Below are 72,089 nucleotides of genomic sequence, written 5' to 3' on the forward strand. Positions count from 1 at the left end.
CTCTGTCAAGGACTCTAGTTGTAACCAATCGGTGGTAATTGTCCACTGACCTTTCTAATTTGAAAGGAAGGTTCTCTGGGAGTGAACATGTGATAAATGCATTCTGCCCAGAGTCTCTGTCATGTACATTGAAAAGTGCAATTACGGTTCCTGGAAGAGAATCTTCAGGAACTGAGCTTGTAGCAGATGTCATGTAGAATTCTGGGACATTGTCATTCACGTCCAGAACTGTGACAATGACCTTCATTCTGGTCAGAAGGCCTGGACCATCCTGAGCTTCAATATCAATTTCATGGAATTTGGCATCCTCATAATCTAGGCTTTTTGTGATTGTTATTTCTCCAGATGATGACTTAAGCTCAAATACCTCTGAGGTTTCTTCAGGGTTTTTCTCCAGAAAATAAGTCACCTGGGCATTGTATCCCTCATCTGCATCAGTGGCGGTCACTGTAAGTATCCGGGTGCCTACGGGAGTATTCTCTGGAACACTTACCCAGTACTCGGACTGTGTAAAAACAGGAGCGTTGTCGTTCACATCCAAAACCGTCACGCGGATGCGGGAGGTCCCAGATCTGATAGGGTCGCCCCCGTCCAAAGCCTTGAGAACGAGGTAGTGTACGGCCTCCTCCTCACGGTCCAGAGCGCGTCCCAGCACCAGCTCCGGGTACTTGTTACCATCCACCCCGCTTCGCACGTCCAGAGAGAAGTGGTCATTTGAATTAATTTCGTACTTTTGGAGAGTGTTCTCTCCGACGTCTGCATCATGCGCACTCTTAAGAGGAATCCGAAATCCTGGCGTAGTCGTTTCACTAATTTTTAGCTCCACTTCCTCTACTCCAAAGCGAGGGGCATTATCGTTAATATCTTTTATTTCCACTTCTACTGAATAAATACTCAATTTATCTTCCAGGAGTATGTTAAAACTCACCAGACACTGCGCGCTCTGGGCGCAGAGCTCCTCCCGGTCTATCCTGCCCGCGGTGACCAAGCTGCCGTTTCGCGGGTTCAGAGCGAAGAGATGCGTCCTACCTCTGGAGACGATGCGGGCTCCGCGCTCCGCCAGTGCCAGAGGCTCTAGCCCGAGATCCTTGGCAACACTGCCCACGAATGACCCTTTTTCTATCTCTTCTGGCACTGAATAGCGCATCTGCCCAGCTCCAACCTTACACAGGGCCACCCAAAGCAGGCACAGCAGGACAAACCTTCCGCGATGTGACAAATTTAGCAGAGCCGCCATTTCTTGCGCTGCAGTCTTTTCTCCCAGGCAACTTCCGGCCTCCAGCTCGGGATTCCAATCTTTATTCCTCAGGGTCTGAGGTGACCAGCATTCAAGGAACCACGTCACTGTGGAGAGAACTAGTGGGCTGTTGGACTGAATTTCTTTGCCGCCCCGAACCTTGCGGGCCAAATGCCCAGCCCTTTGTGTTATGGAAATCCTAATGTTGGATTGGATGTCTCACTGGGTTACTTCTTAGGTAGTCAACAGCGACACCCAGAGGCCTAAGTAATTTCTGCATTCTCCCAGGCAAATCCAGTTACTTCGTGTTACTCCTGTCACTTTCAAGACGCTCTGAAGAATTTTACAGTTCTAAGATAACTGTTAAGAGAGATTGCTCTTTCAAGTGAAGAGTCTTTTCTTTTTTCTTCAGAATGAATAAGAATGGTGTGAATGAATGTGATCTTGATAGTAGCAAGGAAAGCACTGTTGAACTTTGGAGGCACTAATCAAGGTAGCCTCTGTCCTTAGACCAAAAATCTTCAACCTCTAATTCCATATTGGGAGAAAGGTTAATCTAAAAACATTAGCTACATTATATTCTACTGTTATGTATTTTAAATTTTGTGCTTAATGGCTTAGTATTGAACTTCAAAACCTGTATTTAAATTATTCAGTTATCACACTTAATTGAGTGACTAACCTTTGCCTGACACTTTGCTTGATTGATGCTGTAGACAGAACTGGTGCACCTGATGAACACAGTCCCAGTTCTCAAGGGAATTTACATGATAAGGGGGGACACAGTAAACGGAGTATTTTAATAGAGTATGACAACTGCTATGATGGTTGGAAACCCTGGGCAATGGGAAAATACATAGGAAGGATATTCAGCCTGGGTGGGGGGATGGTCAGAAAACACTTTTTAGGACAGGATTGAACCTGGATCCTAAACCGAATCAAGAAAGGCTAGAGTAGTGTTCTAGAACCTTAGTACAAATGCTTGGAGTGAGAGGCAGCATAAACATGAAGGAAACTGAAGGTGGTTTGTTCTTTTTCCAAGACTGTTTTGGCTATTTGAGGTCCCTTGATACCCCATGTGAATTTTGGGATAGACTTTTTTCTACATAAAAAAGGCATTGGGATTTTGATAGCCATTGAATTGAATCTGTAGATTGCTTTGGATGGTTCTATAAGTTTTTGACAAATATTCTTTGTCAGTTTAAGTACATTTCCTTCAGTTTTCAGTTTGCTAAAAGATCTTAATCATGTGTTGAATGTTCTCAAGACCTTTATTATGCCTCTATTGAAATGAACAGCTTTTATCTTTAATCTTTTCATATGAAGTTTTATATTAGATTTTCTTATACTGAAATATTCTTGCATCCATAAGTAATAAACCCCATTTAGTCACAAGTCACAGTAGATAGGACTTTGAATCAATTGTTCAGCAAGATTGCACACTTCTGGTCTTATTTCAGTCTTTTTGCCTTTTGAGTTCTTCCCTGTTGAACTTCTTTCATTTTCAATCCATTCCTCTGAGAACACTGATGAAATATTTATTGGAAACAATTCTTATCAACTCATCATGTTTTCCAATAGAACCTCTAGTTTGTTTCTTAAAACTTTTTCTTCAGCAGTCTTTTGATACTTTTGAGTCTCATTAAGTAACCACTTGACATCCGTTATTTGCAGTTTCTCTAAAGATTTTTCTGTTTCTTTGTCTTTGACAACATTTGGTTTTACACAGTATATTATTTCCCACTCATGCTTCTTGCTTTGTATTAAGCTGTTTTATTTTTTCCCAGTCTCACTTGCTTTTCCTTTTCTTTTTCCAGGTCTTTGTCTATAATCAGAATTTTGGGTCTTCTTTTAAGATCTCTAAAATGAATTTTAGTCTTGCTATCTGCCTAGCCAATATTAGTCCCAGCACTTGACTTGACAGAAGATTCAGTTTCTCCCCACTAGTGTTAGCTTCTATTGCTTCACCATCAGAATTCTTCCTGGTTTGCATTTCAATAATTTATACTCTGTTTCCTTTCCTGTTATTTTCTTTATACTGATATTATATATTTTTTGCTTTATTTCTTGATTATTGAGCTAACTTCACTAATTTTAATAATCTGTTTTTTGAAATTCTTATGGTTGTCTATAAACTTAACCCTAAATATCTTTTAGAGGCATTCCACAATTTAAAATAAATAATATTTTAATTTTTGAGTTTTTATTTCCATTGTGATTTTTTAAATCCAATAGTAGTTTAGTGGTATAGATTTAAATGCTCATTTTGTTTTCTTTTAAAATATTTGCTTTGTGATTTTTCCAGCTTTACAATTTTAAATAAAATTTTAAGATACTTAAAGTATACAACATGATGATTTGATACAAATACACACTGTGAAAGGATTCCTCCTACTGAGCTAATAATACATTCATCACTTTACATACTTACCTTTGTGTGTGTAAGAGAGAATTAAATTACACTCAGCAAATCTCTATTATACAATGTAATGTTATCAACTACACTCCACTCTACACATTGGGTCCTATAGCCTTATTCATCTTACAATGCAAGGTCTGTACCTTTTTATTATTAATAACTCTCCCCTATCCCCCTACCACCCACTTTGTGACTTAAGCACATGTTATAAAGCATGTATATTATTGGTACTTTGAAATTTTCTCTGCCATTTTTTGTGCATGTGATGATTATGTATTAAATTGTTGTAGATTCTCCATATTTTCATATAAAAATGGTCATTCTGTATTTGTTGTGTATAAGATTGTATACAGATTTGTCCAATCAAGAGAAGTCCAAGACCAGAATTCCTGCTTTAGTGTTAGCCTGGCTCATCACTTTCTTCCCATCTTTGGTCCATTTATTTATTTATTTATTTTTATTTGTGCCTTATTATGCTTTTGCTTTTTTCATTTCATATTTTATGTATCTCTTTAATTTATTGGAACAGAGTATTTTAAAGCATGGACTTGTGATACATTTCTTGTGAAGAGCTAATACATTAAAGTGGAATATATATTTGATTTTTGTTAGTTGTTTACATTACAGGCATAATATACAAGTCAGGAGGCTTCAAACTATTTCTCATGTTGCAGAGGAAATTTTCTGTCGTCCATTTTATTACTTCATTTTGTAACTTACTTAAACATTTGGTGTATTCTTGAATGTGCGTAAAACATATAAAAATAAACCAGTAAACAAAGGGCTAAGATATTCAACAATAGTTTAAACTTTCAGGTTACCTAAATTTCCATAATTTTATGTTAACACAACTTAAAATACTACTTTAGACAATCTTTACCTCTTCAAATATTCCCAAATAAAACAGCACCCCAACAGATGACATATACATTAAATTTAGGAATAGATGAGATATTTATAATCTAAGGATATCTGAAAACAGAATCAGTCACATAAATATTTGTAGACCTAGTCAAACTCTATCACTGTCAGATAAGAGCATGGTAAAGAAAAAATTACTTGGCCAGAAGCAAGCAAGAAAACGTTAGAAGCTAAATCTCCTTGTTTCTGATGCAATGCTCTTTCCACAACTCTGTCCCAACCAACTACATTATGATTAATTATGATCTTTTCAATGAAAGAACAATTATAAATATACTTGGATAGAAACACTTAATAATGATTTCCCAGGATCTGTAAATATAAACAAAGACAAACACAAAGATGGGAAATAGAGACTTTTTAGCAGTAAAGAGTGAAAGCAAGTAAGTAAGCACAGAAATTATTTTTATCTAGATAAAAATTTACTACAAAAGATTTACCTGAGAAAATGTTTCCTTTTTGTCTTCAAGTAAAGACTGGGGTACTGACAAAAAATCTTTTTTCTCACCGCTCTCCTGACTGATGAGCGTGTCGGCGTAGTTGGGCTGCGGGAAGATCACGTGACTCTCCCGAGAGTCCGCGGTGAGCGAGACCTCGTGCGAATAGGTCTGCCGGAAAGCCCGCACCCCGTCCACACCCACAAAGTGAGAGGTGGGCAAGCCTGCCAATACACTTGCTGAAGTCTGCGCACGCAGTCTGTGCCAGCGTCGCAATCTGAGCACCAGCAACACGATGACAAAGGCGAGGAAGACGCAGGAGACCGCGGCCACAGCCACTACCAAGTGCAGCGTGAAGCCGGAGTTGTCCTGCTGGGAGGAAGTTTCAATGCTGTCCAAGTCGGCCAGCACTTCTGGAATGCTGTCAGCAACAGCCACGGTGAACGTGACGGTGGCCGAGAGAGGGGGCTGGCCGTGATCCTGGACGGCCACCACCAGGCTCTGCTTGAGCGCGTCTCTGTCTAGCAGGGCCCGCGCTATGCGCACCTCGCCCGTGTGCAGCCCCACCGCGAAGAGTCCTGGCTCGCTGGCCTTGAGTAGGCGGTAAGATAGCCAGGAGTTCTGGCCAGAGTCTCTGTCCACTGCCACCACCTTGGTGACCAGGTAGCCTGGTTCTGCAGAGCGGGGTGCCAGCTCCACACCGGTGGAACCATCCGTGGGGAGTGCAGGATACAGGATTTCAGGTGTGTTGTCGTTCTGGTCCAGCACAAATATGCTCACAGACACGTTGCTGCTGAGTGGTGGATCCCCACTGTCACGAGCCATCAATCTCAAACGCAGGTCCTGGAACTGCTCATAGTCAAACGATTGCAAGGCATATAGGACTCCAGTGTCTGAGTTGATGGAGACATAGGAGGATAGAGGCACTCCTTGAATGGTGTCCTCCACCAGGGAATAAGTGACCTGTGCATTCTCATTACTGTCGGCATCATGGGCTGTCACGCAGAAAATGGAGGCACCTCTGGGGTTGTTTTCTAGAATGTAGGTGGAGTAGAAGTCTTGGGGGAAGACAGGGGGGTTGTCGTTGATATCTGTCACTTGCAGTGAAATGTGTGTTTCAGTAGATAGAATCGGAGTTCCCTGATCTGTGGCTGTTACTGTAATGTTGTACTGGGAGGTAAGTTCTCTATCCATTGTTTTTTCTGTCACCAAACGGTAATAGTTATCATCTAACTTTTCTAATTTAAAGGGTAGATTTCCAGAAATGGAACATGAAGTGTAACCATTGTCTCCGGAGTCCTGGTCATGCACACTGATAAGAGCAATTACGGCCCCAGGAGGAAAGTTTTCTGGGACTGAAGTGGTGACAGAGGTGATGGTTACCTCTGGGGCATTATCATTTATGTCCAGTACTTTGACCAGCACCTTAGCTCTGGCCATGAGGCCTGCACCATCCTGAGCTTGAATTTCCATCGGATAAATTGTGTATTCTTCAAAATCCAGAGGTTCTTGACTTGATATTTCTCCTGTGTAAGAATCCAAGTGAAATATCTGTGCCATTTTGTGGTCTATATTATGAAATGAATATGTTACTTCCCCATTGGCACCTTCATCTGGGTCCGTGGCTTTTACCATGAGCAGCTGAGTGCCCAGAGGCACGTTCTCGGGTACACTCGTGTGGTACACTGCTTGTGTAAACGCTGGAGGGTTGTCATTTACATCCACCACCTGAACTCGAATTCGGAGGGTTCCTGAACGGGCTGGGTTGCCCCCATCAAAAGCAGTGAGGAGGAAGTGATGGACAGCTTCTTCTTCCCTGTCTAGGGGACTCTGCAGCACCATCTCTGGCTGTTGGGACCCATCAGATCCCTGTTGAGCATCCAGGGAGAAATGAGGGTTGGAGCTGAGCTGATAGCTCTGGAGCGAATTCATACCCATATCAAGGTCTTGCCCAGAAGGCAGGGGGATCCTGGTACCTGGAGCAGTTATCTCATTCATTTTAAATTCCACTTCTTCTAACTGGAATTCGGGAGTGTTGTCATTAATATCAATTATTTCCACTTCAACAGGGAAAAGCTTCATATTATCCTCTACTAAGACGTTAAAACTCACCAGACACCGCACGCTCTGAGCGCAGAGCTCTTCCCGGTCTATCCTGCCCGCAGTGACCAAGCTGCCGCTTCGCAGGTTCAGAGCAAAGAGCTGCTTCCTACCTCTGGAGACGATTCGGACTCCGCGCTCCATCAGCTCCTGGGGTTGTAGCCCCAGATCCTTGGCGATGTTGCCCACAAAGAAACCTTTGTCTGTCTCTTCTGACACCGAGTAGCGGATCTTCCCAGCCTGGGCTTCCAACAACAGCCCCAGAAAAAGGACCAGCCTGCGGCAGCCGAGCACCTTCACTCGAATCGCCATTGCTCTCTTGCTTCGTATTCTCTCAGTCCGGCACCAAGAGTATTGTTTCCCTGCTCTCTGAGTCTAAATTAACAGAATTTTATTTTCAGGAGAATTCAGAGCAGAAAGTGGTCCAGAAGTATGATCAGGGCAGCCTCAGAGAGACTTTTCAATCCGGCAGTGATGGTGGTTCAAGAAGTCCCCCTCCCGCCCTGGGTGTATGCGTGCTGTCTTCATCTTCCAGACTGGTGAACAGCGGCACCCACAGTCCTAACCAGTTACTGCACTCCTAGATAATACTTGAACTTTCTTTTCTCATTCAGCCGATCTACGTTTCCTTAAGTCTTAGTTTATTGTCGAGAAACTCGCTAAGCATAATACATAACACTATGAAAAGGAGAAACTACCATGTTCATTAATTAATTACAACTACTTATTGCTAAATTGTATCATACAGTAGAATCCAAGCTCTGTTGGATATTCCAGTAGTATTCCCAAACTACCTGGGAATTCCCAAGCATTCCCTGTTTGCTATTCAGGAAATAACACAAAGGAGACTAATCATCCCTCTACCTCTGGAGTGTATGTTGACCGTCTGGTCATTTCACAGGCCATAGAGAAGAGTAACTGCCCTTTGACTAGAGGATGAAAAAAAAACTAAAAGGAAAAAATAAAATTTCTGAGTGTAAGCAAGACTTTCGGAGAAGGCAATGGCACCCCACTCCAGTACTCTTGCCTGGAAAATCCCATGGATGGAGGAGCCTGGTAGGCTGCAGTCCTCGGGGTCCCTAAGAGTCAGAAACCACTGAGCAACTTCACTTTCACTTTTCACTTTCCTGCATTGGAGAAGGAAATGGCAACCCACTCCAGTGTTCTTGCCTGGAGAATCCCAGGGACGGGGGAGCCTGGTGGGCTGCTGTCTATGGGGTCGCACAGAGTCTGATACGACTGAAGCAACTTAGCAGCAGCAGCAGCAGAAGCAAGACTTTAACACATTGGACTGTCCTATTTCCTATATGTTGTGCTCTGAATATCTTTAGCAGAAATCTTGGGAGATTTGAAGGACATATTTTTTACTCCATCCTATTTTTCTTTTACTGTAGTATCTATGTATTATGTGCATTTAAAAAGACCTTTAATATGGACCTTAAAAAGACCTTTAACTCAGCTGAAAGTAATATATTTTGAATAAAATAACACTGGGCTGGGACTTCCCTGGCAGTCCAGTGATTAGGACTCTGTGCTTCCCCTGCAAGGGACATGGATTCAATCCCTGATCCAGGCACTAAGAGTTGTGGCCAAAAACCCAAACCAAACCAAACAAAAAACACTGGGTTCTTGACATTTAATTGGAAAAACGTCACATGAGTATCTAATTTAGACTTTAGGAGACACAAGAGGCAGTGATATTATTTTTCAAAACTGAAAATAAAAATGCCACATCTTTATTTTTAGATATTCTATATAGAATAACATGTATTTTCCTACATCCACACTTAATACATTCTCCAAAAGAAGTTGGTTTTCTAAAATAGCAAGATTTTAAAACTATACTGCCTTCGTTCTTTTACTCATTGCAAAATTAGTAAATGGTTACTAACTAAAATGTCTCAGACTTAGTGTCATTTATTTAAACTTACACAAAAGTTAGGAAAGAATGATCTCTGTATTCTAGAGGTTGACATTTTTCAGGAACAAATTGGGCCAGATATTGGCAGCCAGCCCATGGACACCATGACTGAGAAGGGTCTGGAAAATGATGAAAGAAAGGAAACAAAGGCCAGAATAGTTCTTGGGAGAGGGAATCTATGTTCTTATATAACCAAATCTACAAGTTTCCATTTCTCAAAGACAAGTATAATGGAGCCCAAGAGCAGAAACTTAAAGATGCTGTGAACTTCCTTCAATATTTCAAAGAAAGAACTCTTCAGCAGGAAATAGAAGTTCTCAGACCATATATTAATAGGCACAAAATTTTGCCCACAGGAATTTTCTGGCTAATGAAACAAATCAAAATATACATAGAAACTAGCAAGTGAATTTGTAGCACTCCCCACACCCTAAAGACAACAAAAGTAAGCAGAACTGCTTACAGCAGGATATTTATGAGGTAAAAGTGTTAAAATTCACACATATACATTTGAATCCAATGTAATATTTAAGGCTTCACTGATGGTACTACAGAAACTATCCAGTTAAAAGGTTTCTGAGTTGATTTGAAGAAATTAACATTGCAAGATCTGAAGCCAAGCCATATATTGACAGTAGGAATAGGGCAAATCTCTCCTGCTAAAGTGGGAGCAACTCCAAATCCAGGCTTGGACCAGGCTGAAAGCAGGGCTGGAAGAGCAGTGCAGGCACTAGGCTATGGCCAGAGTCACTGTAGGAAGAAGAGCATGGAGATCAAGGCCAAAAGGCCATAACCAGGTAAAACTGCAGCTCTGGTAGGAGGTGCCAGGTGGTCATGGAAGTCTGTCCATAGCTCCTGCAAAGACCAGCGGCAGTGTGACGAATATTGTCACTGAGCACAGTGACCAGCAAGTCCCCAAGAGCAACATCCCCGTCATCCATAGTGCCCCAGTGGGCATCTCACTCTTGGGCATCTTCAGGTTGAAGAGTTGGATCAGGTGGTCTGAAGCACTGACGGGACAGTCAGGTGTTGTGCCCAGTCAGTGTCCATCTTGGCGACCAGGTAGTTGGGCTGCACAGTAAGCAGTGCCTCACTGAAGAGGGACACAACTTCCAGGTGCAACTCCTGGCATAGCGAGTGTTCTCTAAGTTTTGGCAGTGGTAGTCCACTATTACAGGCTGACTCAGGATGTCACTGAGCCCTGGTCGAGGGGCATAGCGTCAGCTCAAAGGTAGGCTGCAATGAACACCATTGTGCTCTACACTCGCTGACATGTCAGACAACAGCACCAGATCACTGGTCAGGAAAAACAGGATGCACTTAGAGCACCAAATTTGAGTTGGAAGCACTAAAGTGTGCAATGGATGGGGCGCTGGGTGAGTGCTTCAGTCTCCTGGACCATACAGTAGACCTGTTGGAAAACTAGAGCATTTTTGCTGATGTGGGTTATATTCAGGCTGTTGCTTGTGTGGGAGGAGAGGGATGGCTTGTCCTTGTCAGTTACCTCATAATTCCAAATCAGCTCCCAGTTTAGAACTTCATCTGCCAGTGGTTTACAAAGAATTACTAATTCTCACTGGTGAATTGTTTGGCTCTCTGTTTATTACTCTCTATAATATCTTTCAACTGCTCTTTTCAAGCAAATCTCTGAGTCCTGTTGTTTTGATTACACCAACTACAGTTCTTATCTCTAATAGGACTAAATATCCAGCTGAAAGTCACCTGCACTGCATTATAGTTCTCAACTCCATTTCAACCAGGATTGTGAAAAAGGCCCTTAACCGTCCCGTCTTCTATTCTATGCTGTGATGTAACTGTCATTCTTCAAAATCAAAGACAATGCCGTCATTATGGAATATATTCTGTATGCCTGGTGAGACTGTGAAAAGTGGAGGAGAACTCTACCTTAAGGGTGTCATCTAAGTCCGCAGGGATCACCTGAAGAATGCAGACAAGGAGGTTCTCTGGCAGACAGACTACTGTACTCTTGTAGCTTATTATGGGAGGACTGGCTTTGGCATCCAAGACCTGCATCTTCCCCTGAATCTCCTCTTAACCTCTAAGTGATGACGGCTCTGCTACACTGGTCCAGATTTTCCCAATAAATAACCAGAGAATTTACTGCCCCAGTGTTCTCTTTTACTTTTGGCAGTGAGAGAGCTGTCTAACTGAAACTAATCTGATAAACTTGTAGAGAATTACTTGCAGCATCCATATCTACTGCAGTTTGAAAGTAAACTTTGCTCCTATTAAGATAGTTTCCAGAATTTTCAATACAAAATGGCTGTGCTCAAAGCCATATGTTATTTATATCTAGGGTAAATTGTTGGTTAGTTGCTAAGTCGTGTCCTACTCTTTTGCAACCCCGTGGACTATCGCCCACCAGGCTCCTCGGTCCATGGTATTTCCCAGGCAAGAATACTGGAGTGTGTTGCCATTTCCTTCTCCAGGGGATCTCTTCAACCCAGGGATCGAACCTGCGCCTCCCGCATTGGCAAGCAGATTGTTTACCATTGAGCCACCAGGGAAGCCCTACTTTATAGAAATAGTTTACATAAAATATATAAATATATAAAATATAAATATAAAATATTTATATACTTTGATTATATAAAAGAATTTCCAGTGACGGTTTCAGAATTCAAGGGTCCTAGAGACTCCCTTTGGCCTATTGGCTACATCTATCCTGTCATTCTTTTGCTCCTCCCTGCTCCTTGCTCAGCACTCACCCATGGTTCTGGTCACCGAGAAGTAGATCTTTGGCGCGAATCCCCACTTTTAAATCCTTGGCTACGTCTCCCGGAAGGAATCTCACAGTGCCTCTTCTGCGCAGTTCACTAAGTTGAACAAAGACATCGGGAAAGGAAAGAGCGCTTCCTTCGCTCCCGCGTCTTCCCTGTAAGGAGACTTCCATCTCTTCTTGATGCTGCTTTGAAGGTCTGAATACACCTCACTACAGCTGCTCCTCGGATTACCAAAGTGCGCTGGAAAGAAAAGGCAGCGGCTCTTTCTCACCTTCTAGACCCAGATATCTGGAGCAGATTGCGGGAGAGATGGTGTGCAGAGTCTGCTCCTGGTGCATTTCTCAAAAGTCTGCGGATATTGCTGCGTCAGAATCGCTAGTGGACCCCTTTGTTTAACTCCAGCCACGGATTGGCCGACAGCGGCACCCAGAGGTCCAGTAGGATATCTACCGCTAGTTATTTCTGAAAGTCCTCCTTTATTTCCGGGATTTATTTTAAAATACCAGTTGGTTCAGTATAAAGGCTACCGGTCACTATTTCTTTTTGATAAAGTATTAATAAAATAGTCTTTCTACAAAATTTAAAACAAATGTTTAAATTTATTAAAATTCACATCAGCTTAAAATTCTTACACAATTTCCCTCTTGACATTTTATTTTGAAGAATACTACTGAAGTTTCTTTTTCTTAAACATTTTTTACTCAAGAAATTATCCATTGTAAAAACAATTTTACATTAGAAAAGGAAATTCTCACTGTATATTGTATAATATAAAAGAAATCACCACTATAAAAAGTAGAAAATACCAACGAAAATTTAAAGTATCAGTAATTGCATTATTCAATTACGATTTTACATAAAACAAAATTTACCAACATAACCATTTTAAGTGTACAGTTTAGTAGTATTAAGTACATTCATAGTGTCATGCAACTATCACAATTATCCATCTCCAGAATTCTTTTTTATCTCATAAAACTGAAACCGTTTACCAATTAAATGGCAATTCCTCATTCTCCTCTTTCTCTAGCCCCTGGCAAACATCATTCTACTTGCTGTCTCTATGATTTTGACTATTCTAAACAACTCATATAAGTGGAATCATACAGTATTTGTCTTTTTTTTACTTGCTTATTTTACATAGCATATATCCTCAAAGTTCATCCGTGTTACAGTATTATGTCAGAATTTCCTTCCTTTTTAAAAAGAGTATGAGGTTCCGAAAAAAATTAAAAACAGAACTACCACATGATGCAGCAATTCCATTTCTGGGTATGTTTCTGAAAATAACAATAATAACAGCAACAACACTAACTTGGAAAGAAAAGCACCACTATATTCACTGCAGCACCATTCATAACAGCCAAGAAATGGAAGCAACCTAAGTGTCCAACAATAAATGAATGGATAAATAAGATGTGGTGTACATATATCTACATATGGCATATGTACACTGCCATAAATAAAAACAAAATCTTGGGCTTCCCTGGTGGCCCAGCGGTTAAGAATGGTCTTGCAATGCAAGGGACACCGTTCCATCTCTGGTCCCAGAAGATCCCACATGCTCTGCAGCAACTAAGCCCATGTGCCACAACTATTGAAGCCCTTGAACATGCTCCACAATAAGGGAAGCCAAGGAAATGAGAAGCCTGTGCACCGCAACAAAGTTTTGCTCCCTAAACTAGAGAAAGCCCGAGTGCAGCAATGAAGAGTCACTATAGCCAAAAAATAAAATAAACAAATAAATCAATCTTTTTTAAAAATCTTGTCATTTGCTACAATATAGATGGACATAGAGGATATAATGCTAAGTGAAGTAAGTCAAACAGAAAAAGACAAATCCCATATGATTTCACTTATATGTGGAACCGAAAAAAGAAAAACATAAAACAAACAGATGCATAGATACAAAGAACAATCAGGTGGCTGTCACAAGGGCGTGGGGATGAGTGAAATAGATGAGGAATATTAAGAGGTACAAACTTCCAGTTACAAAATAAATGAGTCACAAGGATGAAATCGATAGCATGGGGAATACAGTATAGTCAATAAAATCATAATAACTTTGTACGGTTTTGGACAGCAACTAGACTTACAGTGGTGGTGATTATTTTGTAATGTACAGAAATACTAAATGATTATGTTGTACACCTAGAACTAATATAGTGTTGTAGGTCAGAGGGCAGACACACTGAAACCATAATCACATAAAACTAGTCAATCTGATCACACGGACCACAACCTTGTCTAACTCAATGAAACTAAGCCATGCCATGTGGGGCCACACAAGACAGGCGGGTCATGGTGGAGAGGTCTGACAGAATGTGGCCCGCTGGAGAAGGGAATGGCGAACCACTTCAGTATGCTTGCCTTGAGAACCCCATGAACAGTATGAAAAGGCAAAATGATAGGATACTGAAAGACAAAGTCCCCAGGTCGGTAGGTGCCCAATATGCTACCAGAGATCAGTGGAGAAATAACTCCAGAAAGAATGAAGGGATGGAGCCAAAGCAAAAACAATACCCAGTTGTGGATGTGACTGGTGATAGAAGCAAGGTCCGATGCCGTAAAGAGCAATATTGCATAGGAACCTGGAATGTCAGGTCCATGAATCAAGGCAAATTGCACGTGGTCAAACAGGAGATGGCAAGAGTGAACGTCGACATTCTAGGAATCACCGAACTAAAATGGACTGGAATGGGTGAATTTAACTCAGATGACCATTATATCTACTACTGTGGGCAGGAATCCCTTAGAGGAAATGGAGTAGCCATCATGGTCAACAAAAGAGTCCGAAATGTAGTACTTGGATGCAATCTCAAAAACGACAGAATGATCTCTGTTCATTTCCAAGGAAAACCATTCAGTCTCACAGCAATCCAAGACTATGCACCAACCAGTAATGCTGAAGAAGCTGAAGTTGAATGGTTCTATGAAGACCTACAAGACCTTTTAGAACCAACACCCAAAAAAGATGTCCTTTTCATCATAGGGGACTGGAATGCAAAAGTAGGAAGTCAAGAAACACCTGGAGTAACAGGCAAATTTGGCCTTGGAATATGGAATGAAGCAGGGCAGAGGCCAATAGAGTTTTGCAAAGAGAACGCACAGGTCATAGCAAACACCCTCTTCCAACAACACAAGAGAAGACTCTACACACGGACATCACCAGATGGTCAACACCGAAATCAGATCGATTATATTCTTTGCAGCCAAAGATGGCGAAGCTCTATACAGTCAGCAAAAACAAGACCGGAAGCTGACTGTGGCTCAGATCATGAACTCCTGATTGCCAAATTCAGACTTACATTGAAGAAAGTAGGGAAAACCACTAGACCATTCAGGTATGACCTAAATCAAATCCCTTATGATTATACAGTGGAAGTGAGAAATAGATTTAAGAGACTAGATCTGATAGACAGAGTGCCTGATGAACTATGTAATGACGTTTGTGACATTATAAGGAGACAGGGATCAAGACCATCCCCATGGAAAAGAAATGCAAAAAAGCAAAATGGCTGTCTGGGGAGGCGTTACAAATAGCTGTGAAAAGAAGAGAAGTGAAAAGCAAAGGAGAAGAAGAAAGATATAAGCATCTGAATGCAGGCTTCCAAAGAATAGCAAGGAGAGATAAGAAAGCCTTCCTCAGTGATCAATGCAAAGAAATAGAGGAAAACAATAGAATGGGAAAGACTAGAGATCTCTTCAAGAAAATTAGAGATACCAAGGGAACATTTCATGCAAAGATGGGCTCGAAAAAGGACAGAAATGGTCTGGACCTAACAGAAGTAGAAGATATCAAGAAGAGGTGGCAGGAATGGACAGAAGAACTGTACAAAAAAGATCTTTATGACCCGGATAATCACGATGGTGTGATCACTCATCTAGAGCCAGACATTTTGGAATGTGAAGTCAAGTGGGCCTTAGAAAGCATCACTACGAACAAAGCTAGTGGAGGTGATGGAATTCCAGTTGAGCTCTTTCAAATCCTGAAAGATGATGCTGTGAAAGTGCTGCATTCAATATGCCAGCAAATTTGGAAAACTCAGCAGTGGCCACAGGACTGGAAAAGGGTCAGTTTTCATTCCAATCCCAAAGAAAGGCAATGCCAAGGAATGCTCAAACTACCGCACAATTGCACTCATCTCACATGCTAGTAAAGTAATGCTCAAAATTCTCCAAGCCAGGCTTCAGCAATACGTGAACTGTGAACTTCCAGATGTTCAAGCTGGTTTTAGAAAAGGCAGAGGAACCAGAGATCAAATTGCCAACATCCGCTGGATCATGGAAAAAGAAGAGAGTTCCAGAAAAACATCTACTTCTGCTTTATTGACTATGCCAAAGCCTTTGACTGTGTGGATCCCAATAAACTGTGGAAAATTCTGAAAGAGATGGGAATACCAGACCACCTGACCTGCCTCTTGAGAAACCTATATGCAGGTCAGGAAGCAAGAGTTAGAACTGGACATGGAACAACAGACTGGTTCCAAATAGGAAAAGGAGTGATCCAGGCTCTATCTTGTCACCCTGCTTATATAACTTATATCCAGAGTACATCACAAGAAATGCTGAGCTGAAGGAAGCACAAGCTGGAATCAAGATTGCCGGGAGAAATATCAATAACCTCAGATATGCAGAAGATACCACCCTTATGGCAGAAAGTGAAGAGGAACTAAAAAGCCTCTTGATGAAAGTGAAAGAGGAGAGTGAAAAAGTTGGCTTAAAGCTCAACATTCAGAAAACTAAGATCATGGCATCTGGTCCCATCACTTCATGGGAAATAGATGGGGAAACAGTGGAAACAGTGTCAGACTTTATTATTTTGGGCTCCAAAATCACCACAAATGTTGATTGCAGCCATGAAATTAAAAGACGCTTACTCCTTGGAAGGAAAGTTATGACCGACCTAGATAGCATATTAAAAAACCGACATTACTTTGCCAACAAAGGTCCGTCTAGTCAATACTATGGTTTTTCCTGTGGTCATGTATGGATGTGAGAGTTGGACTGTGAAGAAAGCAGAGTGCTGAAGAATTGATGCTTTTGAACAATGGTGTTGGAGAAGACTCTTGAGAGTCCCTTGGACTGCAAGGAGATCCAACCAGTCCATTCTAAAGGAAATCAGTCCTGGGTGTTCACTGGAAGGACTGATGCTAAAGCTGAAACTCCAGTACTTTGGCCACCTCATGCAAAGAGTTGACTCATTGGAAAAGACTCTGATGCTGGGAGGGATTGGGGGCAGGAAGAGAAGGGGATGACAGAGGATGAGATGGCTGGATGGCATCACTGAATCGGTGGACATGAGTTTGGGTGAACTTCGAGAGTTGGTGATGGACAGGGAGGCCTGGCGTGCTGCAATTCGTGGGGTTGCAAAGAGTTGGACACAACTGAGTGACTGAACTGAACTGAACTGAACTGAGGTCAATTATATTTCAATTAAAAAAAAGAATTTCCTTTCTTTTTAAAGCTGAATAATATTCCATTGTATGTACACATACCACATTTTGCTTATGCATTCACTGGTTGATAAATACCTTGGGTGTATCTAACTTTTAGCTATTGTGAATAATGCAGCTATGAACAAGGGTGATAAAGATCTCTTACAGACCCTGCTTTCAATTTTTTAGGGTAATATACACAAAAGTGGAATTGATGGATCATATAGTAATTCTATTTTTAATTTTTTGAGGAACCACTGACAGTTTTTCACAGTGGCTATGCTATTTTACATCATTCCCACTAACAGTACACAAGGGTTTCCCAATTCTACATCCTCGACAATATTTATTATTTTCTGTTCTTTTTATAGCAGTCATCCTAGTGGGTATGAGGTAGAACCTCACTGTTGTTTTCATTTGCATTTCCCTATGGTTTTTCCTGTGGTCATGTTTGGATGTGAGAGTTGGACTGTGAAGAAGGCTGAGTGCTGAAGAATTGATGCTTTTGAACAGTGGTGTTGGAGAAGACTCTTGAGAGTCCCTTGGACTGCAAGGAGATCCAATCAGTTCATTCTGAAGGAGATCAGCCCTGGGATTTCTTTGGAAGGAATGATGCTAAAGCTGAAACTCCAGTACTTTGGCCACATCATGCAAAGAGTTGACTCATTGGAAAAGACTCTGATGCTGGGAGGAATTGGGGGCAGGAGGAGAAGGGGACGACAGAGGATGAGATGGCTGGATGGCATCACTGACTCGATGGACATGGGTCTGAGTGAACTCCGGGAGTTGGTGAGGGACAGGGAGGCCTGGTGTGCTGCGATTCATGGGGTCGCAAAGAGTTAGACAGGATTAAGCGACTGAAATGAACTGAAGTGAACTGAATAATTAGTGATGTTGCTGCTACTGCTGCTAAGTTGCTTCAGTCGTGTCCGACTCTGTGCGACCCCATAGACGGCAGCCCACCAGGCTCCCCCGTCTCCGGGATTCTCCAGGCAAGAACACCGGAGTGGGTTGCCATTTCCTTCTGCAGTGCATGAAAGTGGAAAGTGAAAGTGAAGTCGCTCATCGTGTCTGACACTTAGCGACCGCATGGACTGCAGCCCACCAGGCTCCTCCGTCCATGGGATTTTCCAGGCAAGAGTACTGGAGAGGGGTGCCATTGCCTTCTCCATTAGTAATATTAAGCTTTAATCTTCTAATGTGCTTATTGGCCATTGTGTCCTTTTTGGAATTATATATATATATATATACACACACATACACACACACACACATACATGCTATTATAATCCTCATAATAATCCGCTCTCTCATGGATACTACTGATTACCTCTACAGACTGAATATTTATGTCCCCCTGCAAAAAAAATGATTTGTTGAAAGTTAATCAATGTGATGGTATTGAGAGATAGGGCTTTGGGGAGGTGATTAGGTCATGAGCGTGGAGTCCTCATAAATGGCATTAGTGCCTCTGTAAAATGGGCCAAAGAGAGTTCCACCATCCCTTTCACCACGTGAGGTTACAGCAAAAAAAGACTACCACCTATGAACCAGGAAGCCTGCCCTCATCAGACATCAAAGCTGCCATTGCCTTTTTCAGACTTCTCAGCCTTCCAATCTGAGAAATAAATTTCCATTGATTATAAGCCGCTCAAGTTATGGTATTTTGACACAGCAGCCCAAATAGATTATGACAGTTGCCCATGCCCTTTCCTCTCTACTAACACTTCCTTTTTAGAGGGCCACCCTCTGTGTACTTAAGGGGCAGCTGAACCTATTCACAGTGATAGTAAGTTCTGATAGATCTAAGCCCATACTGGTGATCTCATTGCTCTTGCAAGTGTTTAGTTAGGAATATGGCTTAAAGCAATTAATAATTAAAAAATAGTCCTAGTGTGGGACTTCCCTGGTGGACTAGTGGTTAAGAATCCACCTTCAAATGCAGGGCACATGGGTTCAATCCCTGGTCTGGGAAGTAAGACCCCAAAGGACGCAACGAAGATCCTGAATGTGGCAATTAAGACCCAACACAGCCAAGTAAATAGATGCCTTTTTAAAAACCATGAGTTAAAAAATAACAAGCATGGGGCAAGGTTTCTCAACCCTGGTACTACTGCAATACTTTGGGTTAGATAACTTTGTTGTAGGGAGGATGTTTTATGCATTGTAGGATATTTAGCAGCACCCATGAGATGCCAGTAGATCCCACAGGTGGAACAATCAAAATGTCTCCAGACATCAATGAATGTCTCTTCCTCTCCACCATTTTGAAAATACAGGCTTAAGGTATTCCCCTGGTGACTATTATTGAGCCAGGGATAGGCATATGGTCTAAGCTGGTCCAATCAAACTGAAAGATTTTGGTTGGAAAGAACCACTCTCTGAATTTACCATGGACAAGGGAGGAAGTTCCTCAGTTACTGCTGGCAGGTTTTTTATGACCACAGACTTTGGAAGTTTACAAGGAGGTGAGGGTAAGGCTGAAAAAATTAGAAAATATAAATAAATGCTCATTCTCCAAAATTAGCAACAGTTAAACAATTCATGCCAGACCATGATTCTATCCTGCCTAGAGGCAGCCATACTTCTAGAACTACACTGTCTGATACTGTAACCGCCCACCCACATGTGGCCATTGGGACAGTGCTAGTCCAAAATGAAATGTGCCTTAAGTGTAAAATACACACCTGATTTTGAAGAGTCAGTAAAAAATAAGATTGTAAAATATGTCATTAATAATTTTACACTGATTACATGTTTAATGATATTTTTTATAATTAGGTTAAATAAAATGCTATTGAAATTAATTTAATATGCTTTTTTTGGCATTTTAATGTGGCTGCTAGGTAATTTAACATACATATGTAGCTTTCATCTATGGCTCACGTTGTATTTCTCTTGGACAGAGTTACTCTAGATTACCTAGTTTTTGAGATAACATATTTTCTTATTGTTTAAACTAGTGTAGGTTGACCTTTTTTCCTACAGAAAGCTTTCTGTTTGATACAAGAGGCTGCTACATTATCGTTAACCTGCTTTTTACTGATTATATACTGCTGGAACAGTACATAAGGTATATTTTGAGGGCAATTTCTATTTCCTCACTCCTATAATTTTCAGTTTCCAAAATATAAACAAGGCTTCTCCCAACACCACATAACCTCCAGGAACTTGAAAGTTTATTAAAAGGAATTTTCAAACATACAGCACTATCCTGATTGTGAGACTCCTTTATCACAGGTAAGAAGCCCTTTGAGGCTAGTTCCCACAGTGGGGAATTTACTGCTTCACCGAAATATTTGGTTCACCAGTATCACAGATATTCTATGGAACAACCACAGGAGTGTAATTCTTTTATTAACTCAATGGCTTCTATATGTCAGATGGATTTGATGAAAAAAAAAAACTGAATTTATCAACAGACATTAAGGTAATGGTGATATTGCAGTGCCCTTAGCTCTAGGATCAGTGTAATTACCCCTTATAAACAGCATTCAGAAAATGTATTAAACTCAAAGGCAAAAAGTATGTTTCACATTGAAGGAGGTAGATACTTTCGGGGTAACTTCAGTTGATTCTTTTAATTCTGACAACCTTCTATTTCAAGGTTTACTAACTGAAATAGATCATAATTTTGGAAAATCTAAATTTCCCAGAATTTATCTCAAATTATTTTCAGTGACAAAGATATTTGAGCATCATAAAACTCACAGGCAATTGAAATGCAAAGCAATATTTGGATTATCTTCAGGTATAAGCATGGCCGGCCTCACATTTTATAGGATTAAATAAAGCATTATGCAGAGGCCAGCATATTAAATTCATATCCATGAGTTCCGCTAGACCATTCAGGTATGACCTAAATCAAATCCCATATGATTATACAGTGGAAGTGAGAAATAGATTTAAGGGACTAGATCTGATAGATAGAGTGCCTGATGAACTACAGAATGAGGTTCCTGACATTGTACAGGAGACAGGGATCAAAACCATCCCCATGGAAAAGAAATGCAAAAAAGCAAAATGGCTGTCTGGGGAAGCCTTACAAATATCTGTGAAAAGAAGAGAAGTGAAAAGCAAAGGAGAAAAGGAAAGATATAAGCATCTGAATGCAGAATTCCAAAGAATAGCAAGGAGAGATAAGAAAGTCTTCTTCAGGGATCAATGCAAAGAAATAGAGGAAAAGAACAGAATGGGAAAGACTAGAGATCTCTTCAAGAAAATTAGAGATACCAAGGGAACATTTCATGCAAAGATGGGCTCGAAAAAGGACAGAAATGGTATGGACCTAACAGAAGCAGAAGATATTAAGAAGAGGTGGCAAGAATACACAGAAGAACTGTACAAAAAAGATCTTCACGACCCGGATAATCACGATGGTGTGATCACTCATCTAGAGCCAGACATTTTGGAATGTGAAGTCAAGTGGGCCTTAGAAAGCATCACTACAAACAAAGCTAGCGGAGGTGATGGAATTCCAGTTGAGCTCTTTCAAATCCTGAAAGATGATGCTGTGAAAGTGCTGCACTCAATATGCCAGCAAATTTGGAAAACTCAGCAGTGGCCACAGGACTGGAAAGGGTCCGTTTTCATTCCAATCCCAAAGAAAGGCAATGCCAAGGAATGCTCAAACTACCGCACAATTGCACTCATCTCACATGCTAGTAAAGTAATGCTCAAAATTCTCCAAGCCAGGCTTCAGCAATACGTGAACCGTGAAGTCCCTGATGTTCAAGCTGGTTTCAGAAAAGGCAGAGGAACCAGAGATCAAACTGCCAACATCCGCTGGATCATGGAAAAAGAAGAGAGTTCCAGAAAAACATCTATTTCTGCTTTATTGACTATGCCAAAGCCTTTGACTGTGTGGATCACAATAAACTGGAAAATTCTGAAAGAGATGGGAATACCAGACCACTTAACCTGCCTCTTGAGAAATCTGTATGCAGGTCAGGAAGCAAAAGTTAGAACTGGACTTGGAACAACAGACTGTTTCCAAATAGGAAAATGAGTACATCAAGGCTGTATATTATCACCCTGCTTATTTAACTTATATGCAGAGTACATCATGAGAAACGCTGGGCTGGAAGAAACACAAGCTGGAATCAAGATTGCCAGGAGAAAGATCAATAACCTCAGATTTGCAGATGACACCACCCTTATGGCAGAAAGTGAAGAGGAACTAAAGAGCCTCTTGATGAAAGTGAAAGAGGAGAGTGAAAAAGTTGGCTTAAAGCTCAACATTCAGAAAACGAAGATCATGGCATCCGGTCCCATCACTTCATGGCAAATAGATGGGGAAACAGCGGAAACAGTATCAGACTTTATTTTGGGGGGCTCCAAAATCACTGCAAATGTTGATTGCAGCCATGAAATTAAAAGATGCTTACTCCTTGGAAGGAAAGTTATGACCAACCTAGATAGCATATTCAAAAGCAGAGACATTACTTTGCCAACAAAGGTTCGTCTAGTCAAGGCTATGGTTTTTCCTCTGGTCATGTATGGATGAGAGAGTTGGACTGTGAAGAAAGCTGAGTGCTGAAGAATTGATGCTTTTGAACAGTGGTGTTGGAGAAGACTGTTGAGAGTCCCTTGGACTGCAAGGAGATCCAACCAGTCCATTCTGAAGGAGATCAGCCCTGGGATTTCTTTGGAAGGAATGATGCTAAAGCTGAAACTCCAGTACTTTGGCCACCTCATGAGAAGAGTTGAGTCATTGGAAAAGACTCTGATGCTGGGAGGAATTGGGGGCAGGAGGAGAAGGGGACGACAGAGGATGAGATGGCTGGATGGCATCACTGACTTGATGGACATGAATCTGAGTAAACTCCAGGAGTTGGTGATGGACAGGGAGGCCTGGCGTGCTGCAATTCATGGGGTTGCAAAGAGTCGGACACGACTGAGCGACTGAACTGAACTGAAGGGACTAGCACATTGGAAACATTTCTTCAAAAAGAGGAAATAGATCATCCTGGAAATTATATATACATCAGCACGGACCTGCCTCTTGAGAAACCTGTATGCAGGTCAGGAAGCAACAGTTGAACTGGACATGGAACAACAGACTTGTTCCAAATAGGAAAAGGAGTATGTCAAGGCTGTATATTGTCACCTTGCTTATTTTTCTTATATGTACAGTACATCATGAGAAACACTGGGCTGGAGGAAGCACAAGCTGGAATCAAGACTGCCGGGAGAAATATCCGTAACTTCAGATATGCAGACGACACCACCCTTATGGCAGAAAGTGAAGAGGAACTAAAGAGCCTCTTGATGAAAGTGAAAGAGGAGAGTGAAAAATTTGGCTTAAAGCTCAACATTCAGAAAATGAAGATCATGGCATCTGGTCCCATCACTTCATGGGAAATAGATGGGGAAACAGTGGAAACAGTGTCAGACTTTATTTTTCTGGGCTCTAAAATCACTGCAGATGGTGATTGCAGCCATGAAATTAAAAGACGCTTACTCCTTGGAAGGAAAATTATGACCAACCTAGATAGCATATTAAAAAGCAGAGACATCACTTTGTCAACAAAGGTCTGTCCAGTCAAGCCTATGGTTTTTCCAGCGGTCAATTATGGATGTGAGAGTTGGACTATAAAGTAAGCTGAGCACTGAAGAGTTGATGCTTTTGAACTGTGGTGTTGGAGAAGACTCTTGAGAGTCCCTTGGACTGCAAGGAGATCCAACCAGTCCATCCCAAAGGAAATTAGTCCTGGGTGTTCATTGGAAGGACTGATGTTGAAGCTGAAACTCCATTAGTTTGGTCACCTGATGCAAAGAGCTGACTCATTGGAAAAGACTCTGATGCTGGGAAAGATTGAGGGCAGGAGGAGAAGGGGACGACAGAGGATAAGATGGTTGGATGGCATCACCCGACTCAACGGACATGGTTTTGGGTGGACTCCGGGAGTTGGTGATGGACAGGGAGGCCTGGCCTGCTGTGGTTCAATGGGGTCGCAAAGAGTTGGACATAAATGAGCCACTGAACTGAACTGAACATTCTCCAACACGTTACAGAACAAAGAACTAAAGCACAGTTATGTGCAAGTGCATAATCTCCCTTCAGACTTAGCATGAAAAACCAAACTGGGGTCAAGCCATTTAAATTCCACCCCATGATACGCAATATAAGTCTGCTGAAACCAAAAGGGACACATTCAAATCTGCTGTTTGCAAACCTCCGGCCTCCTAACAATTTGTAGGACCCTTGACTGGAGAGGAAATGTCTATCAAATGACTCTCTGTCATTTTAAGGCAATATAGAATGTATTTTCTCTCACAAATTATTAGAGGATTTAGATTATATTTATGTTCTTCGGATGGGTCAATTTTTTCATTCAATTACCAAATATTTGCTATCTCCCACGTTTTGATATGAGGCAATGGGACCAGATGAGCACACGGTTAGACTTCTAATTATCATGGACCTTCCAATCTTAGGTGAGGGAGACAATAAGTACAAAAGAAATAAAGTGAATTTTCTACATGTTAATCACATCTTAAACGAGTTCCCTTAAACTTAAGATGCAGGTGTCGATATTTTAGAGAACAGAATTTTAATGATCGTGAAACTCTACCGAATTGACCCTATTAATAAATGGAAATGAACAGAAGTGAAAACTCTTACACTGTTAGTCCAAAATACCATAAATCCATGTTAAGAATACCTGACAACCTAAAGAGGCAAGTAGAAAAGTTAGCTGAACAGTAGGGGTGAATTTTTTTTTAAATTCCCAACTAAAAAATTACTGGCAAATTAGTGGCAGGCGATAATACTTCAGTTAAAGGTTAATCAGACCATTCGTCTTTCAGACAACGGTCCTAAATGAACACGGTCCTCCCGAAGAACACTACGTTCCCTGTTTACACTTATACCTACACCTAACACATTAAAAGAGAAATCACCCTTGTTGCCTCAGGAAGTCTCCAAAACACAAACAGACCGTGAGTCACAGGCCCCCTAAGGACACTTTAATTATCAACAAACACAGAATTACGTAGTGGGCAGCACGTCCTCACGCCACTGATTCGGGTACTTTAAAATCCACAGGCATGGTTAGTTATGAATTCTTTTATCAGCTCGATTTAAGGATATAGTCTGGGAGACTCTGAGATGTTTGCAGAAACACTATTTCCGCACGGACGCCCTATCTCCAGTAATCACACGGAAGCCTAGGAAGTAACCGGCCCCCGGCGAGCTAGTAAAAGCTCTGGCTTAGCAGAGGCAGGCGAGACAATCTTTCTTAGAATCGCTTTCTGTTTTAAACACTTTAAAGACAGTGGCTGTTTCGGAAACACGATCCCCACCTTCTCGTAAAACCAAAATCTCGCGAGACAACAAGTCACGCCGAACGGCGTAATCGCGCGTTGCGCCTGCGTGCGCTGAAACGTCCTGCACTTCCGCCCAAGGCGTGCTGTCACTCACAGACTTCTCCTGTCCTGCGGGGTGACGTAACACTTTCTTTTCCGCTAGCTCTGCAGCTCCGGACGGAGGCACGCCGAGTGTGGAGTTGCAAAGTCTGGCGCTCGGAGCTGCGGTTCTCTGCGAGATTTCACCTTGCCGGTTCCGAGTCATTTCACCGATAATCAATAGCGGATCGCTTTGCCAAGTGCCGGGAAGAACAAAGGAATCAAGAAAGAGACGCTCTGCTCCCGGCCTTGTTCTGAGTGGCTTTTTCCGCTCGTTCCTGTCCGGAGAATCTGGATTTATAATCGTCACTGGATTGTAAGTACCCGAGGCGAAGAGAGCTCACTACGCCCCGCATTTTGAATATCTTTGTTCCGGGAGAGTTTGTGGTTTGGGCGTATCTGCTGAGCCTTACTTTCTGTGCTGAAAATCCGTAGGAGCTGCCATTTGCTTTCTCTGCATTGTTCTGCGGCGGCATCTAGAGGTTGAAACTTGGCGTTGCAGCTAATAGATTTAAATGGACATAACTGAATAAGACAATGCATCAGTAACAACTGGTGTTCAGTTACGGCGTTTTAAAAAAGACTTGGGGCTTAATTAAAAACAGATGCTTAGCTGATGTTCTACCTATAACTCTTTGTAATTAAGAATTCAAGTTTATAAAGAACTGGTCTTTCTGGTGAAGTACCTGGAACTTTTTAGTGCAACAAGTAGTTATTGGAGAAAAAGTGAATTACAAAGAAATAAAAATGAGTAAGAGCAAAGATGATGCTCCTCATGAACTAGAGAGCCAGTTTATCTTACGCCTACCCCCGGAGTATGCCTCTACTGTGAGGCGGGCGGTACAGTCTGGCCATGTCAACTTGAAGGACAGACTATCAATTGAGTTACACCCTGATGGGCGTCATGGAATTGTCAGAGTGGACCGAGTCCCTTTGGCCGCAAAGTTGGTAGACCTGCCGTGTGTTATGGAGAGTTTGAAAACCATTGATAAAAAAACCTTTTACAAGACAGCTGATGTCTGTCAGATGCTTGTCTCTACAGTTGATGGTGATCTCTATCCTCCTGTGGAGGAACCAGTTGCTACTGCTGATCCCAAAGCAAGCAAAAAGAAGGATAAGGACAAAGAGAAAAAATTTGTATGGAACCATGGAATTACTCTGCCTCTGAAAAATGTGAGAAAGAGAAGATTCCGTAAGACAGCAAAGAAAAAGTATATTGAGTCTCCAGATGTGGAAAAAGAAGTAAAGCGGTTGCTGAGCACAGATGCTGAAGCTGTCAGTACCCGCTGGGAAATAATTGCTGAAGATGAGACAAAAGAAACAGAAAATCAAGGCCTTGATATCTCTTCCCCAGGAATGTCTGGCCACAGGCAGGGCCATGACTCCTTAGAACATGATGAGCTTCGGGAGATATTCAATGACCTCAGCAGCAGCAGTGAAGATGAAGATGAGACACAGCATCAAGATGAAGAAGATATAAACATCATAGACACTGAAGAAGATCTGGAAAGGCAGCTACAGGACAAACTAAATGAATCAGATGAACAGCACCAAGAAAACGAGGGAACCAATCAGCTGGTTATGGGAATTCAGAAACAGATTGATAACATGAAAGGCAAGCTCCAAGAGACCCAGGACAGAGCAAAGAGACAGGAGGATCTCATCATGAAAGTGGAAAACCTGGCTCTCAAGAACAGATTTCAGGCTGTGCTGGATGAACTGAAACAAAAGGAAGACCGGGAAAAGGAGCAGCTCAGCTCTTTGCAAGAAGAGCTAGAATCACTCCTAGAGAAGTGAGGAGTGGTTTCATACTTCATTTCATTACTGTGAGAGGTCAGCATTGAAAGAGAAAATTGTTTTTGTTTTCATTGCTTGTAAAACTTTGCAGTAGTTCGCAGTTTCTTCCACTGTCTTCTATTGGATTTGTCTTGTAGCCAAATGTGAATTTCTATCTCATTTGTCTTTTGGAACCACTTTGCTAGGTGTTTATCCCGTAGGAAGTAGGAATGTATAGACAGATAAATGTAGAGATGTTGTAGGATTAGTGGAGTGAAAAGTTCAACTTGGTTATTAATCACAGCTTCATTGCAGGACTGTGGCTGTTTCTCCGTTTAGAAGCTTCCATTGCTACTCTGATGACATCTGAGGTAAATCAGTAGAGTCTAGTCTGGAGGCAGTAAAGTTTGTTTTCATATGTTTTTTGATGCTATAGCTAATTTTCCAGCTATTCAAAGCAATTTTTCATATTTTTGCATTGCAAGTCATTTCGTAACGTTCAACAATAAATAAAAGCAAGTTAAGTTTCACTTTATAATGTGTCTTGCTCTTTTAGGGGTAGTGGATATTATCCTCTTCTGGTTTCCTGGTGGGGTTTAATAGATTGACCAATTGGATTCTGTTTGTAGGAAAAGAAGCAGTTATGTTCGATTTTAAGAAAAGAACACAGCAAGGGCAAAGAAATCGGGCAGTATCGCCTTTACATTATGTTTCCAATCCACCTGCTCCATTTGGAGGTTAGGAAATAAAGAGCCTTCCTAAACTATCTGAATGTTTTTTCCAGCCTAATCTCCCATTCTTCCACTGTTTTCAATCCTGAGCTTATTTACATTTTTTTCAAGGAGTTTAATTACTCCTCTTCCTCTATAATAGTCTACTGGGATAAGTACTCTTATGCACCTGTCATACCAGAGTCTAAGTTACCTGTTGCTCATATCCTTACTAAGCACTGAGATTAGGCATTTTGCCTTGTTGGTCACTGTAAAGAAGAGTAAAGCAGTTAAAAATCACAAGGTCAGGTGATGTAGTGCCTGAGTTGAATGATCTTGGGCAAGTAAATTAATCTGTTTGCCTCAATTTCCTCATCTCTAAAGTGGAGGTGATAATATCATCTACCTCGGGACCTTTGATTTTGGCTATTGAGTTAATACATATAAAGGATTTGAAAACAATTCCTGGAATAGAAGCAAATTATTGCCTATTTTCTAGGCAGGGATTACAAACGTTACAGGGATTACAAACTTGAATGAAAGAGTGATCAAAATGGTAGAAAAGTGTATGAAGAAACTTTTAAATGTTGACTGATTTCAAATTAAAGAATCTAAATCAAAGCTTAAACTACAGCAGAAACAAAGTTTGCTTCCAATACATACATCTACAGCATAAGCATACTGAGTTTACTGTAGCTTTGTTTTTTTGTTTGATTTATTTATGGTTTTGCATAAAGCCTCCAAAATGAAGAGTAATTATCTGTTACATAGCTTCAAAAGAGAACAACTTAAGATCCATTTCCCTTCATGTAAACCCAGAGTTTCCAAAAAAGACTGACTTTTCTCACAGCTCCCTTGTCTGATGAGTGTGATATATAGTTGGGCTATAGTTGTCAATATTTCTCTGAGTTTGTGAACAGAAATTGAATTTTTAAAAAAAGTTTAAAAGAGAAAAAACTCACTGAAAATTTTAAGCAATGCAGAAATTTTACAAATTCTTAATTTTACTCACTCCCCTATTACTGGTCACTTAGGTTGTTCTGTTTTAAATTTGCTATTACACAGAATGCTGCAATAAGCATATCACTGTGGCCTCCATTTTTCATTGTATTTATAGATTAGGTACATGGGGGTCTTTATGTTCAGTTCTAAATGTCATAAAGCCTAGACATTTTGAATTTACAGATCAAATGTTTGAGATGAAAAGTTGAGACAAATTGTGACAAGTCAACTCTCTGAAGGACTGTGTCTTGAACTCTGCTTTTTATCTTTTTTAGTATCCAGTAAGAATTCTGTGTAAAAACAGACTAGGAAAACTGCTCACCACACAGGAAGTATAGATGTTGGCCTTTCTGTATTACAGATGCCCAGCTCTTTCACACTACAGAGCTTTACTTTTATTACACTTACATTTCCCTTTTTCTGGAACAGTCTAGATAATCTCATGGCTAGCTTTTTGTTACTCAGCCCTCAGTTCAGACTTTACTTTCTCTGGTAAACCTATCTGGCTACTCAATCAGATATCTAGGGAACATATGATGTGGGTATGCATCTTCTTAAGAGTGATGGACTTCACTGAAAATCTGGAAATTTCATTGCCATTATTTTCCATGTATGCTTGGGAGTACGTGTGCTTAAATTTAAAACAGAAGCATCATAATTTTGATTAAGTTAGAATCAGTAAAAAATGGTTTCAGATGGTTAAGACTGCCTTTTGTCTTGGGCAATGTTACAGTATATTCTGTAAACAGTGTATACAGTATAGCTCCAAGTCCAGCTGTTTAGTATATTTTATGGAACTTGAGTTCTGGCAGTGATATTTGTACAACTATGTCTGACTGTTCAATGAAGTTCCAGACCATTTTTCTATTAATGCCTGCATGATCCCTGTCACTGATTACTAATTTGGTTTTTCCAAAACATAACACATATATGAACTTAATGCAAAACCAGTTAATGATTTACTGCAGTAACCTCCATCTCTTGTGTTTGTAAAAACTCAGTATGTGCTTTAAAAATAAAATTTTAAAATATTTAAAAATAAAAAAACAATGAACCATACGTCATTAATGGACAGTTTTAAAAGCCAAAACATTTTTTAAAAACTCAAATATAATAGGACTAAAATTTTTTTTTCTAGTTTAAAATGGCACATTGTTCTTATGAATCTCTTTTCTCTCCTAGAAAGCCTGTTGATATAGCATAGCAGCCCCTAAGGGAAGGAATAGGAGGTGAGACAGCAGGGGGTGAGAGAGGTCAATCTGTTTTGATAAAACCAAAGCAGGTGAAGAAATGATTAATTCAGAGGTGGCAGAAAGTTTCATGCTAAATGTCTACAAGGAGGTATACCAAGGAGAAACAAACCCACTTGACATAGACACTGTGAGCCTGGTCCTTTGTGCAGGCCGTCTCCAAGGAAAAGGGAAGGTGTGTGGCTGAAAACAGGATTAATTAAAGTCCAAGTTCAGGGACTTCCCTGGCAGTCCAGTGGTTAGGATTCCAGCTTCCACTGCGGAGGGCACAGATTAGATACCTGGTGGGGGAACTAAGATCCCACAGGCCCGGCAATGCAGCCAAATAATAAAAGTCTGTGTTCAGAGCGGTTGGATGTCCAGGAACCCTATCTCACTCGAGGAAGCCAGATGACTTCCTTACCCATCCCACAGAAGGAGTTTATGGGTCAACTGAACTAAAGAAGGCCCAGATGAAGGCTGGGTTCTACAGCACTTAAACAAGGGAATTGTGTGAAAGTCTTTTTGATTGCAGAATGTCAACCCTCTTCTCCCATTTGGTCTCCTTACATCAGTACTCAAGGCATACACTGCCCCTCCCCCATCCCCAAGCACAGACAGACATGTTGGAAGATTGGAAGATTAGTCTCTGAAGAAACCATGTGGTACCGGGGGAAAGAAATCCAGGTACATTTGGGCACTCTAAAGAAAAGACCAGGTCACTATTTTCTATGGCAATGAAGTCTACCTGATGATAAACACATCTATCCATGCACCATCTGCTTTTAGATGCCTCACTTTAAAATATTAGCTGATAGCCAAAGGATCAAAGAAAGCTTTCAAAATGAGTCATTTAAACACTTTATGCCCTCCCCATTTTGTTTTTAACCCCCAAAGTAAAAATACCACCTAGGGCTTAGAACGTAAACTTGAAGAGCATTGGTTCCAACGCTGGGATTATAAGCATCTGGGAGGAAAAAGTGTCCTGGCAGCGGTACCCTCACTGATGGCCCAAACCACATCTTGCCTACTAGGTCTGTGGTCAAATTACACCCAGAACTTCTGTTGCACAAAGCTGCATGGCTCCTCAACGAGAGCCTGGAAGCACAGAACCACACAGCTCTTTTCTGTCAACTTTCTTAGCTATATATAAATATCTCTTTTCCAAGCCGATTGTACAAGGCCGTGCCCTACCTCTGGAAATAATAAGGGCTCTGCATCCACTATCGCGCAGGGATCCAGGCCCAGAGCCTCGGCGATGTTGCCACGACCTCCCTTCCAGTCCCCAGGAGAGAGGCGCGGCGGTCGGCACCTTTGCGGAGCCGCCGTTCCTCTCCCGAGGCGATTGAGGGTTTTCTGACCTGTAGAATACCCCGACAGTCAGGTAACAAACCCCCACCCCCGCATCTTTGTTTTCTCTACTATAAACCTTTGTCTCTGAAGATTGACCTTTGACTCCAGGCGCGATCAACTGGGAGCACCTCCCATTTGTTTGGCCGAGTAGAAAATGCGGGAGGCCGGGGGTCTAGCCGTAAGGGAAGGCATTTCTTCCCTCGCTGCAGCAGAGCCTGGAGTTTCTGCCCCTAATCTCAGGAATTTATCGAATCGCTTTCAACTGCTGTATTGTAATTCATTTGAAGTGTTCATCCAGTCCGTCCTCGAGCCCGCGGGGGCTAGGACGGCCCGGCTGAGTGGAGCTAACAGGCGGCGGAGCTAACAGACCGCCGCGTCGGGGGTCCGGCGGTCACGCGGCGCGAGGAGCGGCGCGCGCTGGGCCACCGCCGGGGGTTAGCGCTGGGCCACGGTGCGCGGGGATGGCGGCCGGAGGCCTAATCTGGGGTTAAGCGGCTACTCCCGCCGGGGAGAGACAGCCAAGAGTAGGGGGTGGGACACAGGACGGCCGTCTTAAACTCCAGAGTGGACTTCCCCGGAGACCGGCGGGTGGGCGAACATGAAGTCCAGTCCTGCTATCCAGGCTGCCATCGACCTCACCGCGGGGGCCCTGGGGGGCACAGCGTGCGTCCTGACCGGGCAGCCCTTCGACACTATGAAGGTGAAGATGCAGACATTCCCCGGCCTGTACAAGGGCCTCACCGACTGTGCCCTGAAGACGTACTCCCAAGTGGGCTTTCGGGGCTTCTACAAGGGGACCGGCCCCGCGCTGCTGGCCTACGTCGCCGAGAACTCGGTCCTCTTCATGTGCTATGGCTTCTGCCAACAGTTCGTTAGGAAAGTGGCTGGACTGGACGAGCAGGCGAAGCTGAATGATCTGCAAACTGCGGCCGCGGGTTCCATCGCCTCAGCGTTTGCCGCGCTGGCCCTGTGCCCCACTGAGCTCGTGAAGTGCCGGCTGCAGACCATGCACGAACTGGAGATGTCAGGGAGGATAGCCAAAAGCCATGATACAGTTTGGTCCGTCGTGAAGAGTATCCTTAGAAAGGATGGCCCCTGGGGCTTCTACCACGGACTCACGAGTACTCTGTTTCAAGTAGTACCAGGCTATTTCTTCTTCTTCGGTGGCTATGAACTGAGCCGATCATTTTTTGCCTCGGGGGAGTCAAAAGATGAACTAGGCCCTGTCCCCTTGATGTTAAGTGGTGGAATTGCTGGCATTTGCCTTTGGTTTGTCATATACCCCGTGGATTGTATTAAATCCAGAATTCAGGTTCTTTCCATGTTTGGAAAACAGACAGGATTCATCAGAACTCTTTTAAGTGTTGTGAGAACCGAAGGAATAGCAGCTTTATATTCTGGTCTGAAAGCTACTCTGATTCGAGCGTTTCCTGCCAATGCAGCACTATTTTTGGCTTATGAATACAGCAGGAAAATGATGATGAGCCAGTTTGAAGCATATTGAAGTATCTTGGTGAGTCTAGATCCAAGTACAAGCCTTTGGGGACTGTAACTCAGTTTCATGAAGCTCTAGACCAGTGAGGTACTATTGTTGACTTCCTGGGAGCTTTGTTTTTGTCTTTCCTTCTTTTACTCTTAAACTTTACAGAAGAAACTTCATTTTATATCATATAATTTCAGCCCATAATTGTATTCAAATAGAAAAGTTGCTGCTCTTATGTTTGGTGAGATACACAGCGTGAGTGGGTGGTCCTAGGTACCTAATCTGAAAAGCTAAATACAGTTGAGGGAAAAAGAATTATAGTTGAGTTTTTGCATAAATCTGCATATGTACGTCCAGTTTGGTTGGTTATGTGTTGTGTGAATTAAATAGACCTTGGTTCCTGTTTAATCTTATGTCACAAGAAAAAACCGAGTTAAGCATGTTTCTGAAGGTGCTTATAAATGATTGCTTAATCCACTCAAGATGTAAGGTCTCTGGAAAACTCTGCTTAAAATGTGCACTGTTCTAGCCAATTAAAGTTTTAAAAAAGTTTTTGTGTGGTGCTTGAAAACCAAAATATCCATCTACAATTTTTTGCATCTACAATGATTCATTTATTTTATTTTTTACTGAGGTAACTGATTTATAGCATTATATTTCTATGTACCCTACAACGTGCTCACTACCAAAAATTTATTTTTTCTTTCATTGCCATATAATTGATCCCCTTTATCCAGTTTGTCTTCCTCCTTCACCCTCCCCCCATAACCACTACTCTGTTCTCTGTAATTATGTTTGTTTTGTTTGGTTTGGGGTTGTTCTTTTATTATGGGTTTTGTTTGTTTATTAATTTTTCATATTCCACATATGAATGAAGTCATATGGTATTTGTCTTTCTCTGTCTGACTTATTTCACTTAATACCTTCAAGGTCCATCCATGTTGATGCAAATGGCAAGATTTTATCTTTTTTTCTCATCTAGATTTTTAAGAGGAGAATATACTTGCATACTGATGTGGTTTCCACATTTGTTAAAGTTTCAGGGTAGGCATCCCAGATTTCCCCAAGATTGCTCTACTCTTAAAATAATGCTACTCATTTTCAAAGAGGGATCATATTCCACACTCTTAGGTGTGGCTTAGTTAGGTATTAGGTCTCTGGGAAGTAGCCTGGCCTTTGTGTCAAATTTCATTCCTTTACTCTCCCAAAGAGCTTCCCCTATGCACTACTTTAGACTGAAATAGTGGTGAAGAATGGAGCTGTGCTTCTATGCTTTGATGAAGACCCATGTAGCTGACAACAGTTCTTAGCTTCCAGTCTCAGGGTCCTGGGCTGGGAAGGATTCCAGGATTTACTGTTGGCCCATTTAGGGGTTATTGATCCCCTTTGGGGGGACTTCCCTGGTGGCTAATGGTAAAGAATCTGCCTGCAATGCAGGAAACCTGCGTTCGATCCCTGGGTGGAGAAGATCCCCTGGAGAAGAGATTAGCTACCTACTCCAGTATTCTTGCCTGGATTATTCCATGGACAGAGGATCCCCCTTGGATCATTCATTGTCCTTTCTGCCTCCACCAGTGAGAAACCTTTCCAGGGAACAGCAAGTGCAAAAGCCATGAGAACTTTTTGTTCCCTAATGGTGATCAAGTGATATTACCAGTGGATGAGTGAAGTCCTCTCCTCTCCTCTCAAACAGAACTAGACAGAACTTAAGTGTTTGCAGTTCACAGTGATTAATGTTAGAGCTGACCCAGTCTGAAGCTTACCTGAGGATCCATAACTCCTAGTCATTTTTGTTTTTTACAGTGTTGGAACCTTCTGAATTTTGTACTGGTCATCTGTGAATTTTACTGGTGATTATACATAAGACCTTACAAAACAATGAAACATTAAAAACAACTTTATTAAACTATACCATATGCATGTATATAGGCACTGACAAAAATCAAAATGACAGTCCATTTGACCCCTACACGCTTGTGCATCTGTTCTTTGGCCCTATGGTGTAAGAGGGTCATTCTTATAAAGTAAGCCTCACATTTCCTTGCTGATTCAAGACAAGCAGAGTCATTCTCCCTAAGAAATGTTTTTAAGCAGTTTGTAAAGCTGAAAACTGGCAGGTTCCCATGTTAATGATCACCCATAGCATATGTGTAAATCACTGCTGGTGAAACGTATATCTGGTGTGGAACCCCCAATTTCCTTCAGTTTTTTGCTGTCTATCAAGTTTCCATAGTAACTAGCCATATTGCCATAGGCAAAAGGGTCAGGGTGATGGATGTTGACAAACAGGGGCTGTGGCAGACATCTGGGGAAGGGATGCTTAGTGTCATGTCTGGTGTGCCCCAGAGCAATGGCTGGTCTTCCATTTGCTTTTTCTTTAAAAGAAAACCATTTTTCTATTTCTGAGTTATTTATACATTTAAGTTATATGTTACATACATAAGTGGTCAGTAGCTACTTAGCGAGGCTATATTCAAGCAGGTCTTCATTAAAGCAGGAAAGAGAACAGGAATGACTTCCACAGGAAGTGGACCTTTCAGAGGCTCCAGGCCCCTGCCGAGCATCCATGGGCTGGTCTCAATTAGCCCTGTTGTCAATGGACCTTTTCACATGTGGTCCATTAAAGGTTTCACTAAATATCTTCAATAGAAATAATTTGCAACAAGCAAGAGTAAGGAATTGAAACCTAAGTCAGAATTGTTTTCTACTCTTTGCTTAATTCATGGTTCAATATTGAGGTACAACTTGTAGCACTTCAGACCTGTTCTCAGAGAAAAATATACTAACTTGAAATATTGTGCTTAAAGAAATTTGAGTGCTTGGTCATTAAATTATTTACCTAAATTGAAGTATTTATTGAACTTACATAGTATACTGTTTGAGCTCTGGGGATTCAGATATTAATGGTCTGGTTTCTGTTCTTAAGGATCTGATGGTCTAGATGTTTTACAGTCAAAAGAGTGATTTTCTAGAATACAGTTTAGAACAAAAGATTAGCATGCAAATTATATGTGTGTGTGTGTGTATGTAAAGTGAGTGATGTATATGTGTGTAAATTCTTTTTTTATTTTTCTTTTTATTTTTTAAAAAATCTTTTCTTTAATTGTGTTTTTGTTTTTATATTGTGGTTTCTTTCTGTCATTTAAATTACTTCCATGGTATTTCTTTCTCTTCTCAGAACCTCAGCTTTATTGAGATATAAATGATAGATAACATTGTGCTTGTTTAAGGTATACAATGTGATGCTTTGATATACATGTTTATTGTGAAATGATTATGACAATAAGGTTAATGTCATAATGACATTATATGTAATTATTAGTAATGTTTATTACTAATGTCTATTCAGTTCAGTTCTGTTGCTCAGCTGTGTCTGACTCTTTGGGATCCCATGAACCTGAATCGTAGCACGCCAGGCCTCCCTGTCCATCACCAACTCCCAGAGTCTACCCAAACCCATGTCCACTGAGTCAGTGATGCCATCCAACTATCTCATCTTCTGTCATCCCCTTCTCCTCCTGCCCTCAGTCTTTCCCAGCATCAGGGTCTTTTTCAATGCGTCAGCTCTTCGCTGGCCAAAGTATTGGAGTTTCAGCTTCAGCAACATTCCTTCCAATGAACACCCAGGACTGATCTCCTTTAGGGTGGACTGGTCAGATCTCCTTGCAGTCCAAGGGACTCTCAAGAGTCTTCTCCACCACCACTGTTCAAAAGCATCAATTCTTCAGCGCTCAGCTTTCTTTATAGTCCAACTCTCACATCCATACATGACCACAGGAAAAACCATAGCCTTGACTAGATGGACCTTTGTTGACAAAGTAATGTCTCTGCTTTTCAATATGCTGTCTAGGTTGGCCATAACTTTCCTTCCAAGGAGTAAGTCTCTTTTAATTTCATGGCTTCAATCACCATCTACAGTGATTTTGGCCCCCCCCAAATAAAGTCAGCCACTGTTTCCACTGTTTCCCCATCTATTTGCCATGAAGTGATAGGGCCGGATGCCATGATCTTCGTTTTCTGAATGTTGAGCTTTAAGCCAACTTTTTCACTCTCCTCTTTCACTTTCATCAAAAGGCTCTTTAGTTCTTTGCTTTCTGCCATAAGGGTGGTGTCATCTGCATATCTGAGGTTATTGATATTTCTCCCAGCAATCTTGATTCCAGCTTGTGCTTCCTCCAGCCCAGCGTTTCTCATGATGTGCTCTGCATAGAAGTTAAATAAGCAGGGTGACAATATACAGCCTTGACATACTCGTTTTCCTATTTGGAACCAGTCTGTTATTCCATGTCCAGTTCTAACTGTTGCTTCCTGACCTGCATACAGATTTCTCAAGAGGCAGGTCAGGTGGTCTGGTATTCCCATCTCTTTCAGAATTTTCCACAGTTTATTGTGATCCACACGGTCAAAGGCTTTGGCATAGTCAACAAAGCAGAAATAGATGTTTTTCTGGAACTCTCTTGCTTTTTCCATGATCCAGCAGATGTTGGCAATTTGACCTCTGGTTCCTCTGCCTTTTCTAAAACCAGCTTGAACATCTGGAAGTTCACGGCTCACGTATTTGTGAAGCCTGGCTTGACAATTTTGAGCATTACTTTACTAGCATGTGAGATGAGTGCAATTGTGCAGTAGTTTGAGCATTCTTTGGCATTGCCTTTCTTTGGGATTGGAATGAAAACTGACCATTTCCAGTCTTGTGGCCACTGCTGAGTTTTCCAAATTTCCTGACATATTGAGTATTAGTATGTCTATTACCTCACAGATGACTATTTATTCATTACTATTATTTGAGGTAAAATGGTATTTTTTTTTACAGGTATTACGCTGCTTAATTTATTTACTTATTTTTGGCTGCACTGGGTCTTCATTGCTGTACTCAGCTTTCTCTAGTTACGAAGAACAGGTGCCACTCTCTGGCTGTGGTGTGCGGGCTTCGCGGTCCAGTGGCTTCTCTGGCTGCAGAGCATAGGCTCCAGGCGCATGGGCTTCCTAGCTGTGGCACAGGGGCTTACTGTGAACACGGGCCTGACAGCGTTCAGGCTTCAGTAGTTGCAGCCCGAGGGCTCTAGAGCTTCAGTAGTTCTGCTGCATGTGGTGCAGTTGTAGTGCAGCTGCTCCTTGGCATGTGGAATCTTTCCAGACCAGGGATTGAAACCTGTGGCCCCTGCCTTGGCAGGTGGATTCTTATCCACTGCGCCACCAGGAAAGTCCTGAGATGGTGTTTATGTCTAATCTTTAAATTGGTCAAATCCATATGTCTGATGCCTAGCCTTATTTTAAATGTCGCTTTCATAAAATATAAAGTTTATCCCTCAACTTTTAAAATTTCTTTCATTGAAGTAGTTAACTTACAATGTTGTGTTAGTTTCAAGTGTATGGCAAAGTGATTTAGTTATACATATATGTGTGTGTACATACATGTACTTTTTCAGATTCTTTTCTGTTATAGGTTATTTCAAGCACTGAGTATAGTTTTCTGTGCTATGCAGTAGGCCCTTGTTGTTTCCCAGTTTTATACATAGTAGCGTGTATATGTTAATGCAAAACTTCTAATTTATCCCTCTGCCATTGCTTTTTGATAGCCATGTGAATCTGTTTTGTAAATAAGTTCACTTGTATCATTTTTTTTAGATTCCACAAATAAATGATATCGTGATATTTGTCTTTCTCTGTCTGACTTACTTCACTAAATATGATAAACTCTAAACCTCTCCATGTTGCTGTGAAAGGCATTATTTCATTTTTTTAATGGGCATTTAGATTGTTTTTATGTCTTGGCTATTGTAAATAGTGTTGCTATGAATACTGGGGTGCATATATATCATTTCAAATTAGAGTTTTCTCTGGTATCCCTCAAATTTTTTTTTTAGCCATGTTTTCTGGTTTGCGGGATCTTAGTTCCCTACCAGGGATTGAACCTGGGCCACAGCAGTGAAAGTGCTGAGTCCTAACCACTGGGCATGGGCCAGGGAATTACCTGGTACTCCTTAACTTTGAAATATCTTATCCCTTTGGTATATTTATTATACCCTTTGGTCTACTGTCAGGGCCAGATGGTCTGCATCTTGCAATGCTATAGTGATACTCTAGCTAGAAATTCATTCTCTGTTCCAACTTTCATGGGATATCAAATACCAAGCTATAGCAGTTAAGTGTCAGAAGGATCATATCTGGCCATGGAGTTCAGTTTCCTGTACTCCATTTGGATCAAACCTGAGCATTTTCTTGAATTAAACAAGAAAATGTCCCCAAGTTGTTCAATTTGGAAGAAACGTAGGTTCTTTTTCTTTTGGCCCAGATCTCTAAGAAGGAGAGATAATTATTATCAGGAAGTTGTTACATAAAACAGTCACAGTTTTTTTTGGCTCAAGTCAGAAAGTACCCTCTGTTCAGAGCTTGCATTTCCAACTCAAGCACCCTCTGAACTCTGAAATCCCTATTTTCAAAGTCTGTGACTCTCTGGTCTCTCTGATCTCTCCAGCTTCATGTGTCATGGCCCAGAAAGCTTCTCTGAGAGCCCTTTTAGAAAGTAAATCATTTCAGTGTGAAACTATCATTCATGTCTGTGATCTGCCTTTTAAGCTCCATGTTCCACTGTGTTTTCAGCTCCATCCTAATGCCAGCACTTTAAAATACATGCTCCTTGTGAATGATGTAAATAATGTTTAAAAGCAGACTTAGGCCCTTTTGTGTCCCTGTCTCTTCAAGGTTGATTGAGGTCATCTATTCTGATGCTTCTGTTTATGGCAACAGGTAATAAAGGCTTTTTGCAAAACCCCTTCAGAAAATCTGGTATTACTGGCTTTAGTCTGAACCTTGAGACAAAAAATTTCACAGGTAGGTAAGTAGTTTTGTAGAAAATTGATGTCTGTTAATAATTATGCACATTCCGTGGGGGAAAAAATTACCCTCAGAAAGAGTATTATTTCAGTTACAGGGAAGCCAGATAATTGTCTATATAGTCAGAGTTTCTATTCCAGCCTAAAGTAGTGAATTTGGCCCTCCCCAGCAACCTGGACTCTCAGCAGACTTTAATTGGCATCTTTCCACTTAACTTCTTTGATCATTGATTTACAAATTTTTTGTGTGCATTTGGAACAAAATTCTTTTTGCCTTTCAGTTATGGCAGACTCATCAACCCGCACTCTGGGCTCTGATTTAGGTTCTTAGAGGTGTTGCCCACAAAAAGCCTTCTCTGTGTCTTTAGCACCCAGACATGGGAGTCTTCTCGGACTCAGGTGCCCACTTGGTCATGGAGAGGCCCCGAAGCAAGGTTTGTATTCGGTTTTGAGTTCAGAGGCTGCCGCAATGCCATTACTGTCTTTTGTAATGGCTCAAGGATTTTAGCACACACTACTCTTTATTTTTCTATTCTCTGATTCTGTTTTTATGCTTGCCTTTCCACTTCTTTTTGCCATCTGGAGTCAAAGCTGATCTGTGTCGATGATAGCCTTGCACTATTTCCAAGCGTTTTCCCCCCAGATTGATTCTGTTCTGTTACGGCGAAGACTTAGGCAGGAAGGCCCCTGGGTTTCAAGATTGTGTCTCCTTGGGAGGTTGGTCTAAAGGCTTGGTTGAACTTAAACATTTTTGGCAAGAAAACTTAAGTGGTGATTGTATGTACTTTACATTCTATCACGTGCTGGTTTTTTCTAATTTTATCCTGTTGGACCTCAAATTCACAGAATTGGGTTTTGATGAACTGTCCTCAGTAGTCCATACCTGAAGTGGATTGTTTATTTACTTACCTGTCCAATGTCATTTAGCTGTATATCTATATATGTGGTTATCTATGAAAATAATAATAAGAATTTGTGAACACAGCACCTCCCCACTAAATGCCAGGGCCTTGGTAGTATTATATATCTAATCACACAAATAGCCCTTCCTACTGAGAGGACCTACCTGGTCCCCACCAAATGAAGATGATTATCATCCTGAATTTTAGGTGCATCATTCTTTGTTCCTTCGATTTTTAAATTTTTGGTATTATGTTACTCCCACAAATATATTTTTCTAGTTGTTTTAAATAAGGGTTTTTAACAAATAAGTTGTTTTATAATAAGGTTAAAATGCTGTATGTGATACTTTGGTACTGTCTTTCTCTTAATATTGTTAAAATCCAATAATCTTGTGTTACTGTAATTCATTTATTTAGACTACTGTGAAACATTTCATTTTGTGAATATGCCATGATTTATTTATTCAGCTGATAGACATACAGATTGCATTCTGATTTTTGCTCCTGTTGCCCAGGAGCAAAATGTAATGTAAAGGTAAATATTCTTATATATATACTTCCTGATGTAAATGTAGAAGAATTTTGAGGGCTATATAACTAGGAATAGAAATTCTGGGGCTCTCAAATATTTATCGAGGAGTAATTGTTACATTGCTTTATTGACTATGCCAAAGTCTTTGACTGTGCGGATCACAATAAACTGTGGAAAATTCTGAAAGAGATGGGAATACCAGACCACCTGACCTCCCTCTTGAGAGACCTATATCCAGGTCAGGAAGCAACAGTTAGAACTGGACATGGAACAACAGACTGGTTCCAAATAGGAAAAGGAGTACATCAAGGCTGTATATTTTCATCCTGCTTATTTAACTTCTATGCAGAGTACATCATGAGAAATGCTGGGCTGGATGAAGCACAAGCTGGAATCAAGATTGCCGGGAGAAATATCCATAACCTCAGATATGCAGATGACACCACCCTTATGGCAGAAAGTGAAGAGGAACTAAAAAGCCTCTTGATGAAAGTGAAAGAGGAGCATGAAAAAGTTGGCTTAAAGCTCAACATTCAGAAAACGAAAATCATGGCATCTGGTCCCATCACTTCATGGCAAATAGATGGGGAAACAGTGGAAACAGTGGCTGACTTTATTTGGGGGGGCCAAAATCACTGTAGATGGTGATTGAAGCCATGAAATTAAAAGAGACTTACTCCTTGGAAGGAAAGTTATGGCCAACCTAGACAGCATATTGAAAAGCAGAGACATTACTTTGCCAGCAAAGGTCCATCTAGTCAAGGCTATGGTTTTTCCAATGGTCATGTATGGATGTGAGAGTTGGACTGTGAAGAAAGCTGAGCACTGAAGAACTGATGCTTTTGAACTGTGGTGTTGGAGAAGACTCTTGAGAGTCCCTTGGAATGTAAGGAGATCCAACCAGTCCACCCTAAAGGAGATCAGTCCTGGGTGTTCATTGGAAGGACTGATGCTGAAGCTGAAGCTCCAATACTTTGGCCACATCATGATAAGAGTTGACTCATTGGAAAAGACTCTGATGCTGGGAGGGATTGGGGGCAGGAGGAGAAGGGGACGACAGAGGATGATATGGTTAGATGGCATCACCGACTTGATGTACATGAGTTTGGGTGAACTCTGGGAGTTGGTGATGGATGGGGAGGCCTGGCGTGCTGCAATTCATGGGGTCACAAAGAGTCGGACACAACTGAGCGACTGAACTGAATTGTTACATTTAATAGGTAATACTCAACTCAAAGTGGTTGTGCTGGTTTTTACATGCACTTGCACTATATAGACCTGAATCTGTTGTATCCACATGCTTTCCAACACTTGGCATTGTTACGCTTTTAAATTTTTGTCAAACAACTGTGAGTAAAAGAAAAAAATAAATCTACCTCATCTTGGTTTTGAGCTGTGTTTTTCTGATTACAGTGAAAGAACATCTCTCTTTGTGTGTCTAAGGGTTATATGTTAAATGTCTGTTCATGTCTTTTACCATTTTTATATTGTTATTTTTATTTATGTAAGTTTGTAGAATTTCTTTATATTGATATATTCTTGATATTAATTGTCAGTGTGTATATGGTGATTACCCTCTCCTGGTTTGTACCTTTGCACACCATGTCTATTGATGAATAAAATTTCTTGATTTTATTACAAATAGAGATGGTTAGATAGCATCACTGACTAAATGGACATGAATTTGAGTAAACTCAAATAGTGGGGAGATAGTGGGGAATAGAGGAGCCTAGCATGCTACAGTCCATGGTTCACAAAGTTGGACATAACTTAGCAATTGAACAACAATGTTTTATTCTATCATCAGTGTCTTTTTAAAGAAATTATTTCTACTCCAAGGTCTAAAATACATGTATTTTCCACTAAAAGCTTGAAAGTCGTTTTGGGTTTTGTCTTTGTTTTGACATTCGAGTCTTAGATCCATTTGAAGTTGATTTTTAAATTAAGACTCAATTTAATCTTTGTATGGATAATCACTTTTAATTGAACATTTCATCTTTCCCATAGATCTGTGTTATAGACTGAATGTTTGTGCTCCACCTGCTGAGTTCATATATTGAGCCCTAGCCCCTACTGTGATGGTGTTAGGAGATGAGGTCTTTGGGCAGTAATTAGATTTATGTAAAGTTGGCTTAAAGCTCAACATTCAGAAAACTAAGATCATAGCATCTGACCCCATCACTTCATGGGAAATAGATGGGGACAGTGGAAACAGTGTCAGACTTTATTTTTTTGGGCTCCAAAAATCACTGCAGATGGTGACTGCAGCCATGAAATTAAAAGACACTTACTCCTTGGAAGAAAAGTTATGACCAACCTAGATAGCATATTCAAAAGCAGAGACATTACTTTGCCAACAAAGGTCCATCTAGTCAAGGCTATGGTTTTTCCTGTGGTCATGTATGGATGTGAGAGTTGGACTGTGAAGAAAGCTGAGTGCCAAAGAATTGATACTTTTGAACAGTGGTGTTGGAGAAGACTGTTGAGAGTCCCTTGGACTGCAAGGAGATCCAACCAGTCCATTCTGAAGGAGATCAGCCCTGGGATTTCTTTGGAGGGAATGCTGCTGAAGCTGAAACTCCAGTACTTTGGGCCACCTCATGTGAAGAGTTGACTCACTGGAAAAGACTCTGATGCTGGGAGGGATTGGGGGCAGGAGGAGAAGGGCATGACAGAGGATGAGATGGCTGGATGGCATGGACGCGAGTCTGAGTGAACTCCAGGGGTTGGTGATGGACAGGGAGTCCTGGTGTGCTGCAATTCATGGGGTCGCAAAGAGTCGGACACGACTGAGTGACTGAACTGAACTGAAAATCATGAGGGTGGAGTCCATGATGTGATTAGTGCCCCCCCTTTTTTTAACTGTGGATGTCTTTACAAGTAATTTTGAGCTACTTAATGCTTTGTTTATTTGTTTATTTATTTATGGTTTCGATGGGTCTTCATTGCTGCTTTCTCTAACTGCTGTGAGTGGCAGCTGTTCTTTGTTTTGGTGTTCTGGCTTTTCATTGTAGTGGCTTCTCATATTGTAGAGCACAGGCTCTAGGCTTGTGGGCTTCAGTAGTTGCAGTGGACTCAATAGTTGTGGCTCCAGGGCTCTAGAGTGGAGGCTCAGTAGTTGTGGCACATGGGCTTAGTTGATCTCAAGCACATGAAATCTTCCTTGACTGTGGATGGAACCCCTGTCCCTTGCACTGGCAGGCAGATTCTTATCCACAGTACCATTAGGGAAGCGGGGGATTAGTGCCTTTATAAGAAGAGGAAGAAACACCAGAGCTGCTTATTTCTACCATATGTACATAAAGAGAGAAGGCTGTAGCCTGCAAGCCAGGAAGAAGGCCATCATCTAGAAGAAACCAACTGATGGTACTTTGATCTTTGACTTACCAGCCTCCAGAATGAAGAGAAATAGATACCTGTTGTTTAAGCCACCAGTCTATGGTATTTAGCTACTGAGTAGACTAAGACATTCTGGATTGCCATCTCTGTAATAGTCAAACATTCCATATATATATTTATATATAAGTCTGTTTTTGAGCTCCCTAATCTATTACGCTTGTCAAACTTTCTACCTGTGCATCAATAGCAGACTATCTTGATTAAGACAGCTTTATAACAAGTCAAGAATAAGGAAGTCAAATTTTTTATCCTACTGTTTTTCTTAAGAAGTTTCTTAGCTCTTATTTTATTCTTTCATATGAATTTTATTTATTTTTTTTAATTAATTAATTTATTTATTTTTAATTTTTACTTTACAATTCTGTATTGTCATATGAATTTTAAAGTAATGTAATGTTTATGTTCAAGCTGGTTTTAGAAAAGGCAGAGGAACCAGAGATCAAATTGCTAACATCCGCTGGATCATCAAAAAAGCAAGAGGGTTCCAGAAAAACATCTATTTCTGCTTTACTGACTATGCCAAAGCCTTTGACTGTGTGGATTACAATAAACTGTGGAAAATTCTGAAAGAGATGGGAATACCAGACCACCTGACCTGCCTCCTGAGAAACCTATATGCAGGTCAGGAAGCAACAGTTAGAACTGGACATGGAACAACAGACTGGTACCAATTAGGAAAAGGAGTACATCAACGCTGTATATTGTCACCCTGCTTATTTAACTTCTATGCAGAGTACATCATGAGAAATGCTGGGCTGGAGGAAGCACAAGCTGGAATCAAGATTGCCAGGAGAAATATCAATAACCTCAGATATGCAGATGACACCACCCTTATGGCAGAAAGTGAAGAGGAACTAAAAAGCCTCTTGATGAAAGTAAAAGAGGAGCATGAAAAAGTTGGCTTGAAGCTCAACATTCAGAAAACTAAGATCATGGCATCTGGTCCCATCACTTCATGGGAAATAGATGGGGAAACAGTGGAAACAGTATCAGACTTTATTTTGGGGGGCTCCAAAATCACTGCAGATGGTGATTGCAGCCAGAAATTAAAAGACGCTTACTCCTTGGAAGAAAAGTTATGACCAACCTAGATAGCATATTCAAAAGCAGAGACATTACTTTGCCAACAAAGATCCGTCTAGTCAAGGCTATGGTTTTTCCAGTGGTCATGTACGGATGTGAGAGCTGGACTGTGAAGAAGGCTTAGCGCCGAAGAATTGATGCTTTTGAACAGTGGTGTTGAAGAAGACTGTTGAGAGTCCCTTGAACTGCAAGGAGATCCAACCAGTCCATTCTGAAGGAGATCAGCCCTGGGATTTCTTTGGAGGGAATGCTGCTGAAGCTGAAACTCCAGTACTTTGGGCCACCTCGTGCGAAGAGTTGACTCATTGGAAAAGACTCTGATGCTGGGAGGGATTGGGGGCAGGAGGAGAAGGGGACAACAGAGGATGAGATGGTTGGATGGCATCACTGACTCAATGGTCTGAGTGAACTCCAGGAGTTGGTGATGGACAGGGAGGCCTAGCATGCTGCGATTCATGGGGTCACAAAGAGTCTGACATGACTGAGCGACTGAACTGAAGTGAACTGAATGTCCTGGGAGAGAAGAGAATTGATAACTTTAAAATATTCAGTTCAGTTCAGTTCAGTTGAGTCACTCAGTCGTGTCCGACTCTTTGCCCAGCATCAGGGTCTTTTCAATGAGTCAGTCGTTCGCATCAGGTGACCAAAGTTTTGGAATTTCAGCTTCAACATCAGTGCTTCCAATGAACACCCAGGACTGATCTTTAGGATGCACTGGTTGGATCTCCTTACAGCCCAAGGGACTCTCAAGAGTCTTCTCCAACCCACTGTTCAAAAGCATCAATTCTTCGGCTCTCAGCTTTCTTTATAGTCCAACTCTTACATCCATACATGACTACTAGAAAAACTGTAGCCTTGACTAGACGGACCTTAGTCAGCAAAGTAATGCCTCTGCTTTTTAATATGCTATCTAGGTTGGTCATAACTTTCCTTCCAAGGAGTAAGCATCTTTTAATTTCATGGCTGCAGTCACATCTGCAGTGATTTTGGAGCCCCCAAAATAAAGTCATCTACTGTTTCCCCATCTATTTGCCATGAAGTGATGGGACCGGATGCCATGATCTTAGTTTTCTGAATGTTGAGCTTTAAGCCAACTTTTTCACTCTCCTCTTTCACTTTCATCAAGAGGCTCTTTAGTTCTTCTTCACTTTCTGCCATAAGGGTGGTGTCATCTGCATATCTGAGGTTATTGATATTTCTCCTGGCAATCTTGATTCCAGCTTGTGCTTCCTCCAGCCCAGCATTTCTCATGATGTATTCTGCATATAAGTTAAATAAACCAGGTGACAATATACAGCCTTGACATACTCCTTTCCTATTTGGAGCCAGTCTGTTCCATGTCCAGTTCTAACTGTTGCTTCCTGACCTGCATACACATTTCTCAAGAGGCAGGTCAGGTGGTCTGGTATTCCCATCTCCTTCAGAATTTCCACAGTTTATTGTGATCCACACAGTCAAAGTCTTTGGCATAGCCAATAACACAGAAATAGATGTTTTTCTGGAACTCTCTTGCTTTTTCAATGATCCACGGATGTTGGCAATTTGATCTCTGGTTCCTCTGCCTTTTCTAAAACCACCTTGGACATCAGGAAGTTCACAGTTCATTGCTAAAGCCTGGCTTGGAGAATTTTGAGCATTACTTTACTAGCATGTGGGATGAGTGCAATTGTGAGGTAGTTTGAGCATTCCTTGGCATTGCCTTTCTTTGGGATTGGAATGAAAACTGACCTTTTCCAGTCCTATGGCCACTGCCGAGTTTTCCAAATTTGCTGGCATATTGAGTGCAGCACTTTCACAGCATCATCTTTCAGGATTTGAAATAGCTCAAATAGAATTCCATCACCTCCACTAGCTCTGTTCATAGTGATGCTTCCTAAGGCCCACTTGACTTCACATTCCAGAATATCTGGCTCTAGGTGAGTGATTAAACCATTGCGATTATCTGGGTCATGAAGATCTTTTTTGTACGGTTCTTCTGTGCATTCTTGCCACCTCTTCTTAATATCTTCTGCTTCTGTTAGGTCCATACCATTTCTGCCCTTTTTCGAGCCCATCTTTGCATGAAATGTTCCCTGGTATCTCTAATTTTCTTGAAGAGATCTCTAATCTTTCCTATTCTGTTGTTTTCCTCTATTTCTTTGCACTGATCACTGAGGAAGGCTTTCTTATCTCTTCTTGCTATTCTTTGGAACTCTGCATTCAAATGGGAACATCTTTCCTTTTCTCCTTTGCTTTTTGCCTCTATTCTTTTCATAGCTATTTGTAAGGCCTCCTCAGACAGCCATTTTGCTTTTTTACATTTTTTTTTCTTGGGGATGGTCTTGATCCCTGTCTCCTGAACAACGTCACGAACCTCCGTCCATACTTCATTAGGCACTCTATCAGATCTAGTCCCTTAAATCTATTTCTCACTTCCACTGTATAATCATAAGGGATTTGAATTAGATCATACCCAAATGAATGGTCTAGTGGTTTTCCCTACTTTTTTCAATTTCAGTCTGAATTAAGCCTCAATTTAAAAGGAACACTATATATTGGGTTGGCCAAAAAATTTGTTCAGATTTTTTCTGCAGCATCTTCTGGGAAAACGAGAACATACTTTATGGCCAACCCAGTATTTCCCTTTATATAAGTCATCTTAGTGTCTCTTCACAAAGTCATATGATTATTCCATAGAAGTCTTATACTTTGTTAAGCTTATTCCTAACTACTCGATTTTTTCTTTTTGGTTATGAATTCTATTTTTATTTAAATGTCAATTTCTCTTTGATATTTTATAAAACAAATCTATGTTATTGACTTTTCAAATTCACCAATATTAATAAACTGCTTTTAATGATAATATTTTATCTGTAGATACTTTTGGATTTTCTTTGTATTCTTTAATATCATCTACAAATGATAACAACTTTTCTTCTTCCTCTGCATTCTTTGTAACTTGTATTTCTTTGCCATATGCTCACCAAACCTGTGTACAGTATCAAATAGATGTAATAGTGGTGTGGATATTTGTGTCTTGTTTCTAATCTTAGAAGAAAGCTTTTAACATTTCACAATTAATGTGGTTTGTTGTAAATGTTTTCATATCATTTAAAGATTAAGGAAGTCTTCTATTTCTAGTTTGAGATTCTCTCCCTCCCCCCATTATAAGCAGAGTTTTATCAAATCCTTTTTCTGTGTCTGTAAATTTTTTTCATGGGATTTTTTTCTCTTTTACTTTATGTCAATGAGTGATATTGGCTTTTAATTTTCCTTTCCTGGTCTCAGGATCATGCTAAACCTTTTAAGGGAATGGTCTCCCTTTTTCTTTTTTTCTTTTCTATGGTAATGTTTGTATAAGATTGGAATTATTTCTTCCTTCAATTTTTGGTAGTACAGCCAACTGGTCCTGAATTTAAACCTAAAGAATTATCTTACTCTTCTGTTTTTTCTAATCTTGATGAATAGTTTGGTTAATCTGTTATTTCTAGGAATTTGTTTATTCCAACTAAAATTTTAGCTTGTTGGCATAGCTTTGTGCATAATATTTCTTTATTACCTGTTGTCTATGTCTACAAGATTTGAGTTGCTATTCTTGTTTAAATTCCTGATATTGGCTGTTGGTGCCTTCCCTCTAGTTTTCTTGTGTATTGCCAGAGGCTTGACAATTTTATTACTATTTCAAAGAATCAACTTTTAGGTATTTTGATTCTCTCTCTTAGATATTTGTTTACTATCTTATTAGTTTCTTCTTAATTATTTTCTTGTCTTCTTTGGGAGTTATTTTCTTCTGTTTTTCTCATTCTCGAGAAAGATATTTAATTCATTAATCTTTACCCTTTTCTTTTTTCTAATATGTTTATTCAAGGCTCTTGGCTTTTCTCTAAATACTCCTTAATTGCATCATCATGTTTTTTAATGATATATCAAAATAATTCAGTTCAAAATAGCTTCTAATTCTAGTGTAATGCTTACTTTGACCCACAGGTTATTTCAAACTGAATTTTAGAATTTTCAAACTCATGGGATATTCTAAACATCTTTCTGTTATTGATTTCTAGCTTAATTTCCTTGTGATCAGATAATATGCTCATATAAATTTCATCTTTAGCTATTTATTGACAATTTTTTATATACAACATAGTCAATTTTATAAATTATGAAGAAAATAATGTGCATTCTGTACTTGCTGAACTCCGTACTTTATATATGTCCAGTAAGTCAGTTTTCTTGTCTCTAATATAATTGCATTCCTTCTAGGTGCTGAGCCAACCAGAAAATTCATTTGCCAAAGCTCAGCTGCTATACCTCTCTAATCTTACAGTCAGTAGCTCTGATGGTATCTAGCCCATAATGAGCAGCTCTCATGGCATGATGATCATTTGGTGTCACATAGGCAGCCACTCAGTCTCTACTAGGGCTCAGGAGCATGACACCATCTATTTATAAACACACAGAAGCTGTCTTATTGTATGAATAGAAGGCATGGATCTACACTATAAGATTTATACTCCAGCCCTCCTGCTGTGGGCTGCTGGAAGCTCTGCACAGCATCCTTACGCACTATTGGCATTGGCATATGCAACATCAGATTGACTGTATCACATCAGATTGGCTAGTATTACAGTTTCAACCTGATATGTGTCTTTTTCTTACTCCCACTCTGCTCAAACCTGGTAGCATTTTGAGTTCCAAAATCATATATGCTGCCTCTAAAATCCAAAGAGGTCCCTAAAGAGAGTGCCTCTTTTTCAGTGGGGAGAGATTCAAGAGATAATTTGCATTTTACCTCAGGGGGAATTTTCTGGCCTGCCCCAGAGCCCTAGAATCCTTGTTGACGCGCAGGCCCCTAAGTCTTTGTGGGGCTAATCCTTTACTCTTTGACATGCTTGTGTCCTGCTAGGCCATCGAGGGTCCTTTTCATTTTCTGCCCATTAGACCCAGTTAGCACGGTGTCATCAATATGGCAGTCTAACATGCTCCACAGAATGTTCTATGTTGAGGTTTTTGTGGAGTATGTTACAAAAGAAAGGGTTAACATAGCTCTGGGGCAAAACAGTGAATGTATTCTGCTCCCCTGTTGTGAGAAGATGACCTACCTTTGATTTTATTCAGTGACAGAGTTTAAGATGAATGCATTCAGCAGAAAAATAGCCACCTCTCAAGTGCTGAAGGCTATACTGATCTACTCCAGTAAAGATAACCACTGGTATGGCAGCTATAATTGGACCTGCCAGTTGGTTAAGTAAATTGCAGTCCATTGTCATCAAATCACTATGATCCATCCAGTTTTTGCAGGGGTGAACAACTGAAGTAACTGTGGATATGGTGGAGACTATCACCTCTGCAAACTGAGTTTGAGAATGTAGTGCTAATCTCTGAAATTAGGGTGCAGAACTACTTAAGATTTACTGTCTTGCTTAGGGAAAGGGAAATTTCAGGTTTTCCACTCTAGTGTTTCTTACCCTGCCAGTCAGGGAACAAATGAAAGGGTTTGACATTGAAAGTTTCTAAGACCAAGAGGTTCCATGGTGTAATGGTGAGCACTTTGAATGCCGAAAGTTTCTAAGACCATCCCCAGGGTCAGTGATTTGCTAGAAAGACTCATCAGACTCAGCATATAGTCATACTCATGGCTGAGTATGTAAAATTATATAGTTAAAAAATACAAAGAAAAACCAGCAAAGGGAACAGGTGCATCAGACAAAATCTGCAGGAAAGTATGTAGAAGTTTCTAAGAGTCCTTTTCCCTTGGATTCACACCGAAAGTGCTTAATTCTTGTAGATCAAACTGAAACAACATGTATGAAGTGTTGTCTACCAGGGAAGCTTACCTGAAATCTAGGGGTTTTATTGGGTGCTGGACTCACATGAGCCTAGCATAAACTACATTGTGTATACAGTTAGGCACAGTAAACCACTTTTATCAGTTATTAAATGTTGGGGACACTCCCAAAATTCAAGTCCCAGATGTCACCAAAGGGCCAGCCTTGCAAACAGGCCTTTCTAAGGATAGCAGTCTCAGGCCTGCTATGGTAACTCTTTCCTGCACAGTCCAGCCCCTTGGCCCTTGGCCAAGGTGTCTTTATGACAAGAGTATTATCAGTGGGACTCCATGTAACAGGATGAGACCCACTGATAGCTTATGGTGACTATGTCAGATTCATGATCTTCCCACTGATAGCTTACGGTGAATGATGTCGGATTTATGATCTCCAAAGATTTAGCTTTGGGACCAGGGACCAGGCTTGATCACTCAAGAGCTTTTGTGTAGCAGAGTTTTATTAATGTGAAAAAGGGACAGAGAAAGCTTCTGACACAGACATCGGAAGCGGGGTGGTGAGTGCCCCCCTCATTAGTTTTAGCAAGGGAGTTATATACCTTATTATAGTAAAGAGTCTTACCAGACCCACTCCCACAGGATTAGAACTAACCATAGAAAGATCTTAACAGACCCACTCCCACAACATACATCTCTAGATAAAAGATTAGTCAGAAGTTTCTTGTTAAGGGGGGCTTCCCTGATAGCTCAGTTGGTAAAGAATCTGCCTGCAATGTGGGAGACCTGGGTTTGATCCCTGGGTTGGGAAGATCCCTTGGAGAAGGGAAAGGCTACACACTCCAGTATTCTGGCCTAGAGAATTCCATGGACTGTATAGTCCAAGTGGTTGCAAAGAGTTGGACATGACTAAGAGACTTTCACTTCACTTCACTTCTTGTTAAGGAGAAACATGTCCTTGAGCAAGATACATTGTTATATTGACTAAGACAAAGCAATGTAGAAAAAATGTTTGTCCTTTTTGCCTCCTTCTTTTCTCCTCCTTGAGAGCCTTGGACCCCTTTCTCTTTCTTGAGAGCCCAAGACCCCTTTTCTTCTCCTCAAGGACCCTAGACTCTTTTTTTTTATCAACCTGCCTAGGAACTGATTCTCTCACCACATACAATATTGGCCTCAGTTATGCCCTTCATAGCAAACACCCTCTTCCAACAACACAAGAGAAGACTCTACACACGGACATCACCAGATAGTCAACACCAAAACCAGACTGATTATATTCTTTGCAGCCAAAGATGGAGAAGCTCTATAGAGACAGCAAAAACAAGACCGGGAGCTGACTGTGGCTCAGATCATGAACTCCTTATTGCCAAATTCAGACTTACATTGAAGAAAGTAGGGAAAACCACTAGACCATTCAGGTATCACCTAAATCAAGTCCCTTATGATTATATAGTGGAAGTGAGAAATAGATTTAAGAGACTAGATCTGATAGACAGAGTGCCTGATGAACTATGGATGGAGGTTCGTGACATTATACAGGAGACAGGGATCAAGACCATCCCCATGGAAAAGAAATGCAAAAAAGCAAAATGGCTGTCTGCTGTCTGAGGAGGCCTTACAAATAGCTGTGAAAAGAAGAGAAGTGAAAAGCCAAGGAGAAAAGGAAAGATATTTCCATTTGAATGCAGACTTCCGGAGAATAGCAAGGAGAGATAAGAAAGCCTTCCTCAGTGATCAGTGCAAAGAAATAGAGGAAAACAACAGAATGGGAAAGACTAGAGATCTCTTCAAGAAAATTAGAGATACCAAGGGAACATTTCATGCAAAGATGAGCCCGATAAAGGACAGAAATGGTATGGACCTAACAGAAGCAGAAGATATTAAGAGGTGGCAAGAATACACAGAAGAAGGGGTGGGAGGGGGGTTCATGTTTGGGAACGCATGTACACCTGTGGTGGATTCATGTCAATCTATGCCAAAACCAATACAGAATTGTAAAGTAAAAATTAAAAATAAATAAATAAATTAAAAAAAAAAAAGAATACACAGAAGAACTGTACAAAAAAGATCTTCATGACCCAGATAATCACGATGTTGTAATCACTCACCTAGAATCAGACATCCTGGAATGTGAAGTCAAGTGGGCCTTAGAAAGCATCACTATGAACAAAGCTAGTGGAGGTGATGGAATTCTATTTGAGCTATTTTCAAGTCCTGAATGTTGAGCTGTGAAAGTGCTGCACTCAATATGCCAGCAATTTTGGAAAACTCAGCAGTGGCCACAGGACTGGAAAAGGTCAGTTTTCATTCCAATCCCAAAGAAAGGCAATGCCAAGGAATGCTCAAACTACCTCACAATTGCACTCATCCCACATGCTAGTAAAGTAATGCTCAAAATTCTCCAAGCCAGGCTTTAGCAATGAACTGTGAACTTCCTGATGTCCAAGGTGGTTTTAGAAAAGGCAGAGGAACCAGAGATCAAATTGCCAACATCCGTGGATCATTGAAAAAGCAAGAGAGTTCCAGAAAAACATCTATTTCTGCTTTATTGGCTATGCCAAAGCCTTTGACTGTATGGATCACAATAAACTGTGGAAAAGTCTGAAAGAGATGGGAATACTAGATCACCTGACCTGCCTCTTGAGAAATGTGTATGCAGGTCAGGAAGCAACAGTTAGAACTGAACATGGAACAACAGACTGGTTCCAAATAGGAAAAGGAGTACGCCAAGGCTGTATATTGTCACCCTGCTTATTTAACTTCTATGCAGAATACATCATGAGAAACTCTGGGCTGGAGGAAGCACAAGCTGGAATCAAGATTGCTGGGAGAAATATCAATAACCTCAGATATGCAGATGATACCACCCTTATGGCAGAAAGTGAAGAGGAACTAAAGAGCCTCTTGATGAAAGTGAAAGAGGAGAGTGAAAAAGTTGGCTTAAAGCTCAACATTCAGAAAACTAAGATCATGGCATCCGGTCCCATCACTTCATGGCAAATAGATGGGGAAACAGTGGAAACAGTGGCTGACTTTATTTTGGGGGGCTCCAAAATCACTGCAGATGGTGATTGCAGCCATGAAATTAAAAGACACTTACTCCTTGGAAGGAAAGTTATGACCAACCTAGACAGCATATTAAAAAGCAGAGACATTACTTTGCCAACAAAGGTCCATCTAGTCAAGGCTATGGTTTTTCCTCTGGTCATGTATGGATGTGAGAGTTGGACTATGAAGAAAGCTGAGCGCTGAAGAATTGATGCTTTTGAACTGTGGTGTTGGAGGAGACTCTTGAGAGTCCCTTGGACTGCAAGGAGATCCAATCAGTCCATCCTAAAGGAGATCAGTCCTGGGTATTCATTGGAAGGACTGATGCTGAGGTGGAAACTCCAATACTTTGGCCACCTCATGTGAAGAGTTGCCTCATTGGAAAAGACCCTGATGCTGGGAGGGATTGGGGGCAGGAGGAAAAAGGGACAACAGAGGGTGAGATGGCTGGATGGCATCACCGACTCGATGCACAGAAGTTTAGGTGAACTCCGGAAGTTGGTGATGGACAGGGAGGCCTGGTGTGCTGCGATTCATGGAGTCATAAAGAGTCAGACACAACTGAGCGACTGAACTGAACTGAAGTGAACTGATGCCCTTCATGGACTTCTCAGGTGGGTCAGTCAGTAAGGAATCTGCCTGCAATGCAGGAGACCCAGGTTCGACCCCTAGATCAGGAAGATCCCTTGGAGAATGGAATGGCAACCCAATCTAGTATTCTTGCCTGGAGAATTCCTTGGACAAAGGAGCCTGGTGGGTTACAGTCCATGGGGTCGCAAAGAGTTGGACACAACTGAGCGACTAACACACATACACATGCCCTTTATGAGTCCTAGCTCTGGCCAGTTAAACAAATCCCACTAACCATAAAGGCCTTCCTAAGAAAGCCAGGGATCTTCCTGCTTAAGTTTTTGTTATGAGTCTTTTTCCTTAGCCCAAGGCTTCAAGTCAGGCACAGCACAACTCTGGCTAGTAAGTTGAAGCTGAGACAATGCCTTTTGGGGCTGAGGCAGTGTCAGGGTACACATGTCAAAATTACAATTCCAGAGGGTACATGCAGTACCTCTGGAGACAGAGTTTACATTGTTAGGGCACCCCAAGCAGAACATATGTCAGCTAGGCAGTACCGGTTGACAGCCTCCAAGATAGCCTCCAACCATGGTACCTCCTGCTCTGGGATTCTCAGTTCAGTCCAATAATTCACTTCAGTTTTTGATTTCCAAGGGGCTTCCCAAGGCAGTCATTTCCAAACACATTTGCTTGTACACTATATCAGTTTATCCACCTCGTGTGTGGACAGCACCTGGAAGTGCTCTGCATCGAAGGTGCAGGAGCTGGAGCCACTCTCTGCTGCTTCCTAGTCGGCAGTGTCAGGTGTGATTAAGGGCTCAGCAGCCCAGCGGAACTATATGTGTTCACAGCAGCTTGGTAGGCAGCATGGGGAGTTTTCCTTCAAGAAGAGAGGGAAGCGTCCAGGAACAGTTCTGAAAAACAAACACCATTAATGTCCTCCCCACTCTGTGCCTCTCCAGAATGTGTTTTCTTCATTGTCAAAAAATCAAGTGTATCCCATTTAGTAACTATAAATAACTTTTTATTTTTTAGTTACCCCTACTCCAACCCAGAGCTCTTGTTTGGAAAGGCTGTGTGCAAGAGACAAAAGCAGTTTCACAGAAAAGATTTTTGATGTAATTTAACCACAAAGTCATATCATGTTAAGGAGTTGGTCATGATGATATTCTGAGTTTTCAAAGGTTTTCAACATGATTTATAGAGATCAATCTATTTCTGGAGATAGTTGCATTTAACAGTCAGATTGCCTTAATAAGATTTGTCTACTAGGAAAAAGGTGAGGGAAATAGAGTCACACTGTTAGTTCATTGATGCAGATGGCAACCAAACTAGAAATCTGAATACAGCAAGTCAGTAGCAGTGCAACATATTGCAGTAGGGTCCAGAGTTTGATCTGTCTGGAGTGAGTGGAGGGGTCATAGTCACTGTAATGTGCCTTCCCCCAACTTGGCAGCTTTCCACAGTACTCACAAGTTAGAAATGCAACCAGTCTCTGTATGTATCTATCAGAAATGTAGAGGCAATCAGCACCTCAATTGCAAATAGCCCTACCAGAAAATAAGCCCTTTTCTGTGGGCATCTGTAAGTGGCCCAGATAGTCCCGCCAGCATCCATGTTTTCACTGTTTAGGGCTGCACAAAGTGGTTTCCTAAACCTGTACAATCACAGAATCTATGTTTCCTTTATTTATTAAAAAATTTATTTATTTGACTGTGCCGGGTCTTAGTTGTAGCACGGGGAATCTTCAGTCTTTGTTGTGGCTTGCTGGGTCTTTAGTTGCAGCATGTGAACTCTTAGTTGTGACATGTGGGATCTAGTTCCCTGACCAGGGATCGAACCAGGGATCCCTGCATTGGGAGCTCAGAGTCTTAGCCACTGGACCACCAGGGAAGTCTCTGTGTTCCCTTTATTGAGCCTATGGCTGCTTTCAATTTGGCACAGCTCATGCTGTAACTGAAATGGCCCTTAGAAGGTAATATCAGATTTTCACTTAGACTCAGATCTAGGTGATTCGGATCTGTGAATTCATAATTCCAAGAAAGCTAGTGGTAAGGGAAAGTGGAAATGCTCCCCAAATCCAAGTCCCCAGATAACAGCCAAAGGCCAGCCTTGCAAGCAGGGCTTTCTAAGGATTTGCTGCGTTAGCTCTTTTCTGCACAGGGTTCTTCCTGCTGATAAGTATATCTATCCCAATTATACACTCAGGGACCTGGGAAATAATCACATGGTAATAATCACATGGTCTGTGGATGCTTTGGCTCCACTTTGAGGTGGATTTGGGCCTACATTTCATTCATCTCTTGATCTCTATAAGCCTTCATTATAGCTGAAGGACCATTGTAGTGTTTTAGGTCACCTCTTTCAGAGGCTGCTCAGGAACTATATTTGACCTCCTTTGAGAATTCTGAATAATCCACTTTCCCAAGTGCAGTTACCTAGGCAAATAGCTGCAGATCTCTGGAGGAAGGGATAGAAGGAACACTTGAGCTTCCCTGGTAGCTCATTGGTAAAGAATCAGCCTGCCAAGGCAGGAGACCTGGCTTCAATCTCTGGGTCAGGAAGATGCTCTGGAGAAGGCAATGGCAGCCCATTCCAGTACTCTTGCCTGAGAAATCCCATGGACAGAGGAGCCTGGTGGGCTTCAGTTCACTGGGTTGCCAAAGAGTCAGACACGAGTTAGCAACCAAACAACAACAGAAGGAACACTTAGAGTCTTTAGTTGCAGTGGCATTGCCCTTCTTTGAGGAGTGTTATCTTCTCCTTCTAACAGGCTCTGGGATGTGACCTGATATATCTAAACACAGGGTGAGGAACTACAGTGTTCCATTGTAATAGCTGTGCATGTTGCCTGCTAAGTTGACTCAATCATGTCCGACTCTTTGCGATCCCATGGACCATAGCCCATCGGGCTCCTCTGTCCATGAGATTCTCCAGGCAAGAATACTGGAGTGGGTTGCCGTGCTCTCCTCCAGGGGATCTTCCCGACCCAGGGATCCAACTCTTGTCTCTTAAGTCTCCTGCATTGGCAGGCAGGTTCTTTACCACCAGTGCCACCTTCAAAGCTGCAGTAGCTGTACACCAACTCTCAAATACATTTACAAAACAAGACAAGCTACATTTATTTTCTTGTCTTTCTTGCTCCCAGGAACACATTGATTTATTAGGCATAGCCACAATCCCCATATGTAAAAACACCTTGATTGCCATGGTGGTCTTGCTGATACCACAGTAGTTAAATCTGCTTTGCCACTAATAGTTATGTGGAGCTATTTGGCCTCTGTTATTCTAAAATCTTATTATTCTTACTCATGCCAGAGAGGTCAGTTCTTTGCCAGCATCAGTACCACAAACCCTTGTCTATAAGGGATAGCTACCCACTGAGCTTCACAAAGATGACAGTATTTTTCTCATTAGAAGCCTCACTTCTGGGCCATCTTAGAGAACATAATTTTGGGGTTCTCAGGTTTTATAGTCAATCTATTCTAACATCCTCACCTCTCTGAGCCTTCTTATATTCTCTTCCATACTATGTCTGAGGATATTTCATATCTCTACTACATTTATTAGCTATTCATTCTGTCTAATCTTCAAAGAACCATTGATCTTTCTGGCCAAAGTATTGGGATCTGGTTCAAGTATCCTTGCCAGAAGCTTAAATCCCAAGTCATGGACAAGTTCTCCATGTCATTTAATTCTGTCATATCCAGCTTTGTATTATGTGCCCTAGTCTAATACTCTCAAAATCCATTCTCTCATGATTCCCTGGATCCTCTTGTACATTTGGTCAGGTCTTGCAATTGCTTCTGTGAAAGTGATCTCCTCTAGAATGGAAAGTGTACTTTTCCATAGGTCATAGCCTAAGGAATGTGGATTAGAAGGAGAGATGTTGATTTTTTCACACTACTAAGACAGGGATCCATATGGTGTTTTGGATTCCCACTGTAATGTAAAGGGAAACTTTCACAATGTCTGCTGTCCTTGATGTCCTGCAAATGGAGGAGGGTGGTGTCCTCAAATTCCTTGCAGTGGGAACCCACGTAGGTGGCACCAACCTTGACTTCCAAATGGAACAGTACACCTACAGAAGGAAAAGTTATGGCATCTACATCATAAATCTGAAGAGAACTTGGGAGAAGCTTCTGTTGGCAGCTTGTGCCACTGTTGCCTTGGAAAACCCAGCTGATGGCAGTGTCACATCCTCCAGGAATACTAGCCAGTGAGCTGTGCTGAAGTTTGTTGCTGCCACTGGAGCTATTCCTATTACAGGCCACTTCAGTCCTGGAACTTTCACTAACCAGATCCAGGCAGCCTTCCGGGAGCCAAGACTTCAGTTAGTTACTGATCCCAGGGCTGACCACCAGCCTCTCACAGATGCCTCCTACATTAACCTGCCTACCATTGCTCTGTGTAACAGACTCCCCTCTGTGTTATGGGGACATTGCCATCCTGCAAGAGGAGAATGGGGCGGCAGAGGATGAAATGGTTGGATGGCATCATCGACTCAATGGACATGAGTTTGAGCAAACTCTGGAAGATATGGAGGGACAGGGAAGCCTGGTGTGCTGTCATCCATGGGGTTGCAAAGAGTTGGGCATGACTGAATGAACAACGACAACAACAAGGGCGCTCACTCAGTGGGCCTGATGTGGTGGTGGTCGCAGACCTGGGAAGTTCTGTGCATGTGTGGCATCATCTCCTGGGAACACCCATGGGAAGTCACGCCTGATCTCTGCTCCTACAGAGGTCCTGAAGAGTTTGAAAAGGAATAATAGGTGGCAGCTGAGAAGGCTGTGACCAAGGAGGAATTTCAGAGTGAATGGACTGCTCGGTTCATTCACCAGTTCATTTGCTCACTGAGTTCACTGCTACTCAAACTGAAGGCTGAACTGGTCCAAAGGCATGCAGGAACTCAGCTCAGCAGTTCCCCACTGAAGACTGGAGTGCTCAGCCTGCCACTGCACACTGGTCTGTAGCTCCCACCTGTCAAGCCGCTGAATGGGTAGGAGCAACCACTGAGTGGTCTTAAGTTGTTCTTCCACAAACTTTTAAAAAGTAATTTTATTTATTCATTTAATTTTGGCTGTGCTTGGTCTTTGTTGCTGTGTGGGCTTTCTCATTAGCTGCAGGGAGCAGGCCCTAGTCTCTAGTTGCAATGCTTGGGCTTCTCACTGCAGTGGCTTCCCTTGTGGAACACAGGCTCTAGGGCATTTGGGCTTCAGGAGCTGTGGTTCCAGGGCTCTAGAGCACAAGCTCCATAGTTGTGGCTCATGGGCTTAGTTGCTCCACAGCATGTGGGATCTTCCCAGACCAGGGATGGAACCCACGTCTCCTGCATTGAGCAGGTGGATTCTTTACTGTTGAGCCACCGGGGAAGCCCCCACATACTCTTAAAATGGAAATAGGCTGACAGAAAATAAACAGTTTCTTTAAAAAAAAAAAAAAAAGGAGAGATGTTAAGAACAAGTGTCATTTTGTAAAGCACCTGCCTCGTAAATGTGTTGTATGGTTTCCAGGAAAGTGGATACTGCTTTCCTCTGGCAAATAGTTTAAAAGTCTTAGGTTGGCCGGAGGATTCAGAAGAGTCAAGGGCTTTAAGATTTTAGGTTCATTTACCACCAAATATTGGTATAGTTGGAGAAAGGGCTATTTGATATCTTATGGGTAGATCTATGCCTGGCATACAGTAAGCATATGTGTTTTTTTGAAGTAAAAAGCCATATAATTGACCTTCTTTTCAACTTCAGTACTAAAATTCACAACTGCAGTGTTGAACATTAGTGAGCATTCATTTGATGCACATATATCTACATATTCTGTGTCCCATTCTGAGAGAGTTCCATAAACATGTCTCTCATCCAGTGTGATGTGATGTTTTAAAAATCATTTTCATTTATTTATTCTATTTTTGGTTGCACTGGATCTTTGTTGCTACAAGGGCTTTTCTCTAATTGTGGCAAGCGGGGGCTGCCTTTCCGTGCAGTACCCAGGCTTCTCATTGCAGTGGCTTTTGTTGTTGTGGAGCACGGTCCTAGGCACTCAGGCTTCAGTAGTTGCAGCACTTGGGCTCCGTAGTTGTGGTGCATGGGCTTAGTTGCTCCACCAGAACACGGATATTCTGGGACCAGGGATCAAACCCAAGTAACTTACATTGGCAGGCAGATTCTTTACCATTGAACCACCAGGAAAGCTGGACATTGTGATTGATAATAGGAAATACATATTTGGTCTTTGTTCTTGGTTTCTGATACAGCCCCTTACACCGTTGAAATTTCCCAAGAGAGCAATAAAGGTGTCTTTTGTTATGTCAATGAGGTGTCTTTTTGTTGTTCAGTCACTGAGTTTTGTCCCTTGTCTGACTCTTTGCGACCCTATGGACTGCAGCATGCCAAGCTTCCCGGTCCTTCACCATCTCCAGGAGTTTGCTCATGTTCACTGAGTTGGTGATGCCATCTAACTGTCTCATCCTCTGTCACCCACTTCTCCTACCTTCAGTCTTTCTCAGCATCAGGGTCTTTTCCAGTTAGTCAGCTCTTTGGATCAAGTGGCCATATTACTGGAGCTTCAGCTTCAGCATCAGTCCTTCCAATGAATATTCAGGGTTCATTTCTTTTAGGATTGACTGGTTTGATTTCCTTGCTGTCCAAGGGACTCTTAAAAGTCTTTTCCAGCACCACAGTTCAAAGGCATCAGTTCTTTGTTGCTCAGCCGTTTTTACTGTCCAGCTCTCACATCCATACACGACTACTGGAAAAACCATAGCTTTGACTAGACGGACCTTTGTTGGCAAAGTAATGTCTCTGCTTTTTAATATGCTGTCTAGGTTTGTCATTGCTTTTCTTCCAAAGAGCAAGCGTCTTTTAATTTCATGGCTGCAGTCACCATCTGCAGTGATTTTGGAGCCCAAGAAAATAAAGTCTGTCACTGTTTCCATTGTTTCCCCATCTTTTTGCTATGAAATGATGGGACCAGATGCCATGATCTTGGTTTTTTGAATGTTGAGTTTTAAGCCAGCTTTTATCACTTTCCTCTTTCACCTTCATCAAGAGGCTCTTTAATTCCTCTTGGCTTTCTGTCATAAGGGTGGTGTCATCTGCATGTCTGAAGTTAATATTTCTCCTGGCAATCTTGATTCCAGCTTGTGCTTCATCCAGCCCAGCATTTTGCATGATGTACTCTGCATATAAGTTATATAAGCAGGGTGACAAGATAGAGCCTGGATCACTCCTTTTCCAATTTGGAACCAGTCTATTTTTCCACATCTGCTTCTAACTGTTGCTTCTTGACCTGCATACAGGTTTTGCAGGAGGCAGGTCAGGTGGTCTGGAATTCCCATCTCTTTAAGAGTTTTCCAGAGTTTGTTGTGATCCACACAGTCAAAGGCTTTGGCATAGTCAATGAATCAGAAGTAGATGTTTTTCTGGAATTCTCTAGCTTTTTCTATGATCCAGCGGATGTTGGCAGTTTTATCTCTGATACCTCTGCCTTTTCTAAATCCAACTTTTACATCTGGAAGTTCTTGGTTCACATACTGTTGAAGTCTAGCTTGAAGGATTTTGAGCATTACTTTGCTAGTGTATGAAATGATTGCAGTTGTGTGGTAGTTTGAACATTCTTTGACATTGCCCTTCTTTGGGATTGGAATGAAAACTGACCTTTTCCAGTCCTGCTGAGTTTTCCAAGTTTGCTAACATGCTGAGTGCTGCAGTTTAACAGCATCATCTTTTAGGATTTGAAATAGCTCAGTTGAAATTCTGTCAGCTCCACTAACTTCGTAGTGATGCTTTCTAAGGCCCACTTCACACTCCAGGATGTCTGGCTCTAGGTGAGTGATCATACCATTGTTGTTATCTGGATCATGAAGATCTTTTTTGTACAGTTCTGTGTATTCTTGCTACCTCTTCTTAATATCTTCTGCTTCTGTTAGGTCCATACATTTCCGTCCTTTATTGTACCCATCTTTGTATGATATGTTTCCTTGGTATCTCTAATTTTCTGGACAAGATCTCTAGTCCTTCCCATTCTATTGTTTCCCTCTATTTCTTTGCATTATTCACTCAAAAAGGTTTTGTTATCTCTCCTTGCTATTCTCTGTTGCTCTGCATTCAGATGGGAATATTTTTCCTTTTCTCCTTTGCTTTTCGTTTCTCATCTTTTCTCAGCTATTTGTAAGGTCTCCTCAAACAACCATTTTGCCTTTTTTTTCCCTTGGGGATGATTTTGATCACCGCTTCTGGTACAATGTTACAAACCTCTGTTCACAGTTCTTCAGGCACTCTATCTATGAGATCTAATCCCTTGAATCTATTTGTCACTTCTACTGTATAATCATAAGGGATTTGACTAGGTCATACCTGAATGGCCTACTGGTTTCCCCTGTCTATACTGTGCTTAGTCGCTCAGTCGTGTCTGACTTTGTGGCCTCATGGATTGTAGCCGGCCAAGCTCCTCTGTCCATGGGGATTCTCCAGTCTAGAATACTGGAATCATTTGCCATGCCCTTCTCCAGGGAATCTTCCCAACCTAAGGATCGAACCCAGGACTCCTGTATTGCAGGTGGATTCTTTACTGTCTGAGCCCCAGGGAAGGCCATGAATTCTGGAGTGGGTAGCCTATTCCTTCTCCAGGGGATCTTCCTAACCCAGGAATTGAACCACTCTCCTGCATTGCAGGCAGATTTTTTTACCAGCTGAGCTACCAGGGAAGCCCAGTGGTTTTCCCTGTGTTCTTCAATTTAAGTCTGAATTTTGCAATAAGGAGTTCATGATCTGAACCACAATCAGCTCCAGGTCTTATTTTTGCTGACTGTATACAGCTTCTCCATCTTCAGCTGCAAAGAATATAATAAATCTTATTTCAGTGTTGACCATCTGGTGATGTCCATGTGTAGAGTCATTTCTTGTACTGTTGGAAGAGGGTTTTTCCTATGAGCACCGTGTTCTTTTGGCAAAACTTTTAACCAGCACCTATGGATAGGGTACTGGTTGTCAGGTAAATCAACCATGTGATTAGAGGGTAAGAACTCTCAATCTGTGGAATCTAATGCTGTATCAGGGGAGATAGTGTCAGAAATGACTTGACTTGTAGAAAACCTAGCTGGTGTTGGAACATTGCTTGTTGGAGATGTGGAGAAAAACTCCCTCTTCCCACATTGAAACTGGGTGCTCAGAACACAAAACAGTTGGGTCAATGAAGTGGGATTTGCTAGGTTAGCCCTGGCTCATGGAAACATGTCGTTTGGGAATAGAAAGCGTGAAGGGCAGAGGATGAAGACCCTTTGATTCCCGAGTCACGTGGTCACCCATGGTATGAGCGGCAGTTTGCTGTAGTCAGTCAGAAAGGTAAAAGTTGCCAAAAGTATTTAGATATGGATCCAAATCCTGAGGAGTGGAATCACTGGGTATATAAGAAAGTGCATAATAACAAGAGGAATACTAGACATATAATTCCTTGGTTATTGTTATCTGTAATAGCTAAACTAAAAGATAATGCTGGGTTAGATCTTGATGCTGGTCCAAACTCAGATTTCAGCAAGTTTGAGCTTGGGCCGCTAGCCTCAAAGCTGCCCCCAAGGTAGAAAATTGTGCAGGGACAACAGAAAGTCCTCTAAGACCTCTAGTTACCAAGAAGGTAGTATACATGTTCTTGTTTAGTTGCCCAGTCGTGTCCGACTCTTTGCAACTCCATGGACTGCAGCAGGCTTCCCTGTCCCTCACCATCTCCAAAGTTTGCCCAAGTTCATGTCCTTTGCATTGGTCATGCCATTCAGCCATCTCATCCTCTTATGCCCTCTTCTCCTTCTGACCTCAATCTTCCCCAGCATCAGGGACTTTTCCAATGAGTTGGCTGTTCGCATCAGATGACAAAAATACTGGAGCTTCAGTTTCAGCATCAGTCCTTCCAACAAGTATTCAGGGTTGATTTCCCTTAAGATTGACTGGTTTGATCTCCTTGCCATCTAAGGAACTTTCAGGAGTCTTCTCCAACACCACAGTTTGAAGCCATCAATTCTTTGGTGTTCTGCCTTCATGGATCACTGCATTGTCATGGCAAAGGGGCTTGCGAAACTCAATGAAGCTATGAGCCATGCTGTATAGGGCCACCCAAGACGGATGGGTTATAATGGAGAATTCTGACAAAACATGATTTACTGGAGGAGGAAATGGCAAACTACCCCAGTATACTTGCCATGATAACCTCGTGAACTGTATCAAAGAACAAAAAGATATGACACTGAAAGATGAGTCTCCCAGTAAACATGGGGAAAAGGACAAAACCAAGAAGCTCCTGATACCAGGATTATAGTGTGAAGGAACTGTTTGATTCTGTAGACCATCAAGTTCCTGAAGAATCTTCACTGAAATAAATTGCGGGAATAACTAGTTTGGGAGCTGTCTTTGGTTTTGAGTGCTGCAAAATGGGAGAGTATGTTTGTATTGAAACAGGGCCCACACATCACTATGGAACAATCACAGGTGATTATATGTGATCCAGATACACAGGAGGTTATTCCTGGGGGAACAGCCAACCTGATGGACTGGATAAAAGCCACTCTAAGGTCTGTTTATCCTGAGATGGGGGATAGTTTCTCTCCCCCTGTGAATGCCAAGTGGAAAACTTCAGATGAAGCAGCTGATATATTTCATATGCAAGCTGTGTGGGACTAGCCTTTTAATGAGTAGGATATACACCCACTGAATATGCCCATTACCCAGGTCCTCATAAATTCTGTGGTTAAAGGGACCCTTTCACATGGGCATCCCCTATAATCCTATTGTTGTTCAGTTGATAAGTGCATTACACTTTTAGAGTTATTATGTCTTCACGGTGTGGTGGTTCTGTCAATAAGTCATGTCCAACTCTTTGCCACCCCATGAACTGTAGCATGCCAGGTCTCCCTGTCCCTCACCATTGCCTGGAGTTTGCCCACATTCTTGTCCATTGAATCGGTGATGCCATCCAACCATCTCATCCTCTGTCTCCCTCTTCTCCTCCTGCCGTCAATCTTCCCCAGCCTCAGGGTCTTTGCCAATGAGTTGGCACTTGGCATCAGGTGGCCAAAGTATTGGAACTTCAGCATCTGTCCTTCCAATGAATATTCAGGGTTCATTTCCTTTAGGATTGACTGGTTTAATCTCCTTGCTGTCTGGAAGGGACTCGCAAGAGGCTTCTCCAGCACCATAGTTTGAAAACATCAATTCTTTGAGGCCCAGCCTTCTTTCAGTTCAGTTCAGTTCAGTCACTCAGTCGTGTCTGACTCTTTGTGACCCCATGAATTGCAGCACGCCAGGCCTCCCTGTCCATCACCAACTCCCAGAGTTCACCTAAACTCATGTCCATTGAGTCGGTGATGCCATCCAACCATCTCATCCTCTGTCGTCCCCTTCTCCTCCTGACCCCAGTCCCTCCCAGCATCAGAGTCTTTTCCAATGAGTCAACTCTTCACATGAGGTGGCCAGAGTATTGGAGTTTCAGCTTTAGCATCAGTCCTTCCAATGAACACCCAGGACTGATCTCCTTTAGAATGAACTGGTTGGACCTCCTTGAGTCCAGGGGACTCTCAAGAGTCTTCTCCAACACCACAGTTCAAAAGCATCAATTCTTTGGCGCTCAGCTTTCTTCACAGTCCAACTCTCACATCCATACATGACCAGAGGAAAAACCATAGCCTTGACTAGACGGACCTTAGTCGGCAAAGTAATGTCTCTGCTTTTGAATATGCTATCTAGGTTGGTCATAACTTTTCTTCCAAGGAGTAAGCGTCTTTTAATTTCTTGGCTGCAGTCATCATCTGCAGTGATTTTGGAGCCCCCAAAAATAAAGTCTGCAACTGTTTCCACTCTTTCCCCATCTATTTGCCATGAAGTGATGGGACCGGATGCCATGATCTTAGTTTTCTGAATGTTGAGCTTTAAGCCAACTTTTTCACGCTCCTCTTTCACTTTCATCAAGAGGCTTTTTAGTTCCTCTTCACTTTCTGCCATAAGGGTGGTGTCATCTGCATATCTGAGGTTATTGATATTTCTCCTGGCAATCTTGATTCCAGCTTGTGCTTCTTCCAGCCCAGCATTTCTTGTGATGTACTCTGGATATAAGTTAAATAAGGAGGGTGAAAATATACAGCCTTGGCGTACTCATTTTCCTATTTGGAACCAGTCTGTTGTTCCATGTCCAGTTCTAACTGTTGCTTCCTGACCTGCATATAGGTCTCTCAAGAGGCAGGTCAGGTGGCCTGGTATTCCCATCTCTTTCAGAATTTTCCACAGTTTATTGTGATCCACACAGTCAAAGGCTTTGGCATAGCCAGTAAAGCAGAAATAGATGTTTTTCTGGAACTCTCTTGCTTTTTCTATGATCCAGTGGATGTTGGCATTTGATCTCTGGTTCCTCTGCCTTTTCTAAAATCAGCTTGAACATCTGGAAGTTCACGGTTCATGTATTTCTGAAGCCTGGCTTGGAGAATTTTGAGCATTATTTTGCTAGCGTGTGAAATGAGTGTAATTGTGCGGTAGTTTGAGCATTCTTTGGCATTGCCTTTCTTTGGGATTGGAATGAAAACTGACCTTTTCCAGTCCTGTGGCCACTGCTGAGTTTTCCAAATTTGCTGGCATATTGAGTGCAGCAATTTCACAGCATCATCTTCCAGGATTTGCAGCCTTCTTTAGGGCCCAAAAATCCTGTTGTTGCAAAAAGCAGTTCAGGAAACCTTATAAAATTTGCTGTTTCATCTTCCCCTCACTGGATCTTATAGATGCTAATAAAAAATTAAGTTAATTAACAAGACAATGTAAGAGACAAAGGAGGGGAGTCACATGACTCTTCCCAACAAGGTAGAACATTTTAAATAGTTACTAAGTAGTAAGGAAAGTTATGACCAACCTAGACAGCATATTGAAAAGCAGAGACATTACTTTGTCAACAAAGATCCGTCTAGTCAAGGCTATGGTTTTTCCAGTGGTCATGTATGGATGTGAGAGTTGGACTATGAAGAAAGCTGAGCACCGAAGAATTGATGCTTTTGAACTGTGGTATTGGAGAAGACTCTTGAGAGTCCCTTGGACTCAAGGAGATCCAACCAGTCCATCCTAAAAGAGATCAGTCCTGAATATTCATTGGAAGGACTGATGTTAAAGCTGAAACTCCAATACTTTGGCCACCTGATGTGAAGAGCTGACTCATTTGAAAAGACCCTGGTGCTGGGAAAGATTGAGGACAGGAGGAGAAGGGGATGACAGAGGGTGAGATGGTTGGATGGCATCACCGACTCAGTGGACATGGGCTTGGGTGAACTCTGGGAGTTGATGATGGACAGGGAGGCCTGGCGTGCTGTGGTTCATGGGGTGGCAAAGAGTTGGACACGACTGAGCTATTGAACTGAACTGAAGTAGTAAGATGAATGAAGTGAATATTGACAGAAGCAAAACAAAGAGGAAACAGAGGAGAGTCATAGGACTCATTACAGTAGAATAGAAATCCTTAGACGGTTATTTAAAAATGAGTGAATAAAATGGACACTGATGGGGTTAAAACAAAAGTTTTAACATAGCACAACCTAGGGGTGGGTAGGGCAAAAGGATCCACCATTTGGATCCCTTTTAATGTTGGATGCCCTCCCAAATTAAAGGGCCCCAAAGGAGTCCACTCTACCTGTTTGGAAAAAATTTAAAAGTCAAAGGTAGAAATTAAAATGAGAAACCTGACCAGCAATTTCATGGGGCAGTGGGCAGTCAGATTTACAAGATGAAGATTAACAAAAGGCCCAGGGTCCCTTGTCTCAACCCCTCACTGGGGACCCAACAACTTTGCACTGGAGAGGGTAAAATGGTCAGGAGCCAGAAAAGAGAAGTTTCCAGGACTCAGCTGTGGTATCAAAGCCCATTGGTGAAGCCCTAACCCAGGCTACAATTATATTAAGATTACCTAATAATCATTGATAGGATTATGAAAGTTAGAATTATGTAAAGAAGTATCAGTTTTACCTGAATGTTTTATGGGAGTGCATATTATGTTTGGCAGGGGGAACATTTCCCCTACCTAGTACTGTAAAATCAAAACCTGTGGATGAAGTCCTAATCGAGGGTACAGTTAGGAACATATGAGTTGTTGGAATTACTGTAAAACTTGTAGGAGAATCAGTATGTTTGAATAGGCTTTATGTGAATAGGCCTTTTTTTTAAACCAGCTTCTATGTGGGAGATGGATACTGAATCTGACTGGGGAACATTTCCCCTACCTAGTATTGTCAAACAAGTGAAAGTGAAAGTCACTCAGTTGTGTCCAACTCTTTGTGACCCCATGGACTGTAGCCCAGTTGGCTCTTCTGTCCATGCAATACTCCAGGCAAGAATACTGTAGTGGGTTGCCATTCCCTTCTCCAGGGGATCTTCCTGACCCAGGGATTGAACCTGAGTCTCTTGTGTCTCCTGCATTGGCAGGCAGGTTCTTTACCACTGGTGCCACCTGGGAAGGCACTAGAACTGTTCTATCTGCCACCAAAATACACTGACAGTGCAGATGGCTGTGTGGCCAGCTTACCGGCGGGAAGACTCTTGGACACAGCTGACTGACACTAATACCCCTGTGGTGATACAGATGGATCCAGACAGGAGCAGACACTGGTTCTGGCCTGGACTTCACTTACCTGGTGGTAGATGCAAATACTCAGAATGAGTTTGGACACACACAACAGTGAGCATTAGCTTGCAGTAAGCAGCAGTTGGAAGAGACAGAACTTAATTTCCAGCTGGAATTGAACCCTGGTCACCTGGGTGGAAAGCAGCAATCTTCACTGCTAGACCACAGGGGCCAGCGGGTAGAATCTAAGTCCCCAGCCCTTGTCTTGAAAGGAAGAATCAGACAAGGAGACAGAAGATATAGAGGAAAGAGTATTTACTAGAAAAGCACAATAGATGCATAAAGACATATGGGCAAGCCGAGTGAGAGAGTGCTAGAGTCGTGCCTCTGGGAAGTTTAAATCCTTTATTATGGGGCAATCTTCTGGGGCTTTGTCCCCTTCTTGGCCAGTTGTCTTGTTTTGAACCCCCTGGTTAATGTGTCTCAGGACCTTCCTCTAGGTACACAAACATCCCTCAGTCAAGATGGATTTCACGGCAAAGGCATACGGAGGGGGATAGCAAGACTTACTATAGTCTACATCCCTTGCCTTGTTGACCCTGTGAAGCCTTTTGTGTATGTGTAGTGTCTCCCTTGCCCCAAGGATGGGAAATGTATGACCTCTAGATCTCCTAACACAGTTTAGCTCCTTTCTGTTCCTGCTATAAAATTATCTACCTGTTGTTTCTTGTACAGACATCCCACAGGGTATTTCCCTGGTGGTCCTGTGGCTAAGACTCTGCACTCCTAATGCAAGGGGTCCAGGTTGGATCCCTGGTCAGGGAGCTAGATCCCACATGCCAAAACTGAGTTTGCATGCCACAACTAAAGATCTCACATGCTACAATGAAGATCAAAGATCTGGAGAGCCAAAACTAAGACCTGGTAAAGACAAATAAGTAAATAAATATTTAAACAAAATAATGTTGAACAGAAAGAGTGAGAACTTTTTGGCTTTGTCTCTTACTATTATGGGGAAGCATTCAATACCTTACCAGTGAGTATGATGTTAGTTTTAGGATTTTTGTAGTTTTATTTTTTAACAATAGTAAGGGTGTTCCCATTCTCTAGTGTCTTTAAAGTTTTCATAAAATGCATTTTGTATTCTTCAAGGACTTTCTATGCATTTATTGAGATAATCATATATATGTTCTTTATTTTGTTAGTATGGTGAATTATGTTAATAGTTTTAATTTAATGATACTGTGTCATTCAGGAATTTCATTCAGTTTTGAAGTTTGTTTTTTTTTTTTACAAATTTATTTATTTATGGCTGTGCAGGGTCTTTGTTGCTGCACAGACTTTTCTCTGGTTGTGGTAAGAAGCGGCTACTCTTCATTGTAGTGTGTGGGCTTCTCACTGAGATGGCTTCTCTTATTGTGGACTACAGGCTCTCGGGTATTCAGACTTCAGTAGCTGTGGCTCCCAGACTCTAGAGCACAGACTCAATAGTTTTGGCACATGGGCTTAGTTGCTCTGTGGCATGTGGGATCCTCCCAGACCAGAGATCAAACCTGTGTCTCCTGCATTGGCAGGCAGATTCTTTACCACTGAGCCACCAGGGAAGCCCTTTCATTCAGTTTTGACTAAGACAAAATTCCCACAACATGCTTCACAAATCAGCAAGGTGCTTATTTCTCTCCTGGAAGAGTCCAGGAAATAGGTAACAAGGATAGCCACTCACCAGTTGCAATAGGGGAATGAAGTTACTCATTTGTTTATTTGCTTGCTTTTGCTGTAACATTTTATGACTCAGGAAAACAGACCCACTGGAAGTATTAGAACTATGTGCTCATTAGAGAAATTAGACCTTTCACAAATGTGGAGAAGAGGTAATCAGAGGACTGGAGAATCTTTAAACACAATATCCTTAAACAGTGGTATGAATGGACAGATTTGAGTTTGCAAGGAAATTCAAACAGCAGTGCATGTCTATCTGCCAAAGTAGGACCATAAAAGGTGACTCATGGAGATGTCTGTGGATACCGCTACCTCTGAGGGGACTGAAGTGCTTGTAATTGGCTCAGGGTTGATGTTATTCAACAAAGACAGTAGTCAGGAAGATAAGCTTGAAGTTTGGAACTTCTGAAGTTTTGGATCTGTCAGTCTGTTACATCCACATCATTTTGAGATTAATGGCTTCTTCATTTTTGCATTTCAAATCTCAGG

The 72,089-nt window shown here is 41.6% G+C and overlaps 4 protein-coding genes, 1 long non-coding RNA gene and 1 pseudogene across 5 annotated transcripts in view; 3 read left to right on the forward strand and 3 right to left on the reverse strand.

The window, feature by feature from the left end:
- LOC120863539 (protocadherin gamma-C4) overlaps positions 1-1,554 on the reverse strand; it is a 171,054-nt gene extending 169,500 nt beyond the window's left edge. The window contains exon 1 of the mRNA XM_040239875.1: positions 1-1,554. This exon is cut by the window's left edge and continues 1,184 nt beyond it. Coding sequence (XP_040095809.1) covers positions 1-1,237 — 1,237 coding nt within the window. The 5' untranslated portion in view covers positions 1,238-1,554.
- Positions 1,555-3,418: 1,864 nt separating this feature from the next.
- Positions 3,419-8,062, reverse strand: LOC120863541 (protocadherin gamma-A1-like). The gene has a single exon (XM_040239880.1). The coding sequence runs from the start codon at positions 7,424-7,426 to the stop codon at positions 5,003-5,005; it is 2,424 nt and encodes an 807-aa protein (XP_040095814.1). The 5' UTR covers positions 7,427-8,062; the 3' UTR covers positions 3,419-5,002.
- A 752-nt stretch (positions 8,063-8,814) lies between these two features.
- Positions 8,815-12,167, reverse strand: LOC120863542. Its single transcript, XR_005721022.1, has 2 exons — positions 11,765-12,167; positions 8,815-9,890 (listed from the first exon to the last, which is right to left on the reverse strand). It is a non-coding gene; the product is annotated as an uncharacterized LOC120863542 (long non-coding RNA).
- Positions 12,168-25,581: 13,414 nt separating this feature from the next.
- Positions 25,582-27,937, forward strand: TAF7 (TATA-box binding protein associated factor 7). Its single transcript, XM_040239882.1, has one exon. The coding sequence runs from the start codon at positions 26,374-26,376 to the stop codon at positions 27,421-27,423; it is 1,050 nt and encodes a 349-aa protein (XP_040095816.1). The 5' UTR covers positions 25,582-26,373; the 3' UTR covers positions 27,424-27,937.
- A 4,357-nt stretch (positions 27,938-32,294) lies between these two features.
- Positions 32,295-33,216, forward strand: LOC120863544 (mitochondrial ornithine transporter 2). Its single transcript, XM_040239883.1, has one exon. The coding sequence runs from the start codon at positions 32,295-32,297 to the stop codon at positions 33,198-33,200; it is 906 nt and encodes a 301-aa protein (XP_040095817.1). The 3' UTR covers positions 33,201-33,216.
- A 26,059-nt stretch (positions 33,217-59,275) lies between these two features.
- Positions 59,276-60,336, forward strand: LOC120863545 (annotated as a pseudogene).
- The last annotated feature ends 11,753 nt before the right edge of the window (positions 60,337-72,089 follow it).

Source organism: Oryx dammah, unplaced genomic scaffold (assembly GCF_014754425.2).
Source record: "Oryx dammah isolate SB20612 unplaced genomic scaffold, SCBI_Odam_1.1 HiC_scaffold_5, whole genome shotgun sequence".
Taxonomy (NCBI): domain Eukaryota; kingdom Metazoa; phylum Chordata; class Mammalia; order Artiodactyla; family Bovidae; genus Oryx; species Oryx dammah.

Bases quoted from the DNA above. Each gene is read 5' to 3' on its own strand.
- LOC120863541 (XM_040239880.1), bottom strand. From the start codon at position 7,426: ATGGCGATTCGAGTGAAGGTGCTCGGCTGCCGCAGGCTGGTCCTTTTT.
- TAF7 (XM_040239882.1), top strand. From the start codon at position 26,374: ATGAGTAAGAGCAAAGATGATGCTCCTCATGAACTAGAGAGCCAGTTT.
- LOC120863544 (XM_040239883.1), top strand. From the start codon at position 32,295: ATGAAGTCCAGTCCTGCTATCCAGGCTGCCATCGACCTCACCGCGGGG.